This window comes from Patiria miniata, unplaced genomic scaffold (assembly GCF_015706575.1).
Source record: "Patiria miniata isolate m_02_andy unplaced genomic scaffold, ASM1570657v1 HiC_scaffold_20, whole genome shotgun sequence".
Classification (NCBI taxonomy): Eukaryota; Metazoa; Echinodermata; class Asteroidea; order Valvatida; family Asterinidae; genus Patiria; species Patiria miniata.
In genome coordinates this window covers 4,916,713-4,969,287 of record NW_024037059.1, presented here as the reverse complement: position 1 = coordinate 4,969,287, position 52,575 = coordinate 4,916,713, and the positions used below count along the sequence as shown (strand labels likewise).

At 39.8% G+C, this 52,575-nt stretch overlaps 4 protein-coding genes across 8 annotated transcripts; 3 read left to right on the top strand and 1 right to left on the bottom strand.

Moving 5' to 3' along the window:
- Nucleotides 1–694: 694 nt before the first annotated feature.
- On the top strand, nucleotides 695–21,172 carry LOC119727488 (tripartite motif-containing protein 2-like). The gene is made up of 2 exons (XM_038199375.1): nucleotides 695–1,178; nucleotides 18,559–21,172. The coding sequence occupies exon 2, from the start codon at nucleotides 18,574–18,576 to the stop codon at nucleotides 19,717–19,719; it is 1,146 nt and encodes a 381-aa protein (XP_038055303.1). The 5' UTR covers nucleotides 695–1,178; nucleotides 18,559–18,573; the 3' UTR covers nucleotides 19,720–21,172.
- A 1,911-nt stretch (nucleotides 21,173–23,083) lies between these two features.
- On the top strand, nucleotides 23,084–35,613 carry LOC119728475 (arginine--tRNA ligase, cytoplasmic-like). The gene is made up of 15 exons (XM_038200728.1): nucleotides 23,084–23,301; nucleotides 24,485–24,631; nucleotides 25,616–25,822; nucleotides 26,445–26,534; nucleotides 26,889–27,114; nucleotides 28,399–28,535; nucleotides 29,256–29,385; nucleotides 29,981–30,088; nucleotides 30,984–31,162; nucleotides 31,703–31,812; nucleotides 32,973–33,078; nucleotides 33,414–33,527; nucleotides 34,072–34,130; nucleotides 34,396–34,643; nucleotides 35,363–35,613. The coding sequence occupies exons 1-15, from the start codon at nucleotides 23,257–23,259 to the stop codon at nucleotides 35,470–35,472; spliced, it is 2,016 nt and encodes a 671-aa protein (XP_038056656.1). The 5' UTR covers nucleotides 23,084–23,256; the 3' UTR covers nucleotides 35,473–35,613.
- Nucleotides 35,614–39,899: 4,286 nt separating this feature from the next.
- On the bottom strand, nucleotides 39,900–47,958 carry LOC119728476 (protein ABHD18-like). Of its 3 annotated transcripts, none has more exons than XM_038200732.1 (11): nucleotides 47,593–47,690; nucleotides 47,227–47,363; nucleotides 46,752–46,836; nucleotides 46,194–46,294; nucleotides 45,830–45,908; nucleotides 44,885–44,997; nucleotides 44,385–44,523; nucleotides 43,757–43,951; nucleotides 42,406–43,320; nucleotides 41,936–41,994; nucleotides 39,900–41,701 (listed from the first exon to the last, which is right to left on the bottom strand). In XM_038200732.1, exons 2-11 carry the CDS (start codon nucleotides 47,322–47,324, stop codon nucleotides 41,632–41,634), a joined length of 1,854 nt encoding a protein of 617 aa, XP_038056660.1. In that variant the 5' UTR covers nucleotides 47,325–47,363; nucleotides 47,593–47,690; the 3' UTR covers nucleotides 39,900–41,631. The 3 variants fall into 3 exon arrangements, with proteins under 3 accessions (XP_038056660.1, XP_038056659.1, XP_038056658.1); XM_038200731.1 differs by lacking the exon at nucleotides 47,593–47,690 and adding an exon at nucleotides 47,533–47,556; XM_038200730.1 differs by lacking the exon at nucleotides 47,593–47,690 and adding an exon at nucleotides 47,810–47,958 and having other exon boundaries at nucleotides 39,902–41,701.
- On the top strand, nucleotides 41,613–51,362 carry LOC119728477 (DNA-directed RNA polymerases I and III subunit RPAC2-like). 3 transcript variants are annotated; one of them, XM_038200734.1, is made up of 5 exons: nucleotides 41,613–41,711; nucleotides 49,312–49,421; nucleotides 49,631–49,707; nucleotides 49,984–50,063; nucleotides 50,190–50,707. In XM_038200734.1, the coding sequence occupies exons 2-5, from the start codon at nucleotides 49,318–49,320 to the stop codon at nucleotides 50,247–50,249; spliced, it is 321 nt and encodes a 106-aa protein (XP_038056662.1). In that variant the 5' UTR covers nucleotides 41,613–41,711; nucleotides 49,312–49,317; the 3' UTR covers nucleotides 50,250–50,707. The 3 variants fall into 3 exon arrangements, with proteins under 3 accessions (XP_038056662.1, XP_038056661.1, XP_038056663.1); XM_038200733.1 differs by lacking the exon at nucleotides 41,613–41,711 and adding an exon at nucleotides 48,052–48,204; XM_038200735.1 differs by lacking the exon at nucleotides 41,613–41,711 and adding an exon at nucleotides 48,761–48,908 and having other exon boundaries at nucleotides 50,190–51,362.
- The last annotated feature ends 1,213 nt before the right edge of the window (nucleotides 51,363–52,575 follow it).

Below are 52,575 nucleotides of genomic sequence, written 5' to 3'. Positions count from 1 at the left end.
TTTCTGTTATTCATCGAGACATCATTACTCAGTCTTACTGTGTAGTGTGAATGTAAATGTTGACTGTTATCACTTGTTTAACACCGGATTTGAAACGGGCCTTTGAATCTAAAGCAGCTCTGGCAACTTGTGCCTCATTTTGCTAGATTGTGTCACAGTGATTATGGCGTGAAGGCAAAACGCTCACTTTTGTTGGGTAGCTCGTCCCGGGCCCGATGAGATCTTGATGACAACTTTATCTGCACCGTCAGGGGCCCGACACGAGGGCTATACACGGATATGAAGCCTTGTCGTGCCCTGGTTAACAGACATATAAAATGGGAAAGCGTTGGAATTGACGCCAAACGAACCACTTGAACAAAATGATTGTACAAATTCTTTCTTCTTTCAAGTTACGGTTTGCATGCTTTGTGAATTTCGATCATTTTGATTTGAACAATTTACGATGGATGCAATCATCAATACAATTCACAAGTCACATTCCTTGGGGTTTGGTGGAGATTTCATTTTGCAGTGTCCGGGGATTTTCTTCATTCTAATGCCAGTAATGCGAAAATGTCAAAATATCAGATATGCTTACTGTAATCTGGCATGACATACGGTAGTTAGCAGACATGATTTCCCAAAGCGCAAAAACTGCACCCAAGACGAATACAAATGGCGCGAAATGCCACTGATGAATGGCAGTTTTATGACAGGTGCAACACAGCCAAAGGCAAAACAAGAAAGGATTTTATGTAAGTTCTCGTAAATCATACACGAAACGGTCGTCGGGATCAGACAACAGGGACACGCACGCTCCCCACCACTGAATAAAAGAAGCTGATTCTTTCACGGGCTGAATAGTGTTGATATGGAAGTGACGACTGACTGCACGCTATACACGCACTCGCACAGTTTATGAATTGACGTTGGCATATTTCATACATACGACAAAACATGGCACTAACAGTTATACGTTAGTGTCTGACCAGTTTGCTAGTGTTTACTATCGTTTTCAGTTTCAACTTGGTTTGACGATTAGCAGCATTCATTGAACCACGCGACTTCAGGCCTACCGTACTTCATTCGCAGAACGGGTCGAGGGCAAATCGGGTCGAGTTCACGGCAGCACAGTCAACGCACCTCGACTGTAAGACCGATCACTTCGTCAGTCACTTGTGACAGTCCAAAGCCAGGTGAGTTCACAGATTTACTCTTTGCGTAAGATCTGGATTTACTAACTAAAACTGTGATTTTTCTGGTGAAACACTAGTGAAATGTAACTGCTTGCATCTGTGATGTGTTACTGGCATACCTACACGCCATAAACGGTCAGAATGGCAAAATCCGGGGGGAAAAACAACTCTCGTAAAGCATAACTATCCTAACACGTGGCGCAAACAAAAGTTAAAGTAAAAGTGAAAATTGAATCAATATGCCTTGTATGTGTGTTGATTATTATGTGTAACTGTACCTAATACAGAGGACATCAAAAATACGCTTTTGGGCGTATTTGACACAACCTCAACTAAATTGGTCTCGTATACAGTTAGGTTGTGTCATGCGTTTATGACACAGGTGGGTTGTTACTGTTAGTATGGGCATGAGATATTTCCTGATTTTCTTACAAAGTTCATGCACAATTGAGACCTGCTCCCACATTCTTGGTGATCTTGGTGTCCACTAAAGAACATCACCCTATTGCCCATTTCATTCCATATACGAGAAAGTACTTCTAAATGGATCATTCGGTGACAGACTAAATATGAAGTAGGGCTTTTGGAATGTCCCTGTTTCCAACTCGGACCCGTTCTTCATTGTGGACATTGTATAAAGCACGTACCGACATGACCCACTTATAACACTCATTCGTATAAATGGTGGTATGTATTCCTGATTTGAAGGCAGATCACGAATTCTGGCGACGCGCGTTAAGTGTTTGTTTTCCCGGCGTCATTTTTCACTCGGGTAGAAAGAGCAAGTGGGGCTCGACACATAATACTCCTTGGCCGTATAACTCACACCGCGCATATTTTTTTGGCCCACCTTCTTTTAACCTCACATCAAAAAAAAAATGAACATGAGTATTTGATTCTGGAAGTAGATGCCATTAGTACTGAAATTCAAGTAGTGAGATTCGAAGTGACGTCCGCGCGTGCATTTCGGGCCACTTTCATATACGGTTTGGTTTACTCGCAGTATTCACTCCGCTCTCCCGAGCGTCAATCAGCCAATTTAGTTTATGTATTTTATAACAGCAGCGATGGAGTATCAGATAGTGTTTACACTTAACCCATTTTCATTCTATAGACGGTGTATATATTCAAGTTGCAATTGGATACGCGGTGAGTTGGTGTGTCATTAGGATGGCGGATAAATATTTAGTTTGTACAGTCAGTGTATATACACTGAATAGACTGAAATGTTTACGTCAGACAAGAGGCAAAACCAAAGTTTTCAAATTGAATTCCGTGCAGCCACAAAGATATTTGTCGAGTGATTACTGAGGAATGTTTTGATGAGTGATAGATCCCACTTATCAGAGAGAGATAAATTTACGGCTTTAATGCTTAGTAAAATGTTTGAATTGACATGAAGCCTAAATAATGTTTTAAGTTAAACCGATATCTTGAAATATTTGCCAATGAGGGAGACATTAAACGAAACACTTGAATGAGAATGGGAAGGTGATCAGGTGTTATGAGCCAAGCAAAATGCTGCAGTTAAAACCTTCATTTTCTGTGATGAACCTGTTGAGCATCTCTATGCACCACCCAGCACGAGATATAGGGCTTGGGAGGCGCTTCCAAACCCATTCGTTATGGGGCGCTCATCCGTGATTTCCATTGGCATTCAGTCGTCATAAAAACTGAAATTGTTGTTTTGCTGAACTTGCACCGAAAATCTGCTGCTTGTTCAAATTCACTAGCCGGTTCACCTATGAAGTTTTACCCTACAAACAATGAGCAATAATATAACCGTGTCGGAAAGCTTTTCCTCATACTAGTTTCCAAACAACTATAGAAAGCTCTTTCCGTGTGGATGGCAAGTTTATTGAAGTTAAACATTGCTGTCAAAGTTTACTTCCAAATTCTGTACTCTAAAATTCTGTACCTCATACTCGGCAGTTTTAGCATACCATTCCCAGTCATTGACGTTATGGGATAGTTGACACCCAAGGGCAAAGCGATTTTATTTTTCAACAGCAAGCGCAGATTACAATTCATAACACAATAGACCACAAAAACTCTCAATAGGCCTACCATACCGGTTCCGCAAGAAAAAAAATCCTTTTATACTTGCACTGCCGTGGCTGTGTTATGAAGGTGTTTATGAGTCATTGGGCGTTTACCATATTTATGTATAGTGAAGCCAATGTGTAGAAATGTCTCATTATTTTGGGATTAGTTTGTTAATGGGTGGATTATGTGTGGGGAAATCGTGTGTAAAGAATAACAACTCATTTGTCGCTGTGAAAACACACTTCAAGGTGGCGTCGGTAATTGGCTAACATATTGAGATCCCGGAGACACAGTCACAATGTCAGCCAATTTGCTGCTACAGATGTTGTGAGCTGTAATGCCTCATTTGCTGCATTGTGTGTGAATGACCAAGGATTGTATTTAGTGCAGTTCAGGAGCGAAAACCTTTTATAGAGCGACGATCCGTCTTTGTTAAAGTTCAGTGGTAAATAATGCAATAATAGACCTTTGATATCAAATTTGATCATTAATATTCACTTTGAATTGAAATATCTGAATATATCAAATATCTTTATCGACCTTAATCCATGCGTATAGGCCTATTACCGGTACCCTTTCCACAAATGTTACTCGACACGTTTGGAAAGAATTTTAGAACCGTACATGTAGGCCTGTCCATTACATTATCAGAAAATGACAAATATCCTGAGAAAACAAGGTAATGCGAGTGTGTATGTTGCTGAGTATCCTGGGGGTTTTTTCATCGAGAACGTTTTCATCATTTCATACAGTTGTCACTTTGAATAAGAATCAAATTTACTCGCATGATTCTGGTCGATTGGAAAAGTATATCCACTATCCAGTGTCAAGGCCGCCATAATTCACTGGTCCCACACTCTTACGGCGTTAGTAAACCGCGTGGTCAGTGTAACAAAACAAAATGTCACCGTGACCGGACACCTGTATTCGTGGTGCGTGCGACCGCGAGCAATTTAATCAGAAATGATTAGTCGAGCATATTATATTTACGTGCAGACGGACATGCTGTCAGAAAACGCGCCAAACACCTGGGAAAGGTGAAGATTCGCTGGGGACATGTAACAGTATGAACAGACAGTAGCGGGTGATATAAAAGAATGCTCTCTCGTCTGCATGGCGTAGTTTCCCCTGAAGGCGGGAAAAAAATTGTCACAAAAATATAACGTGCCTGCATGATATTGTGGTTGTCTGGAAGCCTTACTTTGAATCTCGTCTCGCGGTTGTCATGACAACGTGTTCATTTTATTCACAGTTTGTTCAAAATACCTCGTTACAGTCAAAAGATTGAAAGTGTTAATCAAAGTAACAAAAAGCACAGTAAAATCGAAACAATCTCATTCACAACTTCAATTTTAAGCCACAAAGGGTTCGGAGAATTTCGTTTAGCGGACAAGACACAGTAACAGACTGGTCAACAAGGAATAACGTTTTGAAGGGGCAGGACAAATCAACTGCATGAAATTTCACAGATTTAAATAACAAAATAATCTTCAACTATTTTTTAATGCAATGCATAAGTTAAGAGGACGAGGAATTTAAATGTCAGTACCAAAAATTAAATGCATAAATCTTGCAACCTTTTGCCTTTTATATATCTGAATATCTTTATGGCCCGTATAGGCTAAATCTGCCATGCACGGTGTACAACGAAAAGCATTTGTATATATCTGAATATCTTTATGGCCCGTGTAGGCTAAATCTGCCATGCACGATGTACAACGAAAAGCATTTGTTTAGAACCAGTTGTGTCAGCTAATATAACACATGGGTATGCCACTATTAAAATTGGTCCGTATACGTCAAGAACTACTTTGAATTATATTTTCCAAGTAGTCCTGTTTAAGAAAAAATATGGCCCCTCTAAATGACAAAAGAAAGGCTTGTCGTCCAAGAAATGGATGGCCCTGACCATATCAACACACTTCACACCTCGCCCGGTTCTGGCGTTTACACCAAGCCTTATTTTTTTGTAATTGAGTGACCGTGAACCAACAGACCATGTCGTCACACTTCTGAGATACCTTGATATGATATTTCAAACAGACAGTTACACGTATACACCCGTCCGTGGGAAATCAGGTCTGGTGGGGATGACGGTAAACACGTGTACGAGGCTATATGGATTCCTTCGTGCTCAATTATATACCGTACGCATCACTAAGGCGTAAACCCAACGTGTCACATACAAGGTGGCACTTGCAAGTGTTGAAACCCGACTGCGAAATCACATCTCCGCTATGGAAAAGTTTCAAGGAAAATCTCCCTGTGTGTTATTAAGACTTCCCATGTTCTTAGTGAGGTTATTAAATATGTTCAAGGTGTCAGTGTTTTCCCGGAAGTAGATTTTAGGAGCGGTGTAGTTCGTCCTCAGTCGAGAAAGTGGTAAGTGGGGGTTTGAAAGAAATTGCAGCTTTTTACCTTCAGTAGCTTGTTCTGTGTTGTGGTGACTTGTTAGGCGAATGACACGAAGCTTTATTTCCATGAGTGTTACTTTGTATTTCTTTTTCCTATTTTTAACTCAGTGTTGAAGATTTTGCAGTGAAAGGTGATTTTCAGTTTTTCTAAACGATTTCCCCAAATGAGTTTGACTTAAGTAACACCCCTCTAAACCTCATGCTAATATTGGACCTTCTTCCAATTTCTGAACTTTGTGTGTGGCTCTCACAGTCTAGAATCGAATTCAAGTTGATTGCAAGTCAGTGCATTTGATTTTGTGCTCATCTGTCATTCGGTTTGGGTCTAGGCTCGCACCATCGATCGGAAACAGCTTGCAATGATGTTGCGTTGACAAGTGAGTCAACTGCAACCTTGTGATGTGTACGCCAGAGGACGGCTATTAATGCTTTAGCGATCGCAGCCGGGTCGATTTGCCGCGCGCACCGAGGCCGCGGTGAGAGAGCGCAGACTTTTTTGTGGTGGAGGCCCTAATAAACTCGCCTTGAACATGGCCACGGGCGGAGATGTTCGGTCGAAGTTGGTGCTCCGGGGAAGGCCGTGTTATATGAAACATTAAAAGATTTACATTAAGGCTAACGTTGGGACTGAGATAGGCCAAGCGAAACACGTCAATTAGCACAGTCGTCCCTTCTGACGCTGGGAAATTTTCAAGAGGTTAAAGTCGGGAAATTTGTAAATGAAGCATGACCACACTACACTACTCAACTCTGAATGCCTTTTGCATGTTGGTGTGTTACTCATATTCGTCAATATCGAATCTAACATATTTCTGGTTGGAAGAGCCACACAAAGTCCCTCAAGAAAAAAAATGAATTAAATTTCAAATTTTAAAGTAGGGGTCAGTAGATTTGGCATCGTATGAAACAGTGTGCATATTTTGTAAACATGCAATGTATAAACGGGCACCTAAAATCAACATCGACATTTTGAAACAAAATATATAAATAAGAAATGTACTTTAATATAGTAGAAATGAAGTAGCCTAACAGTAGTGGAAATATTTCAACATGACGGTGCGCTATTGCCACTGGGCATTGTCATAATATCAGATATGAATTTGCAGTGTCAGTTATTTAGCTTGTAATGCAGCTCAGACTTTCAGATCTGTTCTCATTGTCCTCGGGCAATGGATTGAAATGTGAAAAAAACAGTGTCATTCTTCGTTATGTCAGAACATATCCAACTGTCATATGTGTCTGCCCTCTTTCGCGAGACTGTGAACCTAGCTGAGAAATCGTTCAAAACGGACCATGCTAAACAACACATCTTCAGGAAGTTCGTACCTTACAAAATGTGTTACCTTATTACAATCTATATCATCACACCTGGTGTATAAATTGAATTGATTATCGCAACCTTAATTCCATTCTGAAATAGACAAACACAATTGCCTGATAGCTTTTTCCCCTCATAAAATTTTCGCTCGCGCTGCCTTGGGTTTCGATTTTGCTGTCATGCTCTCGCTTTCCCCATGATGGAGTGGTCACCTGCGGAATATGCTGTCCGCCGGTAATAATGGCGACTGTTCCATGTCTGAAGCGTCAACTGATTGTGGTGTAAATTGTCTCGGTGTGAGCTCATCATACAGCCGTCGAGTCATGCCCGACTACTTTGTGAAAGCGCATCACAATTCCCATTGCAACGATATTCTCCAGGCATCGTTTACTAAAAGTTTCTGTCTTGTCCTCGGTGGATTTGTGCTTTTATCAGTCTCGCCCACTCCTATAGCACTCGGCTATTGCCTCTTTGCACTACTGCATTACTGGCTTGTTCCCGGCAGTCTCTGTCGAAAACTGAGATTGATGTAGTCATATCATTATTGTTTCCCAGAATAATTGGTCAAAACAAACGACTAATATTTTGCTGTGTGATTGCAATTTTAAGGCGACTTGCCCGAGACAGGATGTTGAATATGCAAACATCGACTGAGCTGGTCATAACTACAAGATTTTCATTAATAATCGCAATAATGAGCAACAGATCAAACGTTGACGCCAATCGTTTAATCATGTATAAATTGCGTGATTACAGTCATTTTTTTAAATGAACAAAACAACTATTGGACAACCGGCTCATGACGTCAATAATTAAGTGAAATACATTAGACTGAGTCACTTATAAAGCAAAGGAAAATTGCAATGTTTGTTCTTTCATCGGGTTTCGGTTTGGAAGAAAAAATCACTGATTTTATAATCGTGCGAGTTTCGAGAGCTAAAATATTCCGATTAACGAATGCAATGCATAGTATGTGGTTTCATCAACTTTTATGATATATCACAGAGTTTGCTTCATCGATTCACATATCAACGCGCAATAAATATGCACAATTATATACTCTTGATAAAGGCAACTCTTGATAAAGGCAACACATCGAACGTTGACGCAAACAATATATGGCAGAAATGCCAAACTGTGCGAGATAGAGAACGGTTGTTACAAGTAATGCGCCATTACATGTATTTTCGGTAGGATCGACACCGATATCGTCCGAACCGCTCGAGATCTTAATTTATCGTCACCCAGAGATTCGATATCTACTTTTGACCAATCAGCAATCAGTAAAGAGCGCAAGTTATATCTACGTCTACCGCTGCACAGCAGAACGTTCCTCTAGAACAAAGATGGCTGACTGTGAAAACCACAGCGGTCCAGTAAACTTTACATCACAGAATACATATGCACAAAATTGAAAAAAGGGCCCCTGCCATTGGAGTTGCATGTTATCATGCAGAGGTGTGTAAGTGTTACGTTAGGTTTCGCACATACCGGTATACCACGCTGTTTGTGTTTGCTCAAGGCGACATCGGCTCTGCGAATTCATCTGAAATTCTGGAACCGACAGGTCTGGCCGAGTGAAATCCAAGGCGATGAAAGTGACAGAAGCTAAAGCGACAGCTCAGCAAATTCGTTAGGGTATCGGTTAACATCACGACGGGCCGAGACGTGAGTATTATGGCAAATGAAAAATGTGCGGCGCTCTGGCAATCATGCACAAACCTATAAAAGCCCATTGACTGTTTTGTATACGTAGTTATATAGGAATGAAACCTCAATATTCAGGATTGACGTTTAGGGCAGTGATTGATGATTCCTGCACATTCTATCAGAGTATAATCAATGATCCTAATGAAGTGCGGCTCATGCTACCGGCGATTGCGAACGTGAAGGGAATGGTATATGACGCCACGAAAAAAAAACACATTCACGCTGCGGTATTTTTTTCTATGGCACAAGTCGTACCCATTTCAGTGTTTGTAGATTTTCTTTGTACGGTGTAGTGTAGAAAAAATGGATTCTATGAAAAACGCACTCGCATAATTAAGGACTGTGACAGGTCGCGTGTGCATGGTGGTGTAAGAGTCCTTTCTTTTATTTTAAAAGATGGACAATCATTAGCGTCCGTTAGCCACCACGTGCCTGTAACTATACATATCCCGTAACGCAGACTGCTGCATATCTAGCAGAAACAGAAGGTAAACGAGACTAGATTTCGTAGGAGTCCAAATCTTATGATTTTATTTGTTGTTTTTTTGTTTTTATTTTAACCACTACTATGCCTCAAGTCGCAATTAATTCATTTGCTCATTAACCGATTTTTTTTGCAATAACACAAGTTTCAAAACTAGACATATGTTTGTGGACAAACATAGGGCTGTTTCGGTAGCTTTTTGTGACATGTGACATGTGTTCCATCAACGAAGGATGTGTAGTTCTGTTTATAATAAATGGTGGCATATATGTGATTCCATTCGTATAGGGCTTTGAATAATGACGTCACATGACACGTGATGACGTCATGATGACGTCACATAAAGTTTTATCTATTACTATAATATTATGGTAAAGAACAACTTAGCCAGAGCAAACATCGTTGAAAGCAAGTTCGCGTCTTTCACCAATTTTAAATTACAAAGCACTTCCGGTTTCAACCAGAAGAAAGGGTCACGTGATTTATTTGCACATATTTAAAAAATGAAGACCCTCGATAATTCTATCGATTCCCGCAAAAATCATGTTCAGGTCTCGACCACCTACATTTTGTTCTACCTATAACACATCCCGGTCTAGCCACATACCAAGTTTCAACCCAATCAGACTTACAGTTCTGTAGATATAGGACTTCATAATATGCACGTAAATTTTCAAAAATCAATAAAAAAATTAGGTGATGACGTCATCATGACGTCATAGTCTTGGCATAATTTTTGTATGAGGGTCTTCCTTGGCTGTAACATTGATGACGATTTTAGATCGCCAAGTTATAGAAATGGTGGCTTGAAAACGTGTACTAAGTCAATGGGCTAACACGTGTACAAAGTTAACGGGCTAAAAACAAAATCCCACTGCAGAAAAATTGCACCTTTAAATTTGTAATTTGCCTTTGAACTGAAACATTTTTATGAAATATTACTTGATATTCTGACCCTTAGGAATATGTTCAATCGAATGAAAGCGCGAAAAAAATACGATTTCTCTTTCCTTCTCATAGTAATTCTCGGCTGAAGTTCAGAACTACTCAGTAAGATATCAGTGTTGTAAAGGAAAAGACTTGTGGAAAATCCCACGGCAGAAAAACTGCACCTTTAAATACGTAACATAGGGCTTTTCGGCATTATGATTTTTTATTATACGTCCCTGACTATGTGCATGCACGAACATAAAATCTGTCAAAGTTAGCCGAAAATCGGCTAAAACGGTCACTATGATATGATGTGGACAGGATTTGACCTCGGCAACACGTGCTCTGCAGGCTGACTGACATTACATGTACGATGTACATGTACAGTACGTGCGTAACGTACGTGTATGTACATATAGACGTTCTGTGCATGTTTTAGAGCAGATGTATTGTCAACCTGAAGTTTTAAGTGTGCGCAGGGCGTGTCCGAGTTCGCTTATTGCCTTGAAGCTTTGACTTAGGTCAGACCTACCCTTAAATCGACAATTAAAGTAAAAACTAACATAAAAACTGCCATGGTTGATTTTTCAGGAATTTTCAAATGAAAAAGAGTTTTTTTATTATAACTTCCGGTCTGATGACGTCATTCGCCTAAAACTTCGCACACGTCTTAAGTGGATCAAGGTCATCATACACACCAATATTTAGGCGATTCCGACAAACTTCGCCACAGACATCTATTCAAAATACATTTTTGCAAATTTTCAACCTGTCGCTAGAGGGCGCTCGAAGATTGCATGACGTCATTGGTAGATGATTTGAAGAATACTTCTAGCCAAGAGACTAACACCATTAAAAGCAAGTTCATATCTATTACCATTTTCAAATAATAAGCCACTTCCGGTTTTGGCCTTTTTCGACCGGAAGCAAGGGTCACGTGATTTCACGCACACTGAATGAAATAAAGACCTCAACCTACTCTACCACTTGCCGGTAACAGAATGCTGCGGACGCGTACGGTTGATTTCTTATGCATTTTTAAATATTAAAAGTGTCACAATTTAATTGCCTATAAATACACACCGGATGACGTCATCATGACGTCATCATTACACAATGTTGTTTGAATTAGGGTCTTTGCTTGGACAAAGATTGGTGCAAATGAATTACTGGCAAAGAGTCAAAAATGCCCTTTGAAAATCGACAATTTTGTTTCGATTTCTGTGTACAAAGTCTATGGGAAAAATTAAATATTCAAAATTCTATAATAAATTAGTCGATGACGTCACGATGACGTCAATGTTCGGCACACAACTTCAGATGCTGGTCTAAGTGTGTGCCAAGTATAAAGTCAATCGGATTGATTTTAGTGCCCAAAGTGCCGGTGACAAAAAAACCGTGTACAAATGCTATGGGCAAAATGACTGAAAAAGAAAAAAAAAAAAAATAAAAAAAATAAAAATCTTAACGAAAACAAAGGCTATTTCGGCAAAAGTGCCGAAACAGCCAATTAAGGGTTATGAATACAAACCTGGTTTTACGCACGATCTAAGTCATATCACTGAATAAACTCTGAAGGAAAAAAAGCATGCAGAAAGCTGCAGTTGTCCGTGAATCCAGTTAAAGATCACAGTTTTAATCAAAACCTCTGATTCTTAATAAAATCTGTCTCAGGTTCGGAATTGAACAGTGCAACTGCAAGGTACGTGTGAACACTGCTGAGTATTGACCGCGTGATAATTCAGTGGTGGTAGGTACGGATAAAATGTAAAAACCTCCACACATCTTCCAGAGTTTATCGCCGAGAGCCACCGAAAACAAGCCGTATACTGATATAGGTCCTTGCATTAAATCATCGCCCCCAAATATTGTCTGAGTTCACTCGAGCTCCAACCCTGCCCGCGGCCATCTCGCGCAGATGTTGTTATAGACTGCTTTTAGTTCAATTGTGTCCGCAGTGGAGCAGAGGTACTACTAGATATGAGACCCGATCACTCGGCTCACTCTGTGTATATCACCGCCGGACAAGCAATAAAGATAGCGGTATTCCTACCCTTTAATCAAAAGTCGGTGCAGTAACTCACACCGCAGTACAAACACGCTTAGAGTATAAAGAAAGGCTTGCTGTAGGTTTCGTTTTTTGTGTGGTTTATATGAGTCACGTCCTAAATTTCTAGCCCGAAATAGTACAGTCTGGTTTACACTAGCTTCCATTAAAAGAAAACATCTTAAAAGGCCGATCCACTATACTAGCCCCTGGCACACAAAGTGAAATTTATCGCTTTTTATTACACTTTATGCTCTAAAATGAAAAGTGCGGTCGCGCGAAATTAAATTTTCATCTCAGAGAATGCATTCACCTCTTAAACGGATGCCTCTTAGGGCGAAGCAGCAAATCAGTTTTATTTTAATGGACACCAGCAAATATCCATTGTTATTCCTTCAAAGAGACGAAGCTTAAACTGAAAGCACATCTCATCGCTCAAGGAAGAAGCCAAGTAACCAACCAACGAAAAACAAAAAAATCGTTCCAATGATCAGTCTTGGGGTGCCGGGCAAAAACTCCGGACGCAAGACAAACCTGTTAAAGGTATTAGACGGGGCCATCCATCCCCAGCAGAGCGAATCCATATTCCCTACCCCGGCTTCAGATAAAACCCTCGCAACTTCACCAGGCCTTCATCTCGGTCCGACCGGGGCTTGGCCGGGTCCCGTCACCCGTGAGCGGGGGTTATCGATTACGAGGTGGCCAGGAAATAGCCACCATCGATCGCTGTTTGCTACCCCGTACTGCGCGGCTTATCCATTTCTATCCCGCGGACTCGGGTCTCAATCTTGGGGAGAGTTTACTGTAGCAGGTTTAACGTTTCAGGGTCCTCGGTGATGATTCGCGCAAGCGATTTTATTTCGCACTCGGCTCGGCTGGGATTTTGGCCCCAGAAGCCAAGTTATTAGATTGAACAGACCGTGAAATGGAAAATATTTAATATTGGAAACATAAAACAGGTACTTGAAGCCTTGAAGTTTCTCTATAAACTCATATACTCGACTAAATTCTTCGAATGAAGGCCTTCTAATTTGGAACCGCGTGAGCAGTTCGAAATTGCACGCGATAGCAGTCGTTTTTTATCAAGACGTATGGTAGATGCACGTTTCATTTAAAGTTAATAAAACTCATATAGTGATAAGCATGTGCACGTCTTATTGGGTCGATGTTTAATCATGATTGAATTGCGTGATTATTCATTCATTTTATTTAATACTGAAAAACACCAGTACAACCGGCTGACGTATATAATTGAGTGAAATAAATTGGATTGAGTCACTTAAAAAGCGAAACAAAATTGCAGTGCTCGGTCTTGCATCGGGTTTTAGTTCGGAAGGGAAAATCACTGATTTTATTATCGTGTGAGTTTCGAGCGCTCAAATATTCCGACTAACATTGCAACACAATGGTACATGCATGTGCTTGTATCACCTTTTTGGATATATCACAGAGTTTGCTTCATCAATGTATATATCAACACGTCATAAATGTACACAGTTATAGCTTTTTACTCTTTATCATATTTTATTTGCGTCAGCCACTAGACAGAAGCAGCCATGTTTACACTCTGATAAATATTTATGCCAACTGCGAATGCAATTCCATTAGATCTTGATATCGGCAGCGACATCGCTAATATTACTCTCCACTTCAATTTCTTAACCGGCCATCTCGAGGTTTTTCTTTGGCTGAGCCACGCCGGCGCAATTACTCGGAGCTAACATTTTCGCACCGCGGCGCTCCCCTCATCCGCACTTAACTCGATTTCCTATCCCCGCTTTTTTGACTGATGAAGTTTTGATTTGATTTATAAGATTACCCTCTGCGATCCAATATCTTCATTACCATCTAACCCCCTCGATCTGCCGTCAAAGCACCTGAGTGATAAACAGATAAACAATTTGTACTCTTGACTTCTACTGAGACGCGGGAGCATTCCAGGTTATTGGGGAGTTAACTTGGGAGTACATTTTCAAGTAATATATATTTTTCTCCGGTTTTGTGAAGATTGCTTGCGGCACTTCGAGTGAGGAGTTTCGGCACTTGATTTAAACTTGTCTGGTGTCGTTAACGTTAGATGTGAAAATTGCGGGTTGGATTTGTATTCCTTTTGATTTTGTTTGCTTTAGGTACATACGCAAAGGCACGAAAGAAAAGTTTTTGCAGACGTAACATGATTGACCCACAAAAAGACACAGCGATTGATTTGTTGTTTGCGATTGATGCATAAAAATGTTGTTCTATTCTTCAAATATTTCAAACTTGGTTGAGACAAATAATTTAACAAGATTCGTCACTTTTTTTCCATAATATGCATGAACGTAATTATCTCAAGACTTGCATTTGCAGTTATCATCACAAAATGTACCGGCATCCTTAGGGAGACACGTCATCATCAAAAAGTATACCTTTGGGACACGAGGCCACTTAATGAGACATTTCAGTGTCTCTCTAATGTTCCAACTCATATTTCTAGGTACAATTTTACCGTCGCAAAATAGGCTTAATCGATTCGTCATTATGCAAACCCCATATTTACCAAGTTTCGTAGGGGTATAGGATATAAGGTAAAGTTGTGGTTAGGGGTAATTAAAGTTTGATTTTTTTTGGTGCACAAGTCAACGGGAATGTCTCCCTAATGTACCATATGCGGTAACAGAAATTATACCCAAATGACTAGTTCATCAGTGGGTCTCAGTACTCTTTGCTATAATTCTTTAAAAACATACAAGAATACAATCCGATGTTTATCAGCACCGAATTCCTCCGATTCGCCAATCCGCCAATCTCCAAAATCTCGTTTATTATATAGACCCATACCACCTCTTGCCATTTACGAAAATGTCGAGCCGGCCGCAGCTTCATTGTGGACCCCGGGGCGCGAGTTGACCCGTAAGCTCGGTTAATAACGCATTCTCAATAACCAAATCGCTGTGGGCGCTGCACGTTTTGCCGACCGAGAACCCAGTGAAGAGTAGAGGCTACACTCGGTATATGAGAAACTGTTATTGATTTTGTGCTTGGGATCCCTTTTCCTCGGGTTTACTTTGTTGATGGTATTTTGTCAGCAGGGTGTATCCCTATTGGCACACTTTTCTCTCTTTTTAATTTTAGTGCGTGGAACGGAACTAGTATAGTTTGCGGCAATGTACAGCTCACATTCGCTCGTGTTGAAACTTGTTCTTAGCTGATTGAAATCATACCTTTGATTTTAGAGTTGGATTAATTAGATTTTCTTCCTTTTTTTTGGCTTTGAAATTTTTGGAAAGATCCTCCAGGGTGTTAAATTTTCTTTCATGTGCTTCTGCCGGTGAAAATGGATTGTTTCTTATTCTTTCTTTTGCATGGCTTCGTTCGTGAAGGGAATGAGTAACACAAGGCTGCATCTCAATACTGCGATCAATTTCAATTATTGCCAGGATGGAAGTCCATGGGATACTTGCCTGCAGCTCCTCCTTACCAATACAAAAAAAGGAGAAAAACTCATTCAATTCATTTACAAAGAAAAGCGCAGAGGCTGGATGCTATAAAGAGGCGCAGCCTTATTGCAGGTTCAAGGAACGATTTAGGAGAGATGCACTGATGCACAGAAAATTGGCTGCTTCAAACTTGCAGACATTCCCTTCCTTTTACCGCCACCTGCTTGCTCTGCCAGAAATTGGTGAAAAAAAGTTGACAATGTGTTTTGACCCAGTAACGTCAAATGCCTACAATTTAACTTTATCAACTTTGGAGTTCTTGTAACTTGGATACCGGCTTTGATACTGGCTATACATGGTGGTTCTTACTTTGATACTGGCTATACGTGCTGGTTCTTACTTTGATATCGGCTACGGGCTGGTTCTAACTTTGATACCGACAACAAGTTGGTTCTCACCTAAATACCGGCTACGGGCAGGTTTTTACTTCGATAACGGCTGCAGTAGTAGGTTGGTACTTACCGGCTGCTAGTTGGTTCTTACTTTGAAAGTGGTTTTAGTCGGTTTTTAATTTGATATCGGCTACGGGCTGGTTCCTACTTTGATACTATGGCTTCATGGTGGTTCTTACTTTGATATCAGCTACAGGCTGGTTCCATTGGATCCTGGCTACAGGCTGGTTCCTACTTGTGATCCTGGCTACATGGTGGTTCCTACTTGGACACTGGCTACATGGTGGTTCTTACTTTGATATCGGGTACAGGCAGGTTCCTACTTGGGATCCTGGCTAATGGTGGTTTTTACTTTGATATCGGCCACAGGCATGCAGGTTCCTACTTGGATCCTGCATGGCTACAGGCAGGTTCTTACTTGGATCCTGCAGGGTGGTCCTTATTTTGATACTGGCTACATGATTGGTTTTACTTTGATAATGGCTACATGGTAGTTCTTACTTTGATAATGGCTGCATGGTGGTTCTTACTTTGATACTGGCTACGTGGTGTGGCTACGTGGTGGTTCTTACTTTGATACTGGCTACAGGTCGGTTCTTGCTTTGATATCGGTTTAAGGCCTGTGGCCGGTTTTTACTTAAATACCATGCAGCGAAAGGCCTATTCTTTCTTTGATACCGGCTAATAAGGCCGGTTCTTACTTCAACGATACCGGCTACAGGTATGTTCTTACCTTTAACGGGCTACAGGCTCATGGTTCTAAATTTGATATCAACGAAAGTCTGGTTCTTACTTTGAATCCGGCTACAGGCTGGTTGTTACTTTAATACAGCGGCCTGCTCTCTCTTAGATATCACTAGAGCCTGTTTACCTGCACAATGTTAAGATGCTAATAGTCATCCATGTTCCGTTCCCACATTTTATTTTCGCGGACATTAAGAAGAGACAGAATGAGACGGGTACGGACGAAAATCACCTTGCCGTTTTGACTTAGTCTATTCCTGCTGAGAATTTACTGTTCATTATTCTTTGGGCAGCCTGAATCCCCTACTCGGACGAAATCTAAGACAAGGAAAACACAGGAAAGCGCTCTGAATCACCGATGACGACTCTTGACTTGGTACGGAGCTCATCTTTCATGGAATCAGGTTACAGCTATATCATGGCTGGATTAGTGGATAGGTCAAATTGATTTACTTCATTCTAAAACGGAATCTCCCCTCTTTGGCCCTAAATGTATTTGCTCAAAAAGTACTGTGCTCGGGCTTAATTGGCAGCGTCAAGGCCTACCGTCTGGTTGATCAGTTAAAAAAGGTCTCGTTGATTGCACTCAATGTATGCTTAGTCACATGCCCACGCAAGCTTTATCCAAACGTCGACTCGAATCTATACACGAACCGGCAGATCGAAGGAGATGCATAGACCATGGTATATATTGTGATTTTAAGTGGAGAAGACGGGGATTTTTTTCGCAACTGAAAAGTAAATAAGGCTGGAAAGGAATAGTTACAAAACCTTAAATGATATATAAACAAGAAATAATTTATAGTCGGGAAGATGAAGGGAAACGACAAAACATCGGAATCTTGGCCCATTTCTGTGAGTGTTTGTGTCAGGTTGTTGGCGAAATCATGATAATGGATAATACCGATGGATGAAGGATGTCTGCACACCAACTCGTTTACTTCCGATCCAGGCCAACTTCTTCGTAATGAGCATACACTTACACTTAGAATGCCCACAACAAATGTAGGCCATGCGCAGTCATCACCCTTGACTACATTCCTAAGAGAGAGAGAGAGATCGCCGTAGATAGAAATGGCTGCGCAATGCACATCACAATCCGGGCCAAGACCTGATCGAGATTCGCCCCAAAGGGACGAAACGCTAGTCGTGTCGTAGATCTGATTACCGGACGAGTTAAACACCTGGTCTGTCCCTGGATGTGCTCACAAGCCCCGGGAGGAGATGGATACGGCTAATGAACAGGAGGATCAAGCCAAGTGCGCCTATTATCCGCTGAGTATAAGATTTCGAATCGATCCGCGGAAAAAGTGCACCGGATTGGAAAATGATTTGTCTCGGCGACATTCGAAACAACATGGAAACACTGGCGCATGATTTAAACGTGTCGACTTAATTTATTGAGGGAGACATGATGCATTGTGAGGAACACGTTCATGACGTATCTGACACGGAATTGTTAATTTGTTTCAACAGTGAGTCAACTGCAAACAAACATTATTTAATGAAAAAGCGTCTGATTCGCATTTCAGTGCCAGTACATGAACAGGAGACATGTTCCTGTCATTACTGGCCATGTTTGTTTAAAAACAACATTGGTTAACATAACCAATGGTTGAAATAACCAACAATTGGTTAATATGTGTCCAACCAATCGATTGGTTGGACACATATTAACCAATAGTTGGTTATTACAACCAATGATGCTAACCAATCTGTTTTTAGACTGTACTGAAGAGGTTGGGATACTTTACGTTATGACTGGTCGATTCTAACTAATTTTTTTTGGTCTCTCTTATTGTTTCCTCCTTTTTAGAGAAGGTAGACAACCATGACTTCCTACAGCGCTGTGCAGCTATCAACAGAGCTTCGAGACGTCTTCCTGACCTGTCCCTTGTGCTTGGGGCGCTTTTTGAAACCCAAACAGCTTCCCTGTCAGCATACATTCTGCACCCGATGTCTCTTCAAGTGGTTCAATGCTCGCCCCATCCGGGCCAAGAACCTCCAATGTCCCATCTGCAGAGATTCGGTACCGGTGCCACAGGCCGGTATCCAAACTCTACCGGACAGCATGCTGGTGGTGTCATTAATGGAGTTCCTGGACAGGAAGTTTGAGACCAACGAGTCGATATCTTCGGTCCTGGTCGGACTCGTCCACCAGTTTGGGGTCAAGGGGAACGCGGAGGGACAGCTCTATAAGCCCCTCGGGGTTGCCGTCAGCGGCGACACGGAGCAGGTCTTTGTCGCGGACTGCAAGAACCGGATCCAGGTCTTCGACATGGACGGCAAGTTCCTCCGCAAGCTTGTGGTGAAGAACCTCAGCAAGAAGTTCACGCCGACCTTCGTGGGCATCACGCGGCACCTGAGCATGGACGGCAGCGAGAGGCTGGTCATCTCCGACATCAACAACAAACAGGTCTTGGTGTGTGATCTACAAGGCAGGCTGCTCCGTCAGGTCGGTAAGCACGACCTGGGCATGCCGGGCGGGGCTGCAGTCACAAGCGACGGCCAGATCCACGTGGTAGACGTCTACGCCAGGGTCGTCAGGTCTTACGATCGCTACGGCACCCCGCTGAGACTATTAGGTCGCTACGGATCCACAGAAAACGCCTTCCGTCACCCCAAGCACATTGCCGTCACTAAGAACGATGATCTGGTAGTTACAGACTCGTCCAACAACACCGTCCACGTCTTTGAGATGTCCGGTCGATTGGAACGGGCATTCGGCGTCCGCGGTAAAATGGACGGAGAGTTTCGGTCACCCAGTGGCCTGGCGGTGGACTGCGAGGGTAACATCCTGGTAGCTGACGTTGGTAACCACTGCTTGCTCATGTTTGATATCAATGGTCGGTTTCTCAGGCGGATTGATGATCCCATTGATGACCTTCGACATCCGGAGAGTGTTGCCATGGCAGGAGACTGCAAAGTCGCCGTAGCAGATGCCACCAACCACTGCATCAAATTCTTCTCCTTCTGAGTCAACGCCCAAAGAATTTTTTTTTTTGAAAAATCAGATCACAGAGTTAAAATGTACATAAAAAACACAGTTAATATGTATTGGAAGGCTTATTCCTAAAATTGCAAAAATTATAACAAAAAGTTTCCTTTATAGCATATATACATTAACCTTTCTTCGCTTTTGTCGAGTTGTATTCAGAGTACATTTTATTACGAAATTATTAAGGTGCTTTTCTTTTAAATGTCATGAAAAAATGTTTCTTATCGTATTATTTTCGTGCGTGTATTGGCGATCACACAACACTACTTTATTATGAAAAAAAGTAACCAATTTCTTTTGGTATTTATATAGGAAGTGATCGAAGAGATGCATGATGTATAATCAATGGGTCTGGGTATTCTTAATACTTGAAACTTGGCTTTGTGTAATCAGAGTGGTCGTGTAATGGATGTACTTTGTAAAGATGATCATATTTACTCACTTTATGATAAGGCCTGAGAGTTTCGATTTTCTTGCGAATTACTTTGGCCTGTTTGAAGGTAAAATGAGACTTTATTCGGCATACTAGCACTGAAACTACCCTTTAAAATTGTTGGACCTTTTACATAAGGACTTTAAGTAATGCAAGTATAGTGGACGTTCCATGGCATAGCTAGGCCTTTCTTTTTTCGCTTTCATTCATGAGACCCTTTTTTTTTCGCTTTTAAATTCATGAGTAAATAATCATGAGTTCAATCATCTCCACGTGGTGAAGATAAATGAGAAAAGATGTACAATTCTATCTGCATGTTTCTTACATTGTAGATAATGAGTAAGAAGAAAATGTGCTTAGTTCAAAGCTATGCCTAGAGGTTACCTTTCACAAATCAGAATTCGTTAGCTTCTTGGCTTTGATTCATTGTACAAAGCTCAGAAACGGAATGTGGTAGATTCCCCTGCGAACCCGCTCAATAACATTTTCCAGGTTGTTAAATTTTACTCTTTTTTGTCACATGCCACTGACAAAGTTTAATTGTTTTAGCGAACAAGGGCTTTTACGATTTATTTTCAATTATAAGTGTGTGAAATGTACATGCTCTTCCCCGAGTGATCACAATCACTTAACCTGTACAAAGATTTACAATTAGGCGAAATGTCGTGCAATAAATGTTTATCATGTTTCAGTCATTCCATACTTAGAACTTGTACTTTCTCAATTTCAATTCGGTCTGTATTAGAATATTCAGTATTATCAGCAATGTACATATTTATTATAGAGGTATTAATCACAAATCTATAATCAACGTTGTACATCTAATAAACTATTCTCACAGTCCAAGTTTACTGTAATAAGAAAAATTGATGCAGACGTCGTAGGTATTATAATGTCTCCAAGGTCAATTTCTTTACCTGGATATACAAAATAATGAATGTTTATGGGTGCAATGGTAAGAATAATTCCACGAGGCGAAGCCGAGTGCATTGAACCTTCCATCACCAAATGAAATTATTCTTTCCATTGCACGAATGTGAAACATTTATAGCGCCTGAATAAATCCTCGTCATCTGATTGGTCAGGGCAGAGCCATCCATAGTGTGACCGTGCAATGGAACTTCTATTTACCGTTGAATATGCCTAGAACTTATATTTTTGCGGTGCGGCTGGGCCGTGGGCTCACTGGGTTGGGGCGAGTAATTCAATGACATGTGATCAACGACCCACCAATCAGGTGACGGGGATTTGTTCAGGCGTTGGATAAAAACTAATGGTGCGGGAATTACACACACAAACGTCTGTACTCTGCGCTGGAAGAACGCAAAGATGCAAATTCGTACACGCATAACATTAAGTTTACGTTCAAGGTGGTAATGGATTAATTCTGATATATAATAAGTGATTTTGTTTTCATGAGCTGGTCTTATTAAAATCAAGTATCACTTTATTTTATTTGTTTGAAGTTTGTCATTATGAATGATATTATTACTAGTGGGTAGTTCCCGATTCCCGGTTCCTGGAATTCACATTCTAATGAAATAAAAGATTGATTAACAACTGAATTGCCTCCAGGTTTTCATTGTTACGTTTGTCTTTTGTTCTAATAGCCTCTAATTAAGAAATGGGCAGGGGCGGATCTAGCTTTCAGGAAACGGGGGAGGGGGTTGATATGAAGCGGGGGGGGGGGGGTTGAGTGAAGGCGTGCAGGTGTCATAAATATAAAAATCCAACTCCTATGAAAATCGGACTCCTTTCCCTATTATTGGTTAATCCCTTACACGTGACAGGTCACTCTCCCATATATGATCCTAAAAATAACAATTTATCGTACTTACGCATGCGCAATACTACCAATGAGTCCATATTTCATGGAGTCGGATATTCCCGACTCTGAAATCCACGATGCTTTCTCCTGCATTCTAAGGCATGCAATTTTGATAATAAAGTATGGAAGTTTATCATTCAATGTGTTATTTTGGGCCCATTTTTATTAGTATCATAACATTAGTCAGTGGCTGAACGGGAGGGGGTTCAATCCCCCCCCCCCCCCCCCCCCCCCCCCCCCCCCACCTACGCGAGCTACTGATAGCCGGTCTTTTATCGACGAGTTTTATGAGCATCCAAGGCGATGCTCAAAGCAGCTGAGCCACTGCAGGACATTTGGGACCACAAAATAAGAGCACTGAGGCCCTCGGTTTCGGTACCTTTTTTAAATGCGTCTATAGACCATTATCGTGTTACGGCCATTTGGATTTTCCCCATTCAAATCATGTCAACGTAACCAAAGCGAGGCTGGAAGGAAAAATAAGCTGGTTCCTTTTTGCACGAAAACATTATCATTCAGTACTGTTGTTGGACACAAAGAACATGACTGAATTGTGGCAGCATGATAGGTATATATAAACCTTTATCATGCTGTCATCATTTCAGTCATGTTCCCTGTATCCAATAAAAGTACTGAATGATAATTTTTTGGTGCGAAAGGGGAACCAGACTAGTTTTCCTTCCAGCCTCGCTTTGGTTACGTTGATTTGAACGGGAAATATCAAGATGGCCGCAACAAGAAAATGGTCTATTACTCAGTCTTGTGAAGAAAAAAAATCCGCCTTTACACTATTACCGCACCGAGCCGGCGAGGGCGCTGTACATATCCAACGTGGGCCACTTGTAACGGGTTACACGTTTCCTAGCAATTCTTCCTAAATCTATTAAATGGGTCACTAGATACACACAGAGTTGAGAAACTGATGATGATTATAATATCCAATGATTACTCTCAAGAAAATTAATAACACTGATCATTTTGTCACACATCGAGAAATGACACAAGACGATAGTATTCGATTCCGAATTTTGTATTGAAGTACTTATATTCGGTGTATTCGTTTAACGCGTGTTGAACAAGTACGGGTCAAAGGTCACGCGACATGTGTTTCGCACAGAGTGCACAACTTGCATCATCTGCTTGGAGCTGGAGGAACGGAACGTGTCAGATTTCACATGTTTTAGCTGGATTCGTCGTGTTTGTCGTGTCCATCGCTATTTCTTGAGATCTGTGAGGTGAAATAACAGTCATAAAAATGTCGGATATTGTTACCAAGTACACTGAACGTGCTGTCCAACAGGTAACAGTATTTCCTGGTCGATTCGATCGTGTGTCATGTGTGTGTGTGTTGTGTGTGTTTATATTGTCATTTTGTCAATGTTAAAACTGCATAGTTTGCAGTATAAGAATGACCTAGGCCTACATCTGTTTGCGGATTGTGACACATATGGAAACGGTATTTCTGATCAATAGTATTGACTACTGCTCTTGCTCTTGATATACTCATCGGATTTTCAGGCTGGACACATGCTGGAGAAGTTAAATAAACAGTTTTTGGTCATCATCTTTGTTTATTTATTTATTTATTGATATATTTATTTATAATCCACATCCAACAGCAGGAAAAAATGCCAATTACAGGACTGGGTTAAAAATATATATAAAAAACCCCAGATAATATGTTCAAAAAGAATCATTATAAAAAAAGATATATTGATATTATTATTATAAAAACAAACTAAGAACAAAATATAATATAGAGATGTTTCGAGCACTGTGAATTGCGAGATGATTTCATTGGATATGTATATCATGTATATATAGATATATAAAATGCTTAAAAGTAATGGATAAAAAAAGACACACACAATGCACACATACTTGAGACAAACACACAACAACAAAAACAACAAAAATAACACATAGAAGTAAAACAAACTGCAACAAAACTAAACAAAAAACATGACCAAAAAAACACAAAAAAAGAGAGCTAAACAAAACAACAAACGTAAGAGCAAAACAAGACAAGACAAGCAAAACAAACTTTTACTTTTGTTGGTTAGTGTTTTTTCATAAAAATTTTCAAGCTCACCCGGAAAGCAGGAGTACTCATCAATGCAATACAGTTGTTATTTTAAAAATGTTTGTTTGAATATTTGCTCTTGTATCCCCATTACATCAAATTGCATGAGACTTGCACTGTTATTTGCAGAGCCTTCTTTTTGTGAGAAGGGCAACTCATTTGTTTAAACTTTTAGCTAAAACTCTAATAATGGGAATGTATTTTATTACGTATGTGTACATGCAGGGACAATGTTTACACAGTACTTGTAAAAGACCTGTGACATTTTTTCCTGCTTGCCTTTAAAGATATTGGTATTTTAATGAAATTAATTAATTGTAAACAAGCAAACTTATTAAAATTATGTTTGCCATCGCATGTGAAATTCAAATTCAGACCAACAATACCATTTTTGTCGCAGGAAGCAGAGATTGCACAGTTGAAACAAGAAATTCTCCAACTTCAGAATGGAGAGATAAACGACGGCAATGATTCCTCATCACCAGAGCTGGATAAACTCAGGACTGAGAACCAGAAGCTCAAGTATCGTCTGGCACACCTACTGAGGGTAAGGACTGAAGGAGAGAAACTCAAGTAGGAGCATAGAGATTGACTCAAACAGGAATTGAACCTGGGACCTCATGAACAATGTTCAAATGCTCTACCAACTTATCTTTCTAACCCTGTGTTTGCTCCTATGAAGTTGTCCATGTCTTTGATCATCAGATTATGAGACACAAGTCATAAGATGGAATTTTGCGTCGGGGTGAAGGGCAAAACCTAATATGAGCTACAAGTCACTTATACACACAGTATCATCCTGACATTTTTTGTTGGTTGTGTTCAAAGTCTACAGGTATTCATGAACATTTTCTTTAGGGAGTAATTTTTTTCCCAACTAAATATGACATTTTTCTCAGCCCAAAAATAATGTTTCTTCAACATACATATGTACTTCCAATGACTGATCTTCATTGCAGTTATATTTTGTTGAAAAAAGTGGCATCAGAATACTACATTTTACCCTCATTTTAACCCTAACCTTCCCAAATCCTCTTTGCAAAGTGGAGGATTTTGCAGGATCGAGGCTACTTGGCAAAAGTGTGTTGCCGATTTCGAAAAATGCACTGTGTCAAGGTCTTGGGCCGGACTTTGTGTTGTTTATGCTCAGCCGCGCGTAAATTTAGGCCAAGATTATACTTGAAATCCTCCGCACTGCTCCAGGATGTCACCGGTTCTGCCTCAACATATTGACTTGCCGGAGGATTTTGCAGGACTGAGGCAGTGGTCACCCCTCCAAGGACCACATTCAAGAAAGAATGGAGGATTCTTTCATGGAGGCAGTTGGAGGATTTTGCAGGATTGAGGTTACATGTACATCCTAGCAAAATTGCCTAGGGAGTTAGGGTTAATATCCCCCACTCACATGGGGAAATCTTACCACTCTTAAATTTGTCCAAAGTCACCAGTTTAAATTCTGTCCTCCCTAGAAAGAAATAAACCTGGTGAGACTGATCTGAAACGTAGCCCATTTTTCGACATTTCTTCACAGAGTATTGAGGAGGAGGAGAAGCAATCCACTAGGATCACCGGAACTGACACGGTGATGACAGATATCAGCCAGCAGCTACAGGGCATCTTTGCCTTCGCCATCATGTCGGCATTCCCGGATCTGGCTAATCCAACCATGGCTGTGGAGGCCAGCAAGAACGACCGCTTTGGTGACTACCAGTGCAACAGCGCTATGGCTATTGCACAGGTGAAATACCAGCACTAAGTATACATCCAGTAGTTGTAGTAATCTTACTAGGAGTAGAAGTTGTATTAATTTGTCCTGCACCAGAACGAAATGAAAGTGCTGAAATGCAAATCATTCCCAATTGCTTATCACCCATACATGTATACCTAAAAACTGTGTAGAGTTGAGTGTTGTTCTCCCCCATTGATAATTTCAGGCTGCAACTCATGGTGTTCTGAATAATGAAAGGTTTGCGGAAACACCATGTGCGAATAATTTCTCAACTAAGAGAATGGTTCTGAAAAGAACCAGAGGTATAAACTCGACGTTCCGGTCAGTATGCTCTGACCGTCTTCAGGAGAGGTGTTCTGCTTATGGCAATGTCTGTTTAAACATAAGCAGTAAGCACTGGGTAAAATGAATGACAGCTTTACCGGCAGAAATTGCTAAAGTAGAGAAGCAATCGTTGAAATCTCTATACATGTGCAGTTGTAAGCACATTTTGAGCATAGCACAGTCTTTCTGCTTTAGTTATATTTCATTTTTATCTGTTAGTAATGAAACATTTGTTATTGTAGAAGACCAATATTTAAACATTTAAAAGTGCAAATGACATGATTTTGTGTGTTTTGTTCTCCGCCAGCAACTCCGAGCAGTTGGAAGGAAGATCTCACCTAATGAAATTGCCCAAGCCATTGTCAAGAATATGCCATCAAACAAGATCATAGAGAAGGTATGTGTTCTTATAACAGAGTCCCTTCTGTATTTTTGTGTTCGTACCTTAGTACAAAAAAGCTTGGAGTAAAAAGCATTTGTCCAAACTATAATGAATCTGTTGTCACAAGTCTGTCACAAATTATTGACAAGTACAGAACAAGTCAAATCACAAGTCCTTCAGATGTCAAATCCGACGTAAGGTCACAAAAGCAAGAAACAGAGGATCAACCATGACAAGAAATGCCTTTGTTTTTTTTTCAGATAATTTGAATAGAGTGCTAGTGGACTGGAGAACGACTTGTTAATGATTGTGACTACTTTGCAACTCTCGTTTTTTCAACATACTGCATACTTTTTCGTCCACATGCAGGTTGAGATAGCCGGCCCAGGTTTCATCAACGTCCACATCCAGCGTCCCTTCATCTCCGCGGTCATCAGTGATATCTTGACCAAGGGGGTCCGGCCTCCCAAGATTGACCGCAAGAAGAAGGTGGTCATCGATATGTCCTCACCTAACATTGCGAAGGAGATGCACGTGGGTCATCTGCGGTCCACCATCATCGGCGAGAGCATCACCAGACTCTTACAATTTGCAGGTAAAAGGGATAAAGGCGTTTGAGGGTTACGTAATGGGAAAAACTACATTACACTCTGTCCGGGTTTTTGTTTAATCTTTGTAAATATCTTTGGATTTTAATACAGAGTTAAAAACACAATTTTTGGTTCCTGACAATGTGATTTTTGTGAGATTATTGGGGGGAAACTTTACAATTTTATTCTGTAGACTTTTGGCCTGTAGATGACCTTTCGGTTTCTGGTGCAGATGACTGAGAACGTGGGGTAAAACGATCAGAGTTTTAGTCATGTCCATCACAAGTCAATCATAAGTCAATCACAAGTCAAATACAAGTCCATCACATGTCAAATCACCAGTCAATCATAAGTCAATTACAAGTCAAATCACAAGCCAATCACAAGTCAATCACTAGTCAATCAAAAGTTCATCACAAGTCAAATCACAAGTCATTCACAAGTCAAATCACAAGTCAAATTACAACTCAAATCACGAGTCACATCATAAGTCAAATCACAGGTCAATCACAAGTCAAATCACAAGTCAAATTACAACTCAAATCACAAGTCAATCCCAAGACAAATCAGAAGTCAAATCACAAGTCCATCACAAGTCAAATCACAAGTCAATCCCAAGACAAATCACAAGTCAAATCAGAAGTCCATCACATGTCAAATCGCAAGTCAATCACAAGTCAAATCACAAGTCAATCACAAGTCAATCACAAGTCAAATCACAAGTCAATCACAAGTCAAATCACAAGTCAATCACAAATCAAATTACAACTCAAATCACAAGTCAATCACAGGTCAATCACAAGTCAAATCGCAAGTCAAATCACAAGTCAAATTGCAAGTCCATCACAGGTCAAATCAAAAGTCCATCACAAGTCAAATCACAAGTCAACTACAAGTCAATTCCAAGACAAAATACAAGTCAAATTACAAGTCAAATCACAAGTCAAATCACAAGTCAAATCACAAGTCAAATCACAAGTCAAATCACAACTCAAATCACAAGTCAATCACAAGTCAAATCACAAGTCAATCACAAGTCAAATCACAAATCACCACAACTCATCCAGTCAACTCACAAGTTATTTAAAACAACAGTGACAAAGTCATGTCTTTGTCACTGTTCATCTCTTGTTACTTCTGACCAGACTTGTGAAGTGACTTTCCACTGACTTGTGATTGACTCGATTGTACAACTCTGTGAACAAAGGTCATGATTGAGATGCAACACAATTTCCAGCCATTACTGGTCAATAATTGAATGAGTGAATTTGTCATTGATTTCCTCCCAGGTCATGATGTTCAGAAGGTCTGTCATCTTGGTGACTGGGGGACCCAGTTTGGTATGCTCATTGCTCACCTGCAGGATCGCTTCCCTGACTACCTGACGAAATCCCCGCCCATCTCAGACTTACAGGCCTTCTACAAGGTACGTCAGTCTTAATAGGCCTAACCCCAATTACTTAGGTTCGTCATTACACATGCTCCTATGGAAGCGGATGTAGCCACTTGCCATAAAGGCAAACTAGCCATAGCCTGTTACATGTAATTCTGAAGCAGCCTTTAGAGCCTATTCACATTGTAGCCATAGTCGAGTGCCTTGTTCAAATCACTAGGCTTCTTGAACAAACCTAATTAGTGTGCAGTCCTTGGAGGAACAGTAGATAGTGTCATGTGACCACTCATACTTGTGCCACATGGTTGACATGCAGATTGCATCAATTATGCACCGTGTAACTTTTTTATCAAACTGAAAACCTGTGATGGGCTTTCCAAGTGTCTATCATATCTTTCTCTTTGTCATTAATGTTGTAGCAGAGTCCATCGTGAGTCCATCACAAGTCCACTGAAAAATAAATAACCAGTCCTTTCTCAAGTCAAGTAATAAGGTTCATGGGATGAGCATTAACAGATGAACGCTTTTGTTAACAATTCATTTGAATAGCTAGTGACTTGACTTGGGACTGGAGGACTTGTGATGACTTGTGATGGACATTAGATGACTTTTAATAATTCCGAACACTCATCTGATAGAACTCCATAGTTGTGATTTGATCTCGAGATCATTTCATGGAATTACTCACCAGGCAGCAGTAACTCAGATGTCTCATTTTATTCAGACTCCGTGTATTTTTGTTATGGATTGTAGGAATCCAAAGTTCGCTTTGATGAGGACGCCGAGTTCAAGAAGCGTGCTTACTCGTTGGTTGTCCAGCTGCAAGCCAAGGAACCTGATATCCACAAAGCATGGCAGTTAATCTGTGACATCTCATACAGAGGTATAGTTAGGCTGCTACTAATGGGTGGCATGGGTGGCTAGTGCGTAAAGTGCTCGCCTCTAACCACTGTGGCCCTGGTTTGTTCCCAGCTAGGACCATATGCGAGTTGTGTGTTGGTTCTCTGTGCCTCAAGGGTTTTTCTCCGGGCCCTCCGGTTTCCTCCCGAAAAGTCAAACCCTTTCGATTTCTAGTGCTCCGTGGTCTTATATGGGTCGTATGGCTGGCTGCCAAAGACGCCGTTACATGCCAGCGGCTCGACTACGTTGTAGCAGCGTCCTTCCCAATTCAGCTTCTCAGCTGCGAGTAAGGATGATTATTATTAAATTATTATTATTAAAACTTTCAAAACCACATACAGGACTTCAATAATGTAAAAGCAGTAATTTCTCTTCCTCCAAGTCAGTATTTTTTTCTGTCAGAAAATGAGAATCCAATTGAATACTTCACTTTCTCCTTTATTTGTGATGGAGAATATGTGTTATAAAATTGAGATTGATGATGAATCCCTTCTGTTTCAGCTTAAGGCATCTCTTCTAGTCATGTTGTTTTTACTTGACTTTACTGAATTATACATTGTTGTTAATCTTGACTTCAGCATTTGAGGACATCTATGAGCGTCTGGACATTAAGGATCTGATCCCTCGCGGGGAATCCTTCTACCAAGACTTGATGGTGGAAACAGTCCAGGACTTGGAAAGCAGAGGTCAGCCACAATGCTCAAATGCCTTTTTGAATTTTGTTGTATGTGTATTATTGCACTGGTAACCATGACTAGAAAGCGCTAGTATTAGCAGGAGTTAGTGGGTGTGGGTTCCTGTCCAATCAAGCAAGCTTTTGATTTGTTTTCTCGCAAGCTGAACTCAATGCTTATAACGTACGTCCATAAAGGGCAAAACCCAGTATTAAAATGCTCTGACCTTTATCAGGTGGCAAGAGTTTTGGGCAGGGTTTGACCTTATTTTTTTTTTTCACTAGCCAGCCGGGCTACTGAAACAGACTCTTAACTAGCCCACGGGCATTTTCACTGGCCCACATGTCTCACAAACAACAATGTGCATACATGTAAAACGTGAATCCTGAGGCAATCTTGTCAATGTTTGTAATAAACAGATCAAATAATTTAACCCTAAACAGTGAAAAAAATTTAACACAAATTGATACAGGTTTGCTCTCTGAATTTAATGATTTATTTCTTCCTGTCCTTTCATTTTTGCCGTAGCCCAATAATTTTTGACTCGCCAGCCGGGCTACTAATAAGGAATGGTTTGACTAGCCCACCGCTGATTTGACTAGCATTTGGCAAGCGGGCTACCGCTAAAGTCGAACACTGGTTTTGGGGCGGGGTCAAGGGTTCTGCGCTCACTGCATCAGGAGGACTGAAAAACCGTCAAGAGCGCACACTCCGTCCAAAACCTTCCATAAACATCTCTGGTTTTCAGAACCTTTTTATTTTTAGACTCAGTACCTGTAAACTACTCCCAACTTATACATCAGTTGGTGTGAAACAAGCTTTCTTGCGCTATTGTGAAAGCAGTTTTATAAATGAATTTTTGCTATCCAAGACATTTTTCGTTGACTGCTGTTTGCTTGGCCAACAGGCTTTCTGGAACTGGACGAGGGCCGCAAGATAATGTTCACAGACAGCAGTAAGGTGCCTTTGACAATTGTCAAGTCAGACGGAGGGTTCACGTACGATACGTCAGACATGGCCTGCATCAGGTATCGAGTCTTTGTGGACAAGGCTGACTGGATACTCTATGTTGTTGATGCCGGACAGGTAAGAATAGTGGAAAGCATTGAATGATGTTTTACATCCAAGTGACTTATTTTTGTACAAAATGAGAAGCCATTCCCAGGTGGAACCACTTCGCGTTCAAGACAGATGTAGTCTTAAAGGTACATGGGAACATTTGTTTTTACGCATTTTGAGAAAACAGAAAATGTATACACATTTAATGGATTCCATTGCTAACTTATTAGGTGTATTAAAGCACAAATGCATTTCAAAGCCATCAATATTTTGACAATCCTTATTCATCGGATACATTCCAGTTTCAAGCGCACTCCTCCCTTAAAAAAAACATAGAAATCACTGATTCCTTGTTGTGTGGTGATAAGTTAATCCCTTTTACAATGTTTTCAAATTGTTGCCTTTTTTCCCATAATCAAGTGCAGATAGGCCTAAAGCTGAAATTGCACATCCAATAGCAGTTTTTCTGTAATTCAGCTCATAAACTTCTGCAAATTTCACCACGGAGCTTTACTAATGTACAGAGTACATTACTCCAACTTTGGTTTAATTTTCCTCTGTTTACAGAGTGTACATCTAGAGAATATCTACGCAGGCGGCCGTATAGTAGGATGGTACGACCCAGCTAGAGTGCGGGTGGAACACATCAAGTTTGGAGTCGTCTTAGGAGAAGACAAGTAAGAATTAGAGCAGGGGCTGATTTCGTGGAGTAGTTCAACTGAAAAAAATGTGCTTAGCAGAACAAAATGGCTTAGTTTAAGAGCACCAACCAGAATATCTGTGTGATGAGTTCCCAACTGAGTTTTGCTTAACCCATCCTTTGTTTGTTCCTCTACTCCTTTTCCTTTGATCTTCACCCACATTGTTATGTCCCCAGATTTTACCAGTTCACGCCGGGAATATTTTGACAAGAATGAACGAGGCGCAGGATTACTTTTCACTCAACCTCAAGTCAGGCGGGTTGGAGCCATCACACTCGGGCAGCACACTCATATTTCCGGCCTCGCTCGCTGCGAGCAGGTCACTGACAGATATTTCCGTTCTCACTCCCTGCATGTTTTTCTGTCATCCGTTCCGATTACCACAAATTTTTTGCGCGCATACACGGCCTCCGGCGCGAACTGGTTAATACCTCTTTTGTGTTTCTCCTCCCAAACCTGCATGCTTGCGAGTCCCTACATGTCCGTTTCTTGTACCTCGATCGTTTTGTCTCTCAAACAGATCTTTTTAAGATCGGAACTTCAGGTCGCCTTAATTGTTTATATTTTCTTAGTACAGAAATATTTATAAGCAATGTCTTCTGTTTAAGCAGGTCTATGAAGCTGGCCCTATGTTTCAATTGTACAAATTCATAACCAGTGATTGATTTACAGCCCATTTGCATTGTGCAGGATTATGCAGGGACAACCTTTCTCATGGATTGCTTTCAATGGTGATAGTGAAGTAATTATTGTAAAGTAAAAAGTAAGTCTGTCATGAGCCCATGTGGCAGATCAGGCCGGCGTTTATCTCCTGTTTCAGTAGCATGAAACGACTGAGAATATTTCTTCTCCCCCTGTATGGGATGCTGGTCCATCACAGATTACTCCCCAGCTAATACTGGTACCATTATAGTCCTGGGTGGAGAGAGGCAAGTGGGGGTGGCTTGCCCAAGGACACCACATATGACCAGCAGCTGGATTCGAACCCCTGACCCTCTGATCATGAGTCACGAACCCTAACCACTAGGCCACACTCCCCTAGAAGTAATTATAATACCCTAAAAACCTTGACTTTTGTTTTCTCCACAGCCTGTGAATTCCGTTATATGAACTGTTCTTGTTAAATCCTTTCACAGGAAGAAGTTCAAGACTCGATCAGGTGACACGGTACGGCTCGCCGAACTATTGGATGAGGGAATGAGACGATCGTTGGACAAACTGAAGGAGAAAGAGAGAGACAAGGTCGTTTATTTGTCAGTGTTTTCATAAAGTCCTTTTCCCAGTCTCAAAAGTGTTTTGATTTTTGGAAGTGTAGACATCCGAGTGTTCGGACAAATAGGTATGAAAATGTCAAAGTATTTCAGAAAACATTCCATTTCAAGATATACTCTCATGTTTTTAACTTGTGTATAAACTGTCAACCAAATCTTTTTTAAGTATATTTGCATAAATCAAATAAAGTTTTTAAGCTACTTGGATCCATATGATACCCTTTCAGGAGAGGAGGTTTTAAAAAAAAATCATATTATTTGAGATTCTTTGTTGTTGACTGATGTATTTGTTTGTATAACTGATAGGTCTTGACAGCTGAGGAGTTGTCAGCAGCCCAACGGTCTGTGGCCTATGGTTGTATCAAGTATGCTGATCTGTGTCACAATCGCGTCAATGACTACGTCTTCTCATTCGACAAGGTAAACTATGACTATCGTGAGGATTTTCTGTAGTCAGAAACTTTCAAATATAGTTGTCTATCATTATGACGTCAAAACCTGGCTTAATTATTCAGCTGTATGCCTATCTGTTAAGCTGAAGAATTATTTACTGCTTTGAAAATAATTTCTGAGTGTACACTCACTTTGAGCTCCACATAACACCTTTCAATTGGTGAATTTCAAGCTGCTGGGAGAAATGTTGCAAAATCATAAACGGAGGCCCTTTTGTTGCGCATTGAAAAAAATTGAATAAAACAGAAAAAAAAAAATTCTTCACAAATTCATTTTTGCATCCTTTGAAATCCCCCTGCAGTAGTCTGAGATGCAGATGCATCACTTCTGAGTTTTAAATTGAACTGGGTTTTCATTATCTGGATAGACAAACATGAATTATGGTCATACAAAGGACCACCGATAGCAGATATTTGGAATTGATGATATATGGGCTTGCCGTTAGCAAAGAGCTTGAGAACCTCGTGTGATCAAAGTTGATTAAAATGGAACCGTGATTTTATTTCCTTAGATGCTGGACGATAAAGGAAACACAGCTGTGTATCTTCTCTATGCATACACCAGAATCAAGTGAGACCACAATTTTTTTAATTTATTTTTGCAATATTCGTAACCTCAACCTGTTTATTATAGTTCCCGGGATAGTTATAGAATGTGTTGAAAAAGCAGTTTTTGTGTGGTTGAAAAAAGGCAACAACTAATTTAAGTTTTACATTAGTAAACCTTTAAAGATTTATTTTACTTCATTAAATTTGAAATGAGTATTGAATCAACATACATGTATCATGATTTGAAAATGTAATTGCCATTCAAATGTGCCAAAATTGTCTATCAGGTCCATCGCTCGCTTGGCCAAAGTCGACGATGCAGCCGTGCTGCAAGCGGCAGGCTCTACACCCATCGACGTGATCCACGCAAAGGAGTGGAAGCTAGCCAAGTGCCTGTCGCGTTTTCCCGAGATCGTCTCGCGCATCCTGAACGACTTGCTCATGCACACGCTCTGCGAGTACCTGTACGAGTTGACCACGACGTTCACCGAGTTCTACGATGCCTGCTACTGCGTTGAGAAGGACAGGCAGACTGGTGGGTGAAATCAGTGTAATGGTGCTCATTTTTGAGCTACTTGAAGCATAGTGCCAAGATCATGCTTGAAAAACATTGATTATTGTATTGATTATATGAAAGTTTGGGTACAGTTCTTGCGGCAGTACAAGATTCCAGTTATCTGCCAAACCTTTTCAAGAACAGCTATGGTTAAGACGTCTGCACTTCAGTTATTGTAATAAGCCAGTTTGGTCTCTCGATAAAGTAGTCCATGTCAAAAGTCATTTGGGATAAAATCGCTTGTAATCAATACGCAAGCGTCGTGCGTCCGTCTTCCTGCACTTCATGCCTCTTCGATGAGCATTCGATTATCCTGAATGACCCGTAACCCATGTCATGGTGTGCATGCGCAGTTGAAATACTGAACTGGTGTACATGTATTGCATTCATTTTGGAGCTACTTGAAGTAAGCAGCAAGGTCATGAATAAATAGCATTGATACAAAAAAACCTACTTATACATTTTGAGTACAGTTCTTGCCACTTTACAAGATTCAAAATCTACCCATCAATTAATTTATCAAACAGTTATGGTTAGGACAATTTTGCCTGAGTGGCATCATGGATCTTGGTTAATCTATTATCCAATGTACCTCTTGATGTGAGGTTGAGGGATAATAAACAGTTTGTCTGACCTTTCTCTTCAGGTATTGTGTTTTGTAGTGCAGCACTAAAATCATTTTTTTTCTCTCCCTGAAGGTGTGATTGTGAAAGTCAACATGAGTCGGATTCTTCTATGTGAAGCTGCAGCGGCAGTCATGGCTAAGGGGTTCCACATCCTGGGATTAGATCCAGTCAATCGGATGTAGCTAAAAGCTTGGACAAGGTTCACATTCTGGCGAGGGTCCTGCCCGCCAAGATCCTTTCTGTTGGATGTTATCAACTAATGAACTAGGTTCAAAACCTGGTGGTTCGAATTCAAACTCTGGGGATACATCTTGTCATTAGAATAAAGTAAAACCTGGACGAATAACTTGGACTACATTCGAATCCTACCAGGGAGGCCTGCCTGTAACAATTCTGTAGTCACATCATGGACTGGGCTCAAATCCTTTCTAGGGCCTTTTTTTTTACCCAGATTCCCATGTTTGGAAATCACAGACTTGGTTTGATATCTGACACTCTTGATGGATTCTTTCAGTCGGACGTAACTATGTCATGGACTAGGTTCGAATCCTGCCAGTCACGCACCCTGCCTGTAACAAGTCTGCTGTCAAAAAATGGACTGGGCTCAAATTTGACCTGTCATTTAGGCTATAAATATAACATCAGCCTGGGGGTTTGGCCAGTATCAAATCAGGGTATGAATGATTATAGTGCGCATGGGCAAGGTATACCGCCCCTAGAGTGGTAACAAGCATTTTGATGGACATTTTGAAAAAAAGGGTGATAACACCTTAAAAGCTGCCACCGCTGCAATGCTATCACATATTTTCCAACTCTGGAAGTGTATACCTTGCCAAAAATCGCTATGACGATTATTCCCCTCATTTGATACCGGTGGCCAAAATTTTGGACCGAGGCTGATGGCCTAACATTGGACTTCGTCCGAATTCTGCCAGGGTCCCCGTCTTTATTTGATAGCTTCGATTTTCACGTAGGGAGTCTGCATAGTGTTGGTGATTCATACCAAACACACTGCACTGTCTTACTTTTGCCATGAACAAATTTCTTGAACCATTCCTCAATGGCCGACACTTTGCCAATTTGTCCCGTTTTCATATTTACATTTTATTTAAATAATGCAACTGTTTTACAAACAGCAAAAGCTACGATAGTTTGTCAATAAACAATAAGTTTTAAAAAGTTTAGTCATTTGTTCAAAAGAGTATTACGATTGTCACCACAATGTACCCATAATTGCAAGAAAAGGTTTCACTATATTCTAATTGAGGCCCATTCTCTGTAAATCATAAAAATGTATGCGAAAACGAATTTACTTCGGCGACACATAGAAGTTGGATCGAATTTGAAAGTAATTGATGCAATGTGATTTCACCGTGCTACATGTTATGTTACAATTTGCCCTCATTGCCTCAAATGTGTTGGTTTATTTTTTTCACCTTTGTTTTTATTCCATACTTTCAATATAATTTTCATAAAGTTACACATCTGGATTATATTGGTGATATATTTCATGCACATGTTTCAGGCATGCAGATTATGGAAAGATTCTACATTTATGTAAACACAGTTTTATGTTCTGAGGACACATCTTGAAGAAAACAAAATTTTATATTCGAAAGTGAGGAATAAAGGGTATTGATTGTAACCACTATGCATAGTAACTGACCGCTGGTGACTTCTAACACCTTTCCCGGCCTACTGTAGGGGACCTTTCTGAATTATTGAAATCATGAAAAGGGGTCAATCCATCTGTTTTCCCTTCCAGTTCGTAGTAATTAAGGCTTCTTTGCATTTTCCTCGCCTTGTAACTAACAAGGTATAATATTGTTCTTTAAGAACATTAAATGTTTATTTTTATTAAAGCGCTCCGACAACACAGATCTATTATGTAATTATTGAGTCGTTGATCTCCCACCTTTGAAAAAAAAAGCTTTGTACCTATCCGCGGTAAGTGTGGTATGCGTGCGTTCATGCCAAATACCATCAACATATTAAAATTCCTTCACGAGTACGTGGCAAGTTGTTGGACTTCAATGCGAGAGCCTGTGTGTTGTAATTGCACATCTCTAGTCCCCTGTTCCAGTCCTTCGTATATATTTTTGAGCAACGTGAACTGCAGTGTCCTTCAGAAACCTATTTTGTGACTATTGGAACGTCCTGGATGTCGAAATGTTCTCTGAAAGCCGGAAGCAAAGGACATACCAGCGTCGAGTTGAACGATATAAGCGTAAGTTATTTTCAGTATTTGTTTTTACATTCAAGACAATTCGTTTCGCCTTAAATTGATGTTGAGGGAGCCCTTCCAAAAAAATTGACCATGCTAGGGAATTGTAACTGAAAAAAAGTAACCGCAAAGTGGAAACCCTTATTTTCTCGGCCTATCTCTAAATATAGGTTTAAAATCATTTTTCGTTAGAATTCACCGATTCTTATATTCAATTTCGTCAAGCAACATCGATTTAGTGCACTTCAATGTTTAATTTCGTCTGTTGTCAGAAAATTTCAAACAAAAATGAGCGCACGTTTTCGACCCGGTGTATTCAATTTCGTCTTGTCTACGCCGAATCTGTTAGGGCAGTTGAAGTATCAAAGTTCATGACGTCACGTCTTACGTATTGTTTTACGATTTTTTTAAGGTCATCATAATGAAGTAGTTTGTTTTGACAATTCTATGCAATGGAACACAACCTGTCAAATTACGTTCTGAAAAAAAATGTTTGTATTTAGCATGCTTTATTCGCTAGATACATGCACAAAGAAAATGTTATAAATTTATATATATTTAAAAATCACACGATGGCGTCACGTTGACGTCGCCTCCATTTTCACCTTTCACAAATCTGTGTCTATATAGGGATGCAAAATTCCAACCCATTCGGGCATGCAGTCCTCTAGATATGAGGTCAGTAAAATGCACCTTTAAGATGATGTCACATGACCGTAAAGACGTGATCCTAACTGACTTAACAATGAGGTCTAAGTTTGTCTTGGGTCGAGACGTTGTTGCTGCAAGTGCGCGATAATCCGCCGTCTAGGTTCTGTTATCGTGTTATTATTATCGGTTTTATTATATTTTTTTTATCGTTTCTAGCTTCTGTAAGAAAATACTAAAGTCTGTAATGCAAATAGAGGGCGCCATAACACAATAACTGTGAAGTCTGTAATGCAAATAGAGGGCGCCATAACATAATAACCGTGAAAATCTTTTGCCAATAGTGGGCGCCATAACAAAAATAACTGAGTCGGTAACGCAAATAGAGGGCGCCATAACAAAATAACTGTGAGTCGGTAACGCAAATAGAGGGCGCCATAACAAAATAACTGTGGAGTCTGTAACGCTAATAGAGGGCGCCATAACAAAATCTTGGTGCCGTTGTTGACTGGTGATCACTGACGCGCAATGAACGATAAACAACAGAATCTTTGTGGGGTCAGTAACTCGAGAAATATTTGTTGTGTTAAAATTCCGTCTGTCGAGGTTCATGTAGTTCTATTAAAGAGGTCTGTCGGAATTTGTCCGCGAAAAACACTTCCGTGAAAACTATAGATGGGTCCCAAAATCGCTGACAACTTTGTCCCCTGAATCGCACTTTTGCAATCGCAGACAACTTTAATACACATCCGGACAACTTGATTGCGTGTGATCTCATAAAAAGTAGCCTGTTAATTATGCAGAAGAATTATTAAGCAATGAAGTTAATAATATCAAAAACAGCGCGTCTTCAGTGTAAAAAATGTATAATCCGAATTAAAACTACATTTGATGATACAAAAACAGCACACGCTTTGAGTTTGAGGGTACAATAACTCAAGAAATTCTGTTTTTTGACACAACTTAATTTAATTACCTGTTAATATCTCTGAAACAAGTTTCTTAAATGTCATGAAGAATGGTCGGTCAATCGAGTTTATTGTCCAAACAATAGCGTGTCTTCAACGTGAAAAGTACAATGTACAATCTGAAAAAAGTTAACTTTTTTAATGCAACCATAGTTTTGGACGTGCGCCCTCTACAGGCCATACATGTCCAGCCATGCTTGTAAAAATTGCAACCATAATTTTGGAAGTGCGCCCTCTACACGCCATATATGTCCAGCCCATAACCGTGCATGTAAAAAATGCAACCATAGTTTTGGATGAGCGCCCTCTACAAGCCGTATGTGTCCAGCCACGCATGTAAAGTATGCAACTATAGTTTTGGATATGCGCCCTCTACAAGCCGCATATGACCAGCATGCATAATTATCAACATCACACTAGTTGTGGGGCCATTGACTCACGAAAAATCAGTTGTATGAAATTGAAATTTCGTCTGTTGATTCCTTGTGATGTATAAAAGTTTATAAACATCAAGAAGTAGGCCTACTAAGAACCAAGACAGTAAATAAATTCCAAACATTAGCGTCTTCAGCACGTGAAAATGCCCTTCAAAATAGAATATCATCTGAACATTAATTTTGTTTTCATAACACGATTACCGTGATGACGCACACAAAAACCCGCGTGCAACCCAATAATTTTGGGAGAAAAATCCCGAGTTGGTGAATAGCTATGTAAACATGTACATGTAGCTTGAAATAGAGGATGACACAGAACCAATAAATGTATATTATTTTCACATGTACATGTAATACGTTTTAATAATGCTCGGATGAATTTTTTATCACACTACTACTTCGTCTGAGCGGAAGTCAACTTATAAAATCGTTGTGTTGATCAACAAAATTACATGCTGCTTCAAACCAAACATAAATCCAGCAGGTGTCAAACAAATCTATTTCCTTTAAGGGGCAGATGAACTTGCAGCATGTTTCACATTAAAGTATTTCTCTATATAATTAGCGACCCGCATTTTATGAAAAGTTACAAGGACAATATACAAAGCTCTCCTACTCTGGTAGGTGCTTTTCAGAGCTGATATATTTGCTTGTCCTATGTGAAGAAATAATCAGACAAATGGTAATTAAAGCTTAAGTAAAACCTCACTTGCAAGTATGAAAACATTATTTCCATAACTGTACATACTATGCAGTATCTATCATTACATTCTAGTTTCTAGAGGAAAAAAAGTCTACAGCAAATCTACCTTTGTACAGACATTATCTTCTCAAGTTGTAAAAGTCGGTAACAGAGGCAGTAGAAACAATGGAATTGCCAAAACATGTGCAGTATAGGATTATCCGACGTCAATGACAAGAGTTAGACATGTACATCTTCATCCACTGGTGTTATTCTTATGAAATACACATGATTAATCACATCCCACGTATTTGTGCTTTGCTTTCAAGAATCCAAGATGGAAATGCAGTAATTAACCCTAACCTTGCCAACTCCATCAAAATCCATCCCCTCATTTTGGGGGATTTTGGCAGATAAGCCATGTGTACCAAGCCCATCAAAATCCACAAGCACCAGTGGTGGATTTCAACGGATTTGGTCCTGAAGCATTATGTGAAGCAAAGCGAGTGATTGATTTTGATGGACGCGGTCTTCTACTTAGTAAAACCAAGTAGGGAGTAGGGTTCAACAGAAAACTGTGTCCATTGTTAGGGACACCAAGCCCTACATAGTCATAATGGGTCCTTCCATACTGCACAATAGAGTTACTAACTTATGAGAAATGTCAAACAATTCCGACCTCAAAAGATGCACAATTTCACAAAGATTTTGGCTATTTTACTGACAGTTTAAAACAAAATTGTACTGATCAGTGACCCTCTTATTAATGCATCAAATCAACTTAAGGAGGCAGCCCTCCATAAAAATGCAGCATGAAATCATGAAAACATTAAACAGAGGAAATCTTACAAAACAACTGTCAAAAAAGCAATGGGTGACAAGAATCTGTATTATTAATTGCGGTGGGAAAAGTATGAATGTTTTGGCAGCTGAATACAGACAGAGCTGAAACATTCACACATGTAGTCATTTTATTGGAATATCTGATTAATCTTTTGATCTCTTGTTACTCAAAGGAATTGTGTAATGGATAAACGGACAAATGTGATATATTTACAGCAGCCACTGTCAAAAATCAAAACAACACATCATAAAGTACAAACAGCATAAGTTATAACACTGAAAAACTTACTTAAATCATTTGGCCTTGCTTGCATTGTTATTCCCAAACATTTTGAAATTTCATTAAATCAAAGTAAATCTTTATACGCAAATCTGAATCTGTGTCCTAATTACTTGCCTCTGGCTTGCAATTACACATGCGCTTATGGAATCAGGTGAAGCCAAATTCCATAGGACATAAATTACTTGGCTGTAACCACGTACTTATAGAACTAACTCATCTTTTTCTTTTTTTAAACAGGGACAGGTTTTTCTTGGGGTCACGACTCTTCGGGGAAGACTCCATGGTACTTCTTCTCCATCTTCTGGAAAGCATCATGGATGGCACGCCTAGGAATCAGTAAGTAGGAAAAAAAACACAATTTCAGATGAATTATATTGCAAGTCAAATACACTGTGTGCATCAACAGTAGTCTCCATATGCCAATGTTAAACTTGGTATGAACAATGTAGTTTGAACTGAAATGTGTGTATGTTTGGCAGGAAATCGGTCAAAAGTACTCAGTTTTGGGTTGATGAACAGTCCATTTACAACAAGGGTATATGGTAAGATTGATTACTCACCTGAAGTGATTTTGTTTGAAAAGGATTGCAGCAACGTGGCCCGAGTTAACATATCGTACCTGGAGCACAAAATGGAGAAAGGAGACTTTAAGTATACAAACATTTGGTGGGTGACAATCACAATTCTCAAAATGGCTGCTTCAATTTTGTAACACGTACTGTAACAATCATTCAAAACTGGGGGTTTTTTTTGGTTTTAATAACTGCTGTTCTATAATACTGTAACACACATACTTTTCTCAAGGAATTGTGATTATACAACGCAGACTTGTATGACCAAGCCCAAAACATTCCCTGAAAGAATACTCTGGAATCTCAAATGTGTGGACTTATAATAATTAAAAAAATATCCTTAGATCCTTCGGGATTACTGTTCCTTCAGGATTACAGTTCTAAAACTTCAGTAAATTTTCCTCACAGCAAAATGGAAGAAAAAGTAATTCTTTAAGAGAGTCCTTTTTCCAATTTACCTCCATGCCTGGCCACAGTTCCTTCAAGCTTGGCATCTGATACCAAGGAATGTAAGCGTCTTGATTTGCCAAGACAGCAAAGACGAGCTCAGGATCTACAGGCTTGGAGAAGTTCCCAACGAATGTAGCCGCATCCATGACCCCCTTCATGAACTGCAGAGCGTCGTTTTTCACTGCCTCGTACTCCTCTTTAGTAAGCTTCATCTTGCTTGATGCTTTGTCTCGCTTCCGACTGGATTTCTTCCTTTGTCCTTCATCCTTGACACTGGTGTTCAACTTTGACCTCTGGTCATCTTTTTCACTGCTATGACCCGACCTATCAACTTGGCGGTCTACATCTATTCTGCTACTTCCTTGAACAGCATCCAAACTTGGATGGGCATTTGATGAAGTTTCATTGAGGTTTCGTTTAAGTGTGTTCGTTTCAGAAGACTCTTCATCCAAGTAAGAATGGCCAGCATCTTCTGAGAAGCTCCCTACTGAATTCCTGGAAACATCTCTTGAAGAATTCTCTGTCCTAAAAGTATTTTGGTTTTCTGCATCCAAAGCAGTATTGGGATCTGTCATCTCTGAAAGGTTTGTTTCTGATGTTTGACAAGTGTCGCTGGGAGATGCCAAACCATTTCTGGTTTCAGGAATACTGTCGTTTTGGTGCCGGTTCAGTTCTCTTGGGACCGATTCAACTTGACTGGCCACATTGCACTTGGACGATTGCTGGTCCAGTTCTAAATCACCCTTGTTGTCCGTCATGGAGACTGCATCTCTTGCTCCATCTGGAGATGCCGTTGCCGGCTCCGTCTTGGGTTGGTCTTGGAGTGAGGACCTCAGCCCAGACTTCAGTGTGACTTTTCGCAGTTCTTCCATGCTTTCTGGAAAATTGGCTGCAAACTCTTGGCCAAGTCTGTAGGCATCATACTATAAATAAAAAAACAAAAATAAATCATTGGAAAACTGTCATCTTTTAACCTGTACGTAACCGAGGCTTTACGATATAAAAACTTGGTGTTTCTGAGCCGTCCAGCATATACTTAGAAAGAAGAGTTGTGCTCACTTTTTGGGAAATTTATGTTACAAATTCACAGTTTCACGCCAAGCTCAAGGTCATCTAGCAGGAGGTTTTCAGTTTTCCAAAGTTGCCTAGCCAGTTGCAGTGGCAGAACTGGTTACCAGTAGATCCCAGAAAGAAACATTACACTCTCAATATATCTCTCTTTTTTGGGGCTAGCTTTTCCTGTCAACTGTGGTTTTATTTACTTTTCAGTAACATCTTGGTGGGCACCTTGGAATGGCTTCCAGAATAAGTGCCATAGAAATTCTATGTTACACTTATTATTCTGGCTATATAACTTACTTGGGGGCACTTCATGAGTTTTCTCAGAATCTCGGCTTCATATTCCGAGTGGAAGACATACTCGGATGCCAGGGTCTCCCAAGGGATTGAACCGCTGAAGACACCCTGGGTGAACGTCGGTGTGGCATTACTCCAGGACAGACACGGGATGAGAGCAATGGGCTTGTGCCAGTTAGTAGCAGCAAGAGTAGCCATCTGAAAAAGAAAGACAACAATGTAACAGATGACCAGGCAAGATTAGGCTTGACAGTCATTCAGTGTCGCTGTCATTCAGTCACTCAAGACTCAGTCAGTTAGACAACAGATGACAACAGGGTCATACAAAAATCAGATTTATTTATTTTTTTGTTTGTTTGGGGTTTTTTTTCCACTGGAAATGTCGAGCTTGAGCACTTGTAGGCACGGGCGTGATTACATCATCTGAGGAAAACATCTATTCGTTTGCATATAAGTTTTAATCGACTAAAGACTAAAGACTCATTGAGTTTGAAGTACATAATGTGAACAGTTCCTGGATGTCCATGCCCACCTATCTGACAAAATTTTGTACTTTGTAAGAAGACTTCGCTAACAAAAACTCAAAATTTCCAAAGACAAAATAAAAACAAATCACCGTGTAAACACTTACATGGCCTCCCATGGATATTCCTGATACACCAAGCGGTCCGTAGCCTTCTTTCTCACACCAGTGCAAGAGCGTTAACGTCTCCAGCACCAATGCTCCTCCCATCACAAAAAGGTCACTTACGTTGAGAAGGCTGGAACGACTGTTGAAAATAAACCAGAGTCAACAGAAAATTAATTCATCTCCCAAATCTTGAAGTCATAATATGGATTTATACAGTGCAAATATCCACCAAACAGAATCTTACCATACATACAGTACATCATTATTATTACCCCTGCTCATCTGGTGAAATGAAACATCACAAAGAAATTCTCAGTCATATAGGCACACAAGAGGTTCATGTTAACCACAATGTCATAGATAAATGAAAACGTTGAAAATATTAAAGTCTTGTAAAAATTGAATATGTTATGAAAAAAAATAAGAGAAAAAAACTTCTTCTCTCATCTTTTCAATATTGAATCTACATTTTAATTAGTGGAAATAAAACGCAGACCAACCTTTGCTCTTTGGGTTTTCGCAATCCATAGAACGGATTCTCGAGTATAATAGATGCAATGCCATGCTCCTTAAGCAGAGGCCTGGCCATGATGGTTCTTCGCCTCCAAAAGCCCTTTGCATCAAGCGAAAAGAAAAAAGTTAACAATTAATTTTCGAATCTTTCTTGAAAGTTTACTGCTGTAAACAGTCTAATCTGGAAGTTTTGATGGATGGATTCCTAATCATAATGTAAAGATTTCCTCATAAAACAAGCAGTAAAATTGATCAAGTAAACTTCAGCTCCAAGAATATAAGGATTTGTGCAAGACGCTTTACGGAGGAATTCAACTGTGAAATTGAAATGTAGCCTTAAAGGGAATATACATCATTTGCTTTGGCTGTAATTTTCAGAAATGGATGGAATTGGGGGGTTGGAAATATAAAGCCAATATAGTTACACTGACTTTTTGGAGGTTTTGGGTTCGAAAATGCTATAAAAACCAAGAAAAACGATCGTTTTCCTGTAGTCTGGTTCCTTGACTCCATATAAGAAGAAACAGAGCAGTTTACATACATTGGGGAATTGTAAGGTCAGGGAACCAGTCTAGCTGGCTCGTACCCGTTCATAGGTTTGTAATCGATTGCAAACAAGTGCAATGGTCCATTGGGGCCAGTATTTTAAAAAAAGCCAGTTGTTTCCAACGCTGATCGGCCGATCAGCGTTGGAAATTGATACAAAAATACCACTTTTCTTGAAAATGACAGTATACCAGGTGCCATAATTTTACAGGATGCTTTAGACTGTCATTTACCAACATCCTATTAAGGTATTTCGCAAAAACTTGGTAGTTTTATTTTTCGATGTTTGCAAATGTTGTATATTCCCTTTAAGAAGAGACTTGCTAGATGATGCAAAGTATTGTGTGTCCCTTCTGTTAAAGTAAAAAAAGAGGGGTGCCACTCACATGATCCCCCGTGCCAGCCAGATGGATACAAATTGGCTTCTTCTCAGATTTCCATCTCAAAGGCAAAACAACCTGAAACCTGACAGAATTTAGGATCATTGTTTAAAAGATGGTCAATTATTTCCTTCGGTCGTCAAAATATTTTTTCATATCTTTCATCATGTCTTAGGAAAAATGGGAGATGGGGAAAAATGGGAACAGTTGAACAACCTTGCCATTGAACTTGTCATTACGTTCTTAACAAAAAATTATCTTTTCCTTCAGTGGTACGTTATAGACAGATTGATTAATTTTTAAAAACACAAGTCATACAACTACATTTTTTTGTTTGTACACATTAAAATCAAATTCTTATAATAATTACCTTGCAGTCTCAACTTCTTTGGGCATAATCCCTTTCATATACTTGGCAAACGGTGACAAAAAATGCCCCTCCAAGATTCTGCATTCGCCCTTTTGCTCATTCTGTACAAGAAAATGACAACCAAACTTGTAAGAAAAACACCCACTTGCAAACGGTTAACTTTAAGTACAGTGCATTAAGTTCTAAACCATTAATGTTCTTTAGGATGAAATTGTATCAACTGATATTCTTACAATTATGAGACTGATTTGTGCGATGACAAGAATGGGTTTGGCATCTTCTGAAGAGAAAAACAAATGTAACTCAGACTCCTCTATTTCATTTGTTGTGAATGCATTTTAGTTTCTTGAAATAGTAAACAATACTCTTGAAAATTATTTGCCCAAATCGCATGGGCATTCATGAAGTTACCTGTGATAATGACAAATATCGTTCAATGAGACAATACATTATTATTTCAGTAGGAATGGGTAAACTGTCTTAGGTATTTTATGAGTTTGAGATCAGAATTTCTAATACACATTTGTGTTGACAAAAGTTACTGTTCAGTATTCATACTTTGTCAATGAAGACCGGGTAGGTCTTGTCCACAAGGTGCTTGCAGTGCGAACGATCAGAAATCACTTGACCAAACTTGCACATCCTAAAAAAAAGAAAAGAAAAGAATAAATAGATAGATAATCAGGTTTTTTTATCAGGTCAGTGTCACACACCATGGTGAGGCATGGCCTCAGTCCATAGCCCTGAATGTAACCTTGGTCCTTGAACAGTCTGCATACAGTTGCCCCTTTAAATGAAAAAAATGTCATAAAAATAAAAGTTGTTATTGTTACCTACAAACATATAACAAAAGACTACACTTGTTTAGATCTATGCACCTAGAACTGGACCTGAAAGTCCCAGTTTAGAACAGTATTTTATAATCAGTCCATCAGTCATCAATGACTTACTCAGCCAGACGGCAACAGGTTGACCCCTTTATTTTATGGGGTTCTGATTACCACAACTTACAGCCAAATTCTGTATACCATACCGTTTTAAGTTGTCGACCGTTCCCCATCCTTTTGTGAAGAACTTTGTCAGGAGCAACTTTCGCCAGACCACATCTAGTTTACTCGCTTTGGCCAACATTCTAACACAATACTTTGTTCAGAACCTCTTCCGGCATACCTGTTGATGAAAATAATCATTTCAGATCGACTATTGTTTTTTAATGGAATGAAACTGTCAAAACCTTGAGCGGGATTCTTCATTCTTCCCCAAACAAGATTAATACGAGACATAGAAAGATAAACAGACAGAAAAATACTACATGTATCATCGCCTTAAATTCACACACACACAAATCTTGATAAGACGATTGACTCCTCCATGATATTGCAGGGAATGTGGTAGCTACTTTTTGTACACTCCCCGTATTCCTTTACTACAAATTTCTTGCTGTTAATTCTGTTTAAAATATCGGACATTTGTTCTTCCTCACTGCCATGTCATGCATGTCTGTCTGCCGTCATGGCCGCGCCGTATCGATCGGATGTAACGCCAAACATTGACTTATTGTTAAGGAAACGGTCGTGAAGACCCTTGATGGTTATAATTATTACGTCCCAACTTACCCTCTGTTGTTAATTTATTTTCAATAACTTGGGATCATAACTGTTGTCATCAGCCTTTAAAAACTGAGATAATTTGGTTTCTGACTGAGACAGCTCGACAATCACAGTGGCGCGTGCGAATCGTGCACAAACGAGTGATTATAAAATTATTTACATGAACCTTGACCTTTAAACGCCCTGGCGTACCGGTCCGGTAACGGCTGTTGCATGTTTGGTTTGTACCAGTCAGGGGTTAAAGTTCAAACAGAAATTTCACGTGTACTCCGTGTACACCGAGCTGGTGGATGTGGTTGGAAAAAGGTCACTGTTTTCTGATTTCTGAGTCCACGTTGTGTACTACCTATTAAACAGAACAAATGGCGGACGTCAAAGAGCCTTCTGGTCGACTGAGTGTGGTAAAAAGTATTTCATAATCAGTATGACAGTAACAGAATGATCGAAAGAAAAGCTGTCTCCCAATCCCATGTCACTGTGTAGTGTGTTCTTATTCCTCCATAGTTAGTCAGTAAGTTAGTGTACGTTGTTTGACCATTTTTATAGAAGTGCGCCCTCGCGTGATTGATTCTTGGATATGTTAGTGGCTTAGTGCACAATCTTGCTGGGAACCATGCAGGAAAATTTCTGTTTCTGCTCGTTTTCTGGCTGGGGTCTTTGAGCATAAAAGCCAGGCGTATGCGGGGGTCGGGTTGAACTTCTGGTGTGGTGTGGGATTGTTGCATTGGGGAGAATAATTCAATAACTTGAAACACAAGGTGGCTTCACAGAGTCTCAGAGTCAGACTGTGTTGAGTGTATTTACCTATCATTGTTTGCGAGTAGTTGGCCATGCCCCTTAGACAACCCCATGGAATTTGTGCATTACTGTGTTTGTCTCGGACTTTGCACGTTCTGCGTCCATTTGTATATCATGGAACTGGACCATATTTCACAAGCTGCGTTGACGCGATTCTACCGCGATAGGTTAATTGTCTCACATGTTGGATCATGGATGGAGTTGTTGACATGCACCGTTAATGATCATCATCAATTCCCTATTCATTGTCTTTGACAACCAGTTGTGAAATCACAAAACTTCAACCCGAAATGAAAAAAAGCTGGAGGTACCTTAGCAATGTAACTTGAGATTGCTATTTGGCTAGATCTGTGGGGAGTTGTTTTTTTACAGTTACTACTACTGGACTACTTGTTAACATACACGTATATTATTCACATGCATTTATACCTGAGTTTGAGCAAATTTGTGAATTTGAGAGTTTGAGCAAATTTGTCATATGTGAATTGATTACAGCAGCTTTGTCAACAAATAAAATACAGAGAACACATCGCCTTTTCTTGTTGTAAAGATGTAGTGATTACCAGTCTCCTAAAAAACAACGATTGATGATATCTTAATGATACAATCTTAACCTTAATTTTTATCCCAAATCCGTATTTCATACAGCTATGCATGCATTTATATGAATGTAAAAGTGCGACACTCAATCCGTCGTATTTTGTTTGCAGGTTCAGATGGCAGGTACTGAGCTAACAGGTGACAACACCTGCCTGACCTTTGTTCTTCATAACGAGGACCACACCCTGGGAAATGCCCTCAGATACATGATCATGAAGAAGTGAGTTCTTTTAAAACCTGGAAATTTATTGTTTTGCAGTGTTTTAGGTCAAATATTCAACATGTTTACCTTCCTTTTCTGAAAAATATGCTTTCTTGATTTTATTTTACTGTGTTTGCAACAATTCTGTGCCATTATTCAAATTCAAAACTTTGATTTTTAATGTTTTTCTTGATTTTGCTTTTTTTTCTTCTCTTTTTCCCTACAAGTCCTGATGTTGAATTTTGTGGCTACAGTATACCCCACCCTTCCGAGAAGAAAGTAAATCTCAGAATACAAACAAAAGGTACATAAATGATGTTTTGTGTACTGTAATTAAATGGTACATTATTCCTTTCTCTTCTTTGCCATTTTCAAAAAAAAGGGTAACAATATCAAGTAGCTGTGAAGCTTGAAATTCACGTTATTATAAATGTTTGAATGAAGGTGGACATTTTGTGTTTCTGTTGTTCTATTCAGGGATAGTCCTTCTTTTGAATAAATAATTTGTAATTTATAATGTAATAAATGATAGTTAGTAAATCAATTCATAATTTCCCTAAACTGTTTTTTTTCTTCTCAGGTCTGCCAGCAGTTGACGTCTTCAAGAAAGGCCTGTCAGATTTAACAGCATTATCAGAGCATGTCCTGGAAACATTTGAAGTATGTATCTTGTGTTTTCTTCAAAATTAAGAATATTGTGAAAATGTGGAATTACTCAGAGATGTGACTGGACCAATCTTAATTGCTTTTTCCCGTTCCCTTTTATCTTTCTTTAAATTAACACAGATCAGCGTTCAGAATTTCAAAGCTCAACAACAGGAGGAGGAAAGCATGGAGGTTCAATGAAGAGAATCTGTGGCACTTAAAGAGGAAAATCTGCGTGATTTTAGAAACTTGCCATCACGGACTGAACTAAACACAAGTGAATCTTGCAGGATACCCTGCATTGAAGGCAAGGGACAAGATTCCTGGAACGAGTGTCATACTATGAACTGGGCCACGGTAGTTTGAGCTTGTGTAAGAAGAAGAGCACCGATTTCATGACTACAACAGTTTTTATCACCTCAGTTTTTGGGAGTTTTGAAACTACATGTCCCAGACTGTTGGAGGACTTAGGAGGAAAGTGCTCAAGTATTCCATATAATTTTTATATTTTGTTGCAGTAAATTAATTATATTGTCACTATCTGTTGGAGTTAACGGAACATCTTGAATATGCTGTCCTTTGTGTTTGTATAACTGTAATACAAATAAATGTCAAATAATAAAGGGACTGGTAGCTGAAAGCTTTATAATTTAACGGGCCCTCTGTTGTCAGGATGTTGCCAGTATTTAATTTCTATTACAAATACCGTACGTGCAACGAGACGTGCTGCGTGATCTACCTTCGCACTGGATGCACTGTTGAGGGCGCTGTTAATATCGTTCTTTGTTTCGTGTAATTGCAGGTAGACCCATTTTTATAGCTTCATGGTTTTCTGTGGAAATGCATTGAAGTTCAATTAGTGTTGCAATAAGTATTTTTTTGAGTTTGACGTCATACCAACACAATATTTCCATAGCGCGCTAGCGTGGGAATGGGGTTAATACAAATAAAATAACTTGGCAATCATGAAAACGTCAAGTCAGTCTTTTAGAAACATAACATAAATAACAGAGAAGTTTAAGACCCCCTGAAATGAGTTGGGAATTCATCGACCGAACTCGACTTGCTTTACAAGAGGTGAACCAGATATTGTTTTACAGTTCAAATACCTTTGAGAGGAGCGATGTCTTTATCGCAATATTGACATTATTAATCTGTTGTGGTAGTTGTGCTTGGACGAAACAGTCGCTTGAACTGTTCTTGTTGAAAAATGCAGCATGTGATCGCCACCCTGCATATGTTACAATAATTAACATGGTGTGAATTATCAGCCCCATCGTGAATTGAAGGAATAAAATATTTCTCGTTAATTTCTGTAACGTTTTCTTTCCGACCATCCAATATTTTATTTTGTCTTTTTTTTTAAGTCACAAATTACAGTTGTTCAGATGAGTTTGAATGTTGAAGTTAATTTTTCAGTTCTGCCTCTTCTGTGATATCTATGGCATTTCCCTTTCACTGTTTCGGTCTAGATCTGAAAGCATAAACTCGCCACGTTTCCCCATAGTTTTCTGTTTCGCTTTTGAAGTAAAAGACGAGCTATTTCCACTGAACTAACTGAACAGCAATTCGAATAAATATCCGCGAAAGATTTTCTTTCAAACAACTTGTGAATCCAGGCCGACTTCTTCGAGGTTTCTCTTCCAAGTTCTGCAAAATAGGTCACAGTATAATGAGTGTATACAGGAAATACCCTGTGCACGCACTGACCACGCGAACGTAGGATAACCCACATTTTGTCGTGTCAGTTTGATATGAAAAGATTATTTATAAAAGTGTAACACGCAGCTGTTATGAACCATGTTTTCACACAACATTATGTAGACCTGTTGGAAGGTGACAGGTCAGTACTTTGACACGTGCCACATGCTGGAACACCGGACAGGTGTTGAATGTTGTTTCGAATTGGAATGTACATGTAATCGCAGTATTATGTCTGCCGGAAGCGCGTACACTGTGATAATAATAGGGGAAAAGCTCATCGTCAGCAAAGTTGGGGAATTCGATATCTTGTGGGACTGAAAAGGTAATTATTATGTTCTGCCTATACAAGGCCAGGCTGAGATATTGCAAAAGTACGGCCACCACCTGCCCAGAACAGCAACACGATCCATGCAAGACGTGTCATGACAGGACATTTTATGGCTTTGTTTTAAAGGGAATATACATCATTTGCTTTTGCTGTAATTTTCAGATATGGATGGAATTGGGGGGTTGGAAATATAAAGCAAATATAGTTACACTGACTTTTTGGAGGTTTTGGGTTTGAAAATGCTACTAAAACCAAGAAAAACGATCATTTTCCTGTAGTCTGGTTCCCTGACTCCATATAAGAAGAAACAGAGCAGTTAACATACATTGGGGAATTGTAAGGTCAGGGAACCAGTCTAGCTGGCTCGTACCCGTTCATGGGTTTGTAATCGATTGCAAACAAGTGCAATGGTCAATTGGGGCCAGTATTTGAAAAAAAGCCAGTTGTTTCCAACGCTGATCGGCCGATCAGCGTTGGAAATTGATACAAAAATAC

Coding starts and splice junctions, on each gene's coding strand:
- LOC119727488 (XM_038199375.1), top strand. CDS start 18,574: ATGACTTCCTACAGCGCTGTGCAGCTATCAACAGAGCTTCGAGACGTC.
- LOC119728475 (XM_038200728.1), top strand. CDS start 23,257: ATGTCGGATATTGTTACCAAGTACACTGAACGTGCTGTCCAACAG. Junction 25,823..26,444: donor GCGCTATGGCTATTGCACAG/GTGAAATACCAG, acceptor GTTCTCCGCCAG/CAACTCCGAGCAGTTGGAAG. Junction 31,163..31,702: donor ATGTTGTTGATGCCGGACAG/GTAAGAATAGTG, acceptor CTCTGTTTACAG/AGTGTACATCTAGAGAATAT.
- LOC119728476 (XM_038200730.1), bottom strand. CDS start 47,324: ATGTTGGCCAAAGCGAGTAAACTAGATGTGGTCTGGCGAAAGTTGCTC. Junction 46,837..47,226: donor ACGGTCGACAACTTAAAACG/GTATGGTATACA, acceptor TCTTTTTTTTAG/GATGTGCAAGTTTGGTCAAG. Junction 43,952..44,384: donor GAATATCCATGGGAGGCCAT/GTAAGTGTTTAC, acceptor TTTCTTTTTCAG/ATGGCTACTCTTGCTGCTAC.
- LOC119728477 (XM_038200733.1), top strand. CDS start 48,166: ATGGCGGACGTCAAAGAGCCTTCTGGTCGACTGAGTGTG. Junction 48,205..49,311: donor CTTCTGGTCGACTGAGTGTG/GTAAAAAGTATT, acceptor TTTTGTTTGCAG/GTTCAGATGGCAGGTACTGA. Junction 49,708..49,983: donor TCTCAGAATACAAACAAAAG/GTACATAAATGA, acceptor TTTTCTTCTCAG/GTCTGCCAGCAGTTGACGTC.